At 35.5% G+C, this 72089-nt stretch overlaps 1 protein-coding gene across 1 annotated transcript; it reads right to left on the bottom strand.

Moving 5' to 3' along the window:
- Positions 1 to 46894: 46894 nt before the first annotated feature.
- LOC131174599 (uncharacterized) lies at positions 46895 to 48142 on the bottom strand. Its single transcript, XM_058138355.1, has 4 exons — positions 48083 to 48142; positions 47675 to 48019; positions 47151 to 47253; positions 46895 to 47058 (listed from the first exon to the last, which is right to left on the bottom strand). The coding sequence occupies exons 1-4, from the start codon at positions 48140 to 48142 to the stop codon at positions 46895 to 46897; spliced, it is 672 nt and encodes a 223-aa protein (XP_057994338.1).
- Positions 48143 to 72089: the final 23947 nt, after the last annotated feature.

Raw genomic sequence — 72089 nt, 5'->3', positions numbered from 1 at the left:
GAGGCAGCTTGTTTCTCTTTCTCTTTCCTTTCTTTAGCACACTCTTTCAAGATGTCGTTGATGAGGAGTGCCATTCTTTTAATTCAAGCTTCTTCTTTTTGTTTTCCTGTTTATACTCTTCAACGAGTACCTCTTGGTACTTCATCCTTTCCTGAAGCTTACTATTCTGCCCTTTCATCTCTTTGACCTCAGCTTGGAGAGAGTTTCTTTCTTTTTCCCACTGTACCTCTTGCTCTTCGAACCCTATCCTTTCAACCCTTGCCTCTTCCTTGAGCTTTCTTACCCTTCTCTTAAGTTTTCACGTTGGTCCTCCAATTGTTTCATTCGTTCTTGCAATGTGAGTTCTCGGTATTTGCCTTTCGTGGCGAGTCAACTGACGATTATCGACTTCCTCTAATAGGGCGTCTTGGCGAGGGTCGTCGCCCTTGAATTCTACTGAGAGCGTTCTTGGTCCCTATCGCTCTCCATTTAAGGTAATCGCCCGAGGCACTTGGGCCTTTGGGTGATCTCTCCATTAGAGTGATGTTTTCCCAGGACTTGCGAGCCATTTTCAACCCTTCTTCTTCCTTGTGCTCATGGTAGAAGTGACCTTGGTGGTATTCTTTAATGTTGATCATGGTGTGTTGAGCCAAAGCGCCTCATTACGATCTTTGGAGTGTAACTTGTATACCCGGTTATTCCAATCGGGGACACCGATCGAATACCTCTGTACCAATCAAGACGGGTTGGCTTGACGTCCACGACTTCCTCCAACGATAATCATGGCTATTGAAACTCAAAATCCGTTCCGCCATCAAGTTTTCATTCTTGGTGATCACTAACGGATCATCTTCTCAATGGGAGGCTGGTCAAGGTACCAAGTCAATCCTTTTGTCTCCACAGGACACATGTGGTGATAGTCCGCAGGTATAATAACCGAGAGCAACACTTAATGGACCCTTTCCCTGTTATGTGCAGTAGTTAGGGTTAACAAGGTTTCGCAAGAATTGCCGGTATCGGATGATCCCTGCCTTCCTCTTGTCCAAAATACCTCCATTGCATGCAAGTGATGATCCCCAATGGCCCAACAGGATCGGACCATAGATTCCCAAAGGCGAGTGCCACGGAAGCTTGATCCCACTGCTTCTCTTGGAGGTGATGATCTAATCGCTTCTCAAGGTACGTCGGTGCCATCCATGCGTGTTCCTTTGGTATTTCTCTGGACTTTACTTCTTCGGGGAGAACCCAACATATGTGCCAACCGCTTCAGTGCGCCTATGCTCGAGGTGTAAGTAGATCGGTTACGCAATGAGTATGGGATCCCAGAATGCCTGATATTCCTCCATAGTGGGGGCCGTATCAATGTCATTGAAAGAGAACACTCCGTACTTAGGATTCCAAACCGTCAACATGGCTTTTAAGGCAGGGATTTGGACCTTGACTTGCATTAAAGTTGCAATCTTTCCGTACTTCTCTTCAAACTGTACCTTGACCTGATCGGGAAGCAACCTCCATCTATTAGACAGACCCTCGAGGTTGTTCATTTTGACCTCTATTTTGTCCAGATCCAGTGAAGGTATTGAGCTAATGTGTGCCTCGGAAACATCGTTTTGCGAGGGTACCGACCAATGAGCTGATTTGGACCAAAGTTTAGCATGCTGAGCCTCTCCTGCCGACTGACTCAAGGATGCCATGATAAAAATGATGCCTATCCTTATACAGACTCTTGGTTTGGTAACGCCTGCGGGAAAATTTGTTAGTAAGACAAATTAGGGTAATTTTGAATCATCTTGTTGTGAGGTGACACATACACATTTATCAAAGTAGGAAAATGTGTAGGCGTTTTAGTGGGATTCAAGATTACCCTCAAAAGAAATGAACAAAAGGAAATTAAAGCAGAATAGGGTAAGAGTAAGTATGCCCCTTTTGTCCTATAGTAGGGAGACTCCTAACACCGGGTAAGCACTACCTATCTGGATAGTTCTATCTTATGAGGCAGTTTACTATGGCTTTCAGCTATCGTGACGGTTTAGCTCAGGATCTAATTTTCTAATAGCCACAGGTTCCCAAATTGCCCCTACTGTAAATAGTAGAGCCCCATTCTACCCCCATGATATTGTCGGGAAAATTCCACGGGTATCACGGTAAATAGAACGAGTTTCAATTTGAGCAGAAGCCTTCACGGATACTAACGGGGTAAAACCCACGGGCACCGCTACATGACCCCCTCCTACTTTCCTAAAAGGGTAAGAAAGCCCGGGTTAGGACCATAGTGTGTGAGGACATTGCGTGAGTGTTCAGTGTGTGAAGGGACACTTTTACCTCTTCCCAATTCAGGGGGATTTTATTTTTCCATTTTTTCTCTTTTTCTTTTTCTTTGAAGTGAAGAGCACTGTGAGAGATAGAACAGGCAAAACAAAATAGTTAGCAGCAATAATAATTAACATATAAGACATCGCCGAGTGAGCCCCTCTAAATATAATTTGATTGGACAAAAATTAAGCCTACTTTTGGACCTCTAGACTGGGGTTGGGTCAATATGTCCCCAGTGGAGTCGCCAAGCTGTCGCAATGGGATTTTGCGGTCGCCCGGACGATCACTCACCGAAGTGGGAAAAAGTGAGGAGTCGCCACCTTAGTTTTGAGGGTAACTAAAGAAAACCATTTGAGAAGATAAATAAAGAATGAAACCACTTCAAGACAGAGATTCTAGGTTCGGGGTCCGTAAACGGGTGGGGAAGGTGTTAGGCACCCCACCTCGTCCCTTAATAAGGGTAAGTGGGTTTAATTTTGCGTCCTTTATAAATTAGTTAGAAGGGCTTGAATGGGAATGTTAGTCCTTTTGGTAAAAGGAATGTTTGATTTTTCACTGATTAGGATCACCCAGATACATAAGTAAATGAGACAGCCTTAGTGAATTACTTTTGTATGTTAATTTTACTTGAAAAGGAAGGTTTTATTTAAAATTTAATTTAGAAGATCGGATAAGAACTCTCTTCCGAACCTCTTTTAGATATTCATTAAAATTTTGGTTGGGGATCGGATAAGGAATATCTTAATATCCCTAATAAATATTTATTAGAGATTTTAATTTGAGATCGGATAAGAACTCTCCTCAGACCTCTTTTAAGTATTTATTAAAATTTTAATTTGAGACCGGATAAGAACTCTCCTCCGATCTCTTTTAAATATTTATTAAAAGTTTTGAATTGAGGTCGGATAAGAACTCTCCTCCAATCTTTATTAAGTATTTATTAAAATTTTAAGCTGAGACCGGATAAGAACTCTCCTCCGATCTCTTTTAAATATTTATTAAAAGTTTAAGCTGAGACCGGATAAGAACTCTCCTCCGATCTCTTTCGGGTTAGCAGGAGCCTGGAAGGGGCTTTGCCGATCTCCCGAATTTCAATTTTAGCTACATATCACAAGAACCTAAAACTAAGGTTTCTGGCATTCAAAAATGCTGGAGATAAGGTTTCTTGATACCCTATGACTAAATGGGTAATACTAAACTTGATTTCTGACCTTCCATGTAGTCATTTTACGCATACCTATTAATGTCCGATCATTACTGTCTAGTTTATTTTGGTTTTATTCCTCTTCATGGTATCTTGCCGAATTCCGTTCACGTCACCTAATAGTTTGGCTATTTTCTGACGTGTTATTCAAGCTTTCTCTTTTAAAAGAGGCCCTTAAGTTGCAGATACCTATATTTTGCCTGACCACTTACACGCTACTAGGAGCTAAAAGCTCGTATTCAGAAATGATGAAAATTGATGAAATGATGGACCGATCACTAAAGAGAATTCGAGTAACGTTCTTTGAGATTTTTGCTTAGAATAAACTTAGAAAACGCGTGCGTAAAGAGAACAAAGAAAGTGCGAAAAGTAAACGCAAATACTTAATAAAGCAAGAATATGAACTCTTACCGAGGAGCCAAATATATTGAAATAAGCGTGAGGTGGTAAATAGTGATGAAGATGGCGGATTGATCGGCTGAGAGTTGATGTCTGTCGTGAAACCGAGAGATGCTTTAGCTAAAAGGTAACCGGGTAAGAACCAGTGGAAGGAAGTTGAGCTTGAGCAGAGGAAAAGCGAGAGATGATGAGAGTATGACACGATAATGAACAAACTGAAATGTAGAGTTCCAGATTCAAAATCTTTTTCAAGAAAACACTCACGAAAACTAGTTTCAAAAGTCTTTTAATCACTACAAAAGCAGAGTAACAAACCGAATGAAGTTTCAGAGTTCCTCCACGATAATAGCGACCTCTTGTCTATATTTTTGTCCGTCCTTGAGCAGCTTTTTCATGCGGTATTTATAGGAATCGGTGCTCCCCATGAAGGGTCGGGATTTATTTTGAGGAGATGGAGGGTCAAGATTTTGAAGTACATGATCGAATGTTCGAATTAAAGAGAATCAAAACAAATGGTGAGATCGCTTCTCGTAATATTTGTCCTTTTCCTCTTTTAATCGACGGTCTTGAATCCTCTTGTCCGAACGATCGAGGGCTAAGAGTGAAAAAGCTGGTATTGTCGTCTTCTCTTTTGATCCAAGGGTTCGGATTCATCCTTACAAGTGAGATCAACGGTAGAGATTGGGATGTCAGGTGTCATGACATACCACGGCACTGTCGGCAAGTGCGGGCGATTCTTAGGCGTGCGGTGGAGATCTCATCTGCCACGCTTTAACTACCTCGGCTCACGATTACGGCAGCGGTTATTGGGATTTGTCTTATTCTTTTTGTCTTCCGATCCCTCCTAGCTCCTATTCCGATCTCTCATGCTGATCTCCTATCTCCGATCTCTTTTATCCCTTGATCGGTCCAAGCATTAATTGCATCTCGATTCTCGGCGTGCGCCGTTTTCCGCTCGAGAATAAATGCTCATTTTCCCTATATATACCCACATAACGGAGACATTTTCTTCATCTGACTTTCCTCTCTTCATTTCTTACTTACCTTGTTCTAGCTGCTCCGGTAGAAGTTCTGGCTATAACTGAGGCTTTGATCTTTTTCCGATGGTTTTCCTTTCTCACCGACTGAAAATTTACGATCCCGGTGATTGGACGATCCTAATTGACGATGGTGAGAGAACTGGATTTGACCGATCCGTATTGCGGGCCTCGGTTGTACCGATCTCGAGTTGCTCAACTGAGTTCATTCGGCTTCTCATCACATTGAGTGTTCCGACAGCGATTCTGATCCACATTGGGTGTTCCGACAGCGGATGAAGCATCCGGTCGGCAATATCCTTGGGATCAGTTATAAACTGATCCTCAGATCAGCTGGTGGTATCCTTGGGATCAGTTATAAACTGATCCTTAGATCGGCCCCTTCAGATAGGATTTTCGTCGGTCTCTAGAGATCGCCCAAATGATGTAACTCTCCAATGTAATCAGATCTCTAGAGATCTCCCAAATGATGTAATCTGATCTCTTGAAAATAAAGACTTTACTTTGTCGGTTATCATTTTATTATTTTGCATTGATTATTTTCCGATCTCTGATGTGATTATCCAATCTGATTCTTTACCTGAATGACCCTTAACTGATCCTTTATTCAAAATGTTTAACTCATTATGCCGATCTCTAATTAACCGATCTCAGAACATTCGGTTATCTGAGAACAGCTGTCGAGTCCCACCAATCGATGTGCTGCCTAGAACTTCGCGAGCATTAAATGCTCGGACTAGTATAAATAGGGGTGGGAGGGTTAGCCAGTTGTTCTCTCATTCATTTCTCAGCCTCTTGTTCGCAACTTCGAAGTTCTCTCCTTTTCTCCAGTTCTTAGCGCCGATCGGACTGCGTAAGGGCTTTAATCCTCTTTTTAGTTTAAGTTCTTTGTTTCTTTTGAAAATGAGCGGTGCAGAAGGTCGAGCGGCGAGCCCTCCTTCCATTCAGTTCTCATGGTCATCGTCGATGAAGAAGAGGCGATCGGGCCCAACGTGCAACCTAAACCCCCTAGGGTCTCTGCTCCAGTCGTGGGTCATACCATCAAGGCTTGCACCACCTTCAAGGAGAGAGACCCTTCCTATAGACGAGCTTCCGCTCGGTTCTTCTGAATCCGACCGCAATCGCTTGTTCAAGAATACAATATTTGTCCCGATTCATATGAGTGATCAAGTGCCATGGCGATCTTCGTGTCAATCACTCTTTTGAAGAGAATGACATGGTCATGGTGTACGAGGAACGATTAAAGGTCTCCGAGGTTCCTCTAGCCGATTTCTATAAGGAGGTCCTAAAACTTCACCGAGCATCCATTGTTCAAATCCACCCCAACTCGTGGCGGATCTTGGTATCTTTCCGAGTTCTATGCCGAGCTAAGGGAATCGGACCTATGGCTAAGGTGTTCGCCGAGCTGCACATGCACTAACTCACGAAAGGATGACGAACACTGGTTCTTTCAGCGAAGCCTCGTTGCGGACTCTTTTCCGATCTGCCCTCATACCTTAAGAATTCGAAGAACCAGGTTCTTCATTCCGAGGAGTAAAGATCCGAGCCGCTTTGAGGACTTTCTCGTAGGCGGTGGTACCAGGGGCCCTACTCAAGCACATTACCCCGAGTCAAGAGGAAAGCTTGATAGTGATGGAGCTGAAAAGTCGCCGCCACTCTAAAATATTCCTGTCCAAATGCGGTGATCGCCGAATCGCACCATTGGACCATGCAATCGATCACCGCCGAGATCGCGAACTTCCGCTCTCGACCTCGGCATTGGTATTTTCTATATCTCGCTCGGGACCTTAGCGATCTCACTAACCTTTTTCTCGTGCGTGTATGGCGGGTGGTGAGGGTTCTAGGAAGCGGAAGAAGGAAAGAGAGATCTCCGGAAGGTAAAGGAGATGAAGCGTTGAACGTCTTCAAACACCCTGGCCACGAACCTGGGAGATACAAAGAGACCCTCCTCAACCTTCGGTCCACGACCATTGAGGCGATCGGATCTCTCCTAGATCGGAAGAGCAGCCCGCCTCTCTCGCTTATTCCAAGCACGGAAAGGAGCCTTCTCAATCTTCTCGGGAGGACCTCTTCTCGTGGCGCCGATACTAATCGATCGCTTGAAGAATAACCGATCGTTAGGAGAACTCGATTTTGCCAAAGTCCCGGATCTACCATCTTCTTTCAAGAGGATCGACAGCTATCCTGAATGGTCTCGATGATATCTTGACTCGAACCATGAGCCTAAACGTGGAGTGTCCGTGAACCGCACCATGATTCGGGAAAAGATTCAGCAGGTCTGGGTAAGGAGGTTGGGAAGAAAAATCAGAATTGACTTCCTCCGATCCCAACTCTCATCCGCCTGGATTATATATCTCAAGTCGAGGGCGAAGTACCATGAAGACCAGTGGCCGAAAGGTCTCGTGACTTGGCTGAAAGTGAACGGGCTCTCGTGAGAAGTCCAGCGCTTCAGCCAACGGCTGTGTCGCTCAACTTGTAGAGGAGCTTAACGAAGGATAAGGAGCTTTGAGAAAGACAAAGAGCTTAAGGAAAAGGATGAAGAGATGGTGTCGGGAATAGCCGGAGCCTATGTGAATGCGCATAAGGATCTCTTGGCCGAACTTCAAAAGCGCTATCCTGAAGAGGACTTCTCTTGGATGGACGACCTGGCTCCCGGGGGCGATGGTGAAGATAGTGAGGAGGAGGGCGAGGAAGAGAGAGAGAGAGTGAGAATTATGAAATGAAATGGAATATCTCTTTTGTTCAATGAATGGATGTGATTGGAAAATCTTTGAATTGCCTAAGTATTTGATTGTATGAGCATAGCGAAACATGAACTAAATGCCATTATTAATCTAAGTATAAAAGATCGGAAAGCACAATAAGCATGAGATCGGTGGGGGAGAAATGCTGAACGGGACTTGATTAAAATTGAAAATTTAACTTGAACACTTAAGATCGGAACCCTCGTTAAACCGAACCAAAACTTTAGCTCTTAATCTTCCGAAAAGGAGGTCGGCAATAAAACTGGTAGGAAAAGATCTAGTGCCAGTTCATTTTATTTATCAACAGAGATCAGGAATATACTTGACAGGTCCGGAAATTCGACAACGGGTTTGAGAGGTCAGTAAATGATTTGAGAGATCGGCGAGGCCTTAATGAATGTGAGGACTCAGCATTAATTCAATTCTTTGTGAGGAGAGATCGGAAATGTGACCGCCTATCAAAGAGGGATCGGAAACGTGATTAGCTGTTCAAAGAAGAATTTTTATTGATTCTAGGGATCGGCCAAAATATGGTGTCGACAAATATAAAATATCAAAATGGGACCTAGTGTCCTATCAATGCACTGTAGCCTATGAGGTAACACGAATACTATGAAGAACTGTAAACGGCCTCACCCAGTCTGTGGTCTACTGGGCTCTCTATCCAAATCTTCAGTACCTACGTATTGCAAAAGCGAAGCGCTAAACATAAAACTTAGTGGTGCCAATAATACAAGAAAATATAATATGCAAATAAAAATAAAAATTTTCTAGTTATTGTGCTTATAAGAAATAAATAATTACTAACTTATTGTTTAGTCGAAGGCTAATTACATTTTATGATATTTACTCTTTCTAGCATTTTATTAATTGTTTTCTTGATGATTTTGAGCATCTTTTTATTGTAACCATTCTTGATCTTTATCTTGATATTTAATATCCTTACTTCCTTTAATAATCAATTCAATTACATTTATACTTTTTCATGCCCAAGTAACCTATACAAATTGACCGGACTGGATAAATGGGTAAACTAGCATTGGGTACCAGGTACCTTGGGCCGTCACACCATCGGTCACAATGTATCTCCCAGTGTGCAGACAGAATGGCTAATAAGCCATAAAAGCAATAAGGCATAAAGCCAAGTATAACATCATAATCAGTATAGCCATAGGCTATCATATTATAGAATGGCATGGAGCCATACATCATACGCAGTACTGCTATCAGAACCCTATTGGCATGCTAACCTATCCAAACCAATCACATTAGGCCTGCTAGGGCATATTACAAAGTTATTTCTTGAATATTTATACTTAACATGTAAGGTTACTATTCATTTGGTCATTTAAGTCAAAATATTGATTTTCTCATATATAATAGTTACATGTGTTTTAATCACATAGATTTACCACATTTTGGTTCCCAAAAGTGTTGGCATTAGTTGCCAATCCATACTTCTAACCAATGGAAAATAAATAAAAAATTTCAGTTTTGGATGCTAGAGTTCACTATTCCATTCGCCATTCTACAGTGAGAATTTAGCCAAATATTCTCAATCAAAGTTGTTCCTTATTGTGTCTAGTTGCATTTATTTTTTTGAATCACTCCATCTGGAGTTTTGTAGATCAAGTTATGGCCTAAACACCATAACTGGCCAGATTATAATTTTTCTAGAATTTCTGGGCAGAATTAATTCTGCAGTTTTTGCACACTGATTGCAGGTCAGTTTTTGGATATATTATGGTCAAAATTAGAGTTTATTTTCTTCATGAAAGTTGTAGTGCTATATCTCAGATTTCTACTGGTAAAAATTCAGGTCAATTGGACCTTTCTACACTGAGTTATAACCAAATGAATAAACACTGTTCATTTGGTCATTTTCCAGGGACTGCATATTGGTCACCTAGATTAGGTCAATTTTTAGGGCAACTTAGGTTGGTTTTCTGGACTAGGTTTCTTCATCAAAGTTATGCCATTTTATGTCTAATTTCATTTCCAACTGTCCTTGAACCAATTAGAGTAACATAGCTCAAGTTATAGCCCTAGGAATACATTAGACTCAAGTCTAGTATTCTGGCACAATGGGGGCAGCATACCACTTTCAATTTTAAGGCCACAATTACTTCCAATTTAGGGTCAAACTTCATCAAATGGTCACTAATTGACCATTACAACCTCTTTTCATAAATACATAAACAAAAATCCAAATTTTGGTGCCCAAACCGTAACTCCAACAATTTCAATTTATGCAACACACTTCATTCAACTTCTAATACACTTAGTATCCTTAATCATCATCACTAAACAAAGTCAATCAAAATAATCAAGACCTTATGGTCACCAAGGCTGTTAAAAATTTCAGTCCCCACATAGTCCAAATTTTCTTTTAATTTCATTAAATTTATACTTAATTTAGCATGCTTCAACTAGTTAAGAAAGAAAGGAAGAAGGTTTAGTACACTAACCTTTATGTGCAAAATTTTCCCTTAACTAACTTCAATTTTTCCTTCACTTTCTTGGCTTTTCTTGGCAGCCAAACACTTGTTCAAGATGTAATATCAAGTTTTTATGAAGGAAGGTAGGGATTTTATGGTGTATTTACAAGGAAATCTAGTGAGAAGGATGAGCATCCATGGAGGTGGAAGGAGAAATGGGTTTTGGCACTTTGAAGAAAGAAGATGAAACTGATTTATTTCTCTTTAATTTCTACCCATTTTATGTTTTTTAAGTGGTTTATGGACATGTGTCACAATGTGATTGGGTGGGAGTGCTTTAATGACATCATGTGATGTCATAATTCCTAATTTCTTTCATTTTTCTTTTTTACTCATTTTCAATTAAATTTTTAGCAATATTTATTCATATTTTAGATGATAATAACTATTTACTTAACTGGACAAGTCGGCCAAAAATAGTCTCTGAAGACGAAATGACCAAAATGCCCTCCGTTTGGCTTATTGAGCCAAAATCGTCTGTACCAATCGAAAAATTATTCTAAGCCTTTTCTTGGCATTTTAATGCCATAGAAACCTCAATGACTCTTCTCTGGTGTCTTAAAAATTATTTTATGAATTTTCTCCCGGGTTTAGGGCTCCTAGTTGCGAGGACCGTAACTTTCCACTGGGTTACCCATTACTAGGACACCTGCTCATTTAACTTGGTTGTATTTTATATCTAAAATTTTTCCTAAATTTTTCTTATTAATATTTGAGTTAATTATGGCTCCTTACTTTAGTCTAAATATTTTTCTAGACGTTCTAACTGTCCGGACCAACACCAGTCACTGGAACAGTAGAATGTACGGAATTACTACAGTGAGGGTGTTACAAGATCTGTCTCTAACCAAGTCAAATTGTTAGTAAAAGTTACATCAACAAAACTATCCAGAACCAATCTGCTTAGAATTTGTTGGACTTAGGCTCACCCGACCAGTCTTAGCAAAAATGTCATAACTTGGTCTACAAAATTGTAAAATCAATGAAACCAGTGCCAAAAGTTTTATAAGGAATAGATCTATAATATTGATGTTTTGACCAGAACCCAAAACCCAAGGTAACTAAGTCAAATTGTTAGAACAATTTAGTACACCAAATCTTGAAATTTGCCTCAACTACCACCTGACCCCACAACATAATTTATATGATAACTTTCACTAGGAAATCCCAAATGGGATGACCCAAACTGTTCTGGAAACCTAAGAGATAGGGCTTCAACTTTGATTTAGAAACTTTTCTCAAAATTTGAATGTAAGATTCCTAAAATGAGAGTCAAAGCCACTGACCTGAACTTGGAATCCTGTAGACATAGGGCACCTAAGTCCAAGCCAGTTAATTTACTATAATTAATTCTACAAGACCTGAAAAATTACAATTCAAAATTCTGAGTAATCATAAGACATACGATAACAACTTCTATGAAGAACATTAGGCCTAAATGTAACACCCTCCCTGTGGCAATTCCATATATTCTACTGTTCCGGTGATCGGTGTCGGTCCAGACCGCTAGAACGTTTGGAAAAATATTTAAATTAAAGTGAGAAACCAAAATTAACTCAATTTTTAATAAGAAAAATTTAGGAAAAATTTTAGAAATCAAATACGACTAAGTTAAATGAGCCGGTGCCCTAGCAATGGGTAACCTAGTGGGAAGTTGTGGTCCTCACAACTAGGTGCCCTAGACCCGGGAGAAAATTTATAAAATAATTTTTGGGACTCCAGAGAAGGGTCATTGAGGTTCCTATGGCATTAGAATGCCAATAAAATGCTTAGAAAAATTTTTCTATCGGTACAGACAATTTTGGTCTGTTAAGCTAAACGGAGGGCATTTTGGTCATTTCGCCTTTAGAGGTGATTTTTGGCTGACTTGTCTAGTTAAGCAAATAATTATTATGACACAAAATGTGAATAAATATTGTTAAAAATTTAATTGAAATTAAATAGACAAGAAAATTATAGAAAATGAGAGAAATTAGAATTATGACATCATAATGATGTCATTATAATCCTCCCACCCAATCAAATGTTGACACATGGCACTAATTTGTTTAAAATGACTTAATGGGCAGAAAAAGAAAAAAAAACATTTTACCTTCTTCTTCTTTCATGGTGGCCGAAACTTCTTCAAGAGCTGCCACCATTTTTGTTCAATCTCACCTTGATTTCCTTAAGCATTTCACCATAAAACCTATCCTTGTATTCATAAAAAATTATCCATACATCTTGGGCAAGCTAAAGATAACAAAAAGGAGTAGAAAGGAGGAACTCTTGCAAGGTTGAAACTCACTCCATTAGAGGTTAGTGACTAAACTTGAGTTTTCTTTTCTAATTCATGTTAAGGGAGTGAATTGAATGCAAAATTTACAAGGAAAGGGAATAAATATTATGTGTATGCCATCCCACAATTTTTGGCTGCCTTGGATATGGTGAGGTTTTGAGGATTTCATGGAACTAGAAATGGTAGTATGGCTACCTTAACATTAGTCTCTTAAGTGAAATGATGAAATGCAAGTTAAATGCATGATTTGAGATGTTAGGGTTAGGGTTTGGGTATAAATGGAGACTTTGATCATGTAATGGTGAAAGTAAGTTTTAATGGTCAATTAGTGACCATTTGGTTATGTGTAAACAAGAAATGAAGTAGTTTGATTAGTGGGAATTGCAGTTAGTGTTGCTGCCTTGGCTGACCTGCAGGACTGAGCATAAGTCCAACAGGTTTGGGCAGCAATAACTACAGTTGTGTAGGTTCAATTGGTGCAAGGCCAATTGGACATGAAACTAGACATATAATGGCACAACTTTGGTGAAGAAACCCTACCCAGAAAACCAAACTTAGTTGACTTGAAAATTGCCCTAATCCAGGTGACCTACAATCTGCCTGGGTAAAATGACCAAATAAACAATTTTTAGTCATTTAGTTATAACTCAGTGTAGAAAGGTTCAATTGACTTGAAATTTTACCAACAAATAGCTAAGATATAGACTTACAACTTTCATGAAGAAACCTAACCCAAATTTTGACCATAACATGTTCAAAAGTAACCTGCAGTCACTGCCCAAAACACTGTATATTTGGTCAGTACAAAAAAATCTAGGAAGTTGGCAATCCGGCCAATTATGGTGTTTAGGCCATAACTTGAGATACAAAACTCCAAATGGAGTGATTCAAAAAAGAAAATGTAACTAGACACAATAAGGAACAACTTTCATGTTGACAATTTTGCCAAATTCCTACTGCAAAAATAACTAATTGAACAGTAAATACAAAGCTTGAAATCTGAAAATTTTAAACAATGAACATTAAGCTTAGAAATGGTATTGGCAACTAATACCAACAATTTTAGAATGCAAAATGTGATATGTTGGGAGTATTAAAATCAATTACCTATTGTCAATGCAAAAGTCAACATTTTAGTTGACTAATGAAATGAATAGTAACACCTAAACTTAAATTTCAAGAATTATATAAATTAAGAGTGTAATATGCCCTAGTACACCTAGCAAGATTGGTTTGGATAGGTTGGCATGCCAATAGGGTTCTGTTAGCAGTACTGCATATGGCTTCATGCCATTCTGTGTTTTATGACCTCATGTGTCATTCTGTAATAAAATAGCCTTTAGCTATGTTAATTGAGTTATTATATTTGAGTTTTATCCTTGATGATTATTACAGCTTATTAGCTGTTCTATTGCACACCGTGAGACACAATGTGACCGATGGTGTGATGGTCCGAGGTACTTAGTACCCAGTGCCAGTTTACCCGTTTATCTAGTCCAGTCGACTAGTATGGGTTACTCGGGCAATGATAATGAATCTTACAAAATTTTAATCGAATTATACTACAATAAATGCCAAAAATTAAGTCTACCAAAATGTAAACATACATTCTGCATATTTATGTTATTTTAGTTATTTTCTTTTATATTGTCACCACTAAGCAGAATTGCTTAGCGCGTCGCTTTTGCCACGCGCAGGTACTGGAGACATAGCTGGGGAGTCCAGCAGACCTCATACTAGGTGAGCTTTCAGATCTACACACAGAGTCTACAGTCACCTCACATTTACAGTGCATTTGGTAGGACATTAGGCCACTTTTGGTATTTCGGTATTTTGTATTTTGTAAACTTCTGTAATGTATATTATAAACTCATATAATTATGTTTTTGATGTAATTATCTATGAACTATGTTCAGTATTAAATGTGAGCATTTCTCATTGAATTGAGTGTGATATGAAATGAATTGAATTTTGAGATACTGAAGTAATTTGAGAAATTGTTGAAAATATGTTAGTGGTTGACTGAGATTGAAATTATGATTATATTGGAAGTGTTTTTAACAGATTTAGAATAACTATTTTTCCAATTTACAGCCGGCACTCTGTCGGATTTTCTATAAAATTTGCAAAAAATTCAGATAAATCAAAAATTGTAAATGAATGAGTAAAAAAGGGTAAATTGAATTGAAATATGATTTGTGCTTCGATACACTGTGTGGCATATCTTGCTCGGCTACACTGTATACGGATAAGGGGTGTCACACTAAAAGTGACTGTAACATGTCCAAATAATTAGGAAAATATTAACTCCAGAATCTGCCTAGTTCTGGAACTTGAGTGAGTTAAGGAACCAGTTTTGGTTATTTGACCATAACTTGAGTTCTAAAACTCCAAATGATATGATTCAAAAAGGAAAACAAAGACAAGACATAGATAGACAACTTCCGTGAAGGAAGTATAGCCAAACAGTTGCCACATCTTAGCCAATTTATTAGGTGAAGATAGGATACCAAATCTGGACCTAAAGAAAGGTTCAAGATATTATGTGATACATGACATATAAATTACCTATATGAATTGCTAAATGCATAAGTTACATGAAAATGAAAGGGAAACCTATTTTCCTACTATAAATTGACATGAAATTACTATAAAGCTCTAATGGTGCATGACATGAAATGATAAGATCTTAAGTAATTAGAAATATTTAATTTGCCTAAAGTATACCTAAACTTATTTATATAGCATGGTTCAATTGGTATACTAATTAGGGACTACAGATTGCAGTACTACCCATAGGAATAATCATTGATAGACAATATATATCTGATATGATTGTTCTACAAGCTTTATGCCTGCCCGTTGGTCATTGTGCTTAATTTTATTTCTGGCTTTATACCTGCCCGCTGGCCTTGTGCCTGACATGACGGATTTATACATGTTAGACATACGGATGTTTAACTAGTATACTCCCGTGTATCCGGTCTTTATAGTTTGTTATAGGTTAATTGGGCACAAATATGAGTAAAAAAATTTTAAATTTAAATAAATACATGAGAAGGCTATTAATGTGAATTTAATAAGATTGAATATATGATACATGATAAAAAGATCCTAATTAATTTAATTGTGCCAAAGTTCTATAAACATGTAAAAAACTTTAGCTCCTAAAATTCTATATTTCTTTATAAGATTATATGTGAAATAATTATTTCAATTACATAGTTATTTTTATTTCAATTTATGCACCACTAAGCGTTATGCTTAGCGTGTTGGTTTTTCCATCGTATACGTACAGGAGACCACCACCAGCTGCAGTAGAGTTTAGACAGGACTTTGATCAGATCTGCTACAGAGTGGTTGTCACCTTAGACTGTTAGTTTGGGTAGGGCTCATGTATAGTCAAATTTTGCATTTTGGTTATTGTATATAATTTAGATGATGTAAATCATTCTGTGACTGTAAATAAAAATTATAAATATTGTACTTGATTTTATATGAATGTAATGAAGTACTTTATTTATTTGGAATGGTTATGAGTATTATAATGACATGACATGGTTTATGGAAAATAATATGAATATGAGATTTGAACAGGTAAATCATAGAACGCGCCATGCACTAATAAAATACACGAGACTCTGCCTGGGTCTCTATAAAAATTGAAATGGGATAAAAAAAAATTCTACACGTAAGATAATTTATTTAAATAGATAATTAAATTAACATTGTACACGACAAGATAGTACAGGGTGCCCCGGCACCAAATGTAGCACCGCTTGCTCGGCTACACTGTAGACAAGTGAGGGGTGTTACATAGAGGGGTAGTGACTTGGCTGCTAATGAAAGATTTTAAGGAATATAAATATGAGGGTTGCTATTGTACAAAGGTTCCAAATACACAAGGTTTATTTTTTCCTCTGTTTTTGTATGGAAAGGAGGAGCACTTGGTTTTTAGTGTCAAGTATGCTTGCTTATTGCTTACTTTGTACTTGTTTGCTTATTTTTCTTTATTTGGTATTTGTGTCCCTTTTGTCCTTGCCCCTAAAATCATTATTTTTAATGGGTTAAAATGGTAATTCTTGAATTTTTTTTTATTATACACTTGCAGTTCTTTTTGAATTTTGCACCTTCTTTCTACATTTTCTCCTTTTTTATACACCTAGTATACCATTCACCTATGCATTTTAGCTTCCTCATATGGTAGGATAAGTGTTTAGGCTAGTGGCTAGGGTAATGTTATAGGTTATGAAAAATCATTCAAGGGAATAAATGTAGGCTCAAATTGGCTACAAGGGGTAAAAATTTGGTTTTTAGTGGTTAGGGCTGTGATGAGTTTATAAACAAAGAATGCCTTAATCATCTCTTTATCAAGCATATACTAGGATTTCGCCTCAATAGGTCAAAGAGACATATTTTAGGATTGGTGAGGCATATTTAGGTTTGTTCATATTTTAAAAATTTTCTCCTAATTTTACAAGTCCAATGTGACAGACTAATGAAAATGAAGTGGTTTAATTAGTTTCACTTCATTTAGGCAATTAAATTTTTTTTTTCACAAACAATATATTAAAGTCTTTTTACTTATCCAGTTACATCCATTCCTTTTCCCAAGAGAGAGTTATTAGCTTATTAAGGTTTTTAGTTATAGTTCTAAGATAAAGATTTTTGAAAAAGTTCAAAAAGTTTTAAAATTTTTTAGATTTTTTGATACACAAGTATGATAAAGGTATAATAAAGCAATGCAAAATGGCAAAATAATAAAGATGAAATGACAAAGATGGAATGCAATGCATGAATGCACCTCTAAACTCAAATTTAGCATTGTCCTCAATGGCAACATATTATGCAAGCTAAATAAAAATAAAACAATAAAGACAAAATATTAGCAAAGCATATATGAATTAAGCTGTTAGTAGTATGCCCTAGAGCATATCATTTTGTATGTATCTTGTACATATTTTTATTAATAAAAGGAAATTGTTCTTTTCTGTTTACATAATTTATCTATGTGTAATGAAAAAGGTCCATTGGTATTTTGTTAGAAATCCTATTATTAAGTTGTTAAGAATATGAGTGACAGTTTTTCTAGTAAAAAGTATCATAAAATGGTTCACAATCGAGGATACTTCACACAGGATATGACTTATCCAGAAAGATTATTATTCATGTTAGTTTACTAATAAGTTGGAGTGGTAAGTCTCATACCATATAACAAACATGATAGGCACTTATATGATAAGCAGGTCGAACCTGTGACGCTTATGATAAGCACATGGAGTTTACTCTTGCCAATGCATTGTTATAAATATCATATCGGTGCATATAATCCCTCGACCTGAGATAACACAGTTATCTTGTATATAGGTGGTTTGAGTTTGATACCGCTTTCATACTCGTATTGTGTATAGGTATACGAGCATGTGTTAGCTCCTACTGGTTATATATGGAGATAGGTGTTAATCAAGATGGGATCCCTTACCCTAAGTAAATGAGGATAAAATCCTATGTTCATTTAATTATTCTTGATGATTCAAGTTATTGGTTAGGACAGATAGACTTAGCCAGAAAGGAGTTTCTTACAAGAAAGTCTGATTAATCAAGAACTGGAATTTAAAGAGAACATAACATTCATAGCAAATGGAGTTTGACATTAACCATGACTCCAGCTAAAATTGGGATTTTTAACGAGGAGATTTTAGTGCATGTTAACGTATGATTAAAGGTTCTTATTTAAGGTATTCCTTATTACTAATTGGGTGGCCATGGCATGCTATGCTAGGTGTCAACCATAGTTTATGAAATGCCTAATGTGATTTAAGGAAATCTTTTATGGTAAGGAAAAGCTCCAATGATATTAAGAGTTAATATCATTTCTCATTGCCAATTAGTAATGAGCCTAGTAAATCACACACCTACACAAGTTAATTGTGACGCCCCTTACCCGTCTACTGTATAGTCGAGCAAGAAGTGTCACGTTAGGTGTCGGAGCACCCTATCTTGTCTTATCATGTCCATTGTAAACTTTTAATATCCTTTAAAAGCATGTAATCCATGTGTAGAAATTTTTTTTTATATATATAACTTATTTTTGTGGAGACCCGGACAGAGCCTCCTCTGTTTTATTAGCATCTGACGGGTTCCACTAATCACTTGTTAACATGTTCATACTCATTTCACACATTTCCATATCATATTCTCTTTTATTATATCATTCACAACTATTTATGAGATCTCAAAAGGTATGATCTATTGCATTCATATGGAAATTCATAGACAATAAATTACAAGTTTACTTATAATCTCAAAGTTTAATTACAATCCAAAATAAAATACAACAAGTATTTGTATACAATGAACAAAAGAACAAAATCTAGACATACATGGGCCCTACCAATAAAATACAAAAGACTGAGGTGACTCTGGATGGTGGCAGATCTGGTCAGAGCTCTATGAGGGCACTACTAGTGCTGCTACTGCAGCTGCTCGAACTGGTCTCCAATACCTACGCAATGGAAAACCAACGCGCTAAGCATAACGCTTAGTGGTGCATAATTTATAATAATAATAACTAAACAATTGAAATAATAATTCTATATGGAAATTCATAATTTTCTAGGTATTTTACATTTTTATTTCACTTTGGAAACAATTAAGATTATTGGGATCTTTTCTGTTTACTTATTGCATATTCAATCTTAATTAATCATTATCAATGCCCAAGAAACCTATAAAAAATTATAAAAGCTGGATACATGGGAGTATACTAGTTAGACAGCCATATGTCTATCCAGTATACGTCGGTCATGGTAGGCATAAAGCCTGTGGGCAGGCATTTAAGCTAGATATCATATTAGGCACATTGACCAACGGGGAGGCATAAAGCCTATAGAACAATCATGTCAGATAGATTTTATCTGTTAATGATTATTCCTATGGGTAGTATTTGCTATCTGTAGTCCCTAATTGGTATACCAATTGATCCACACTAAATAAATAGTCTAGGTATACTATAGGCAATTAAACATTATCACTTATTTACTTGAAATATTCATGTCACTTTATAGTGGAAAAATATATTCCACATACCCCTTTCATGTGTTTTAGTGTTTAATGGCTTGTTAGGGTTAAATTCCTACCATAAGATAATTTATCTCATGGACCTTTATTTAGTTTCAGTTTTTGTGTCTTACATTTACCTATACATTTGATCAGTTTGTAACCACTGTTTGGCCCTACTTCCTTCATGGAAGTTGTTCCCCTATGTCTTATCTTTATTTTCCCTTTTGAATTATGTCAATTTGATTTTTAGAACTCAAGTTATGGTTGGGTAACCATAACTGACTCATTTACAGATTCTGGTTCCTTAAATAGGCAACTTTTGGACTTAAACTTTACCTAATTAATGGAACATATTGTAGTCGCTTTTAGGCATAGTGATCTTCATAGAAACTGTTACCCTATGTCTTGTGGTCACTTCAAATTTTTAATCACAATTTTTCAAGTTTTGTGAAATTATTTTTGGCTAAATAACTGACCTAGACTCATATACCCTGTGCCAACAGGTGTTCAGTTCAGGTCAGTAATTGCAGGTCAATTTTCAAGGTTCTCTCATTCATAATTTGAGGTAGGTTTCTAAAACAAAGTTGTAGCCCTATTTCTCAAGTTTCTGGAAAGGTATGGCTCATCTAAATTGGATTTTTCTAGTGAGAGATATGACTAACAGACTGTTCTGAGGTCAAATGAAGTTTGGTCAGATTCCAGGTTTCGATGCAGTGACTTTTTCTAACTATTTGACTTAGTTCTCTTAATTTTTGGGTGTTGGTCAAAATACCAAATTTATAGGTCTGTGTCTTGTGGACATTTTTCAACTGGTTGCATTATATTTGAGTTCTTGTAGACCAAGTTATGGTCATTTTTCCAAAACTGGTCGGGTGAGTTTATGTCCAGCAGTTTCTGGGTAACCTAATTCTGGGCAGTTTTGTGACCCAAATTGGGCCAACAATTTAGTTTGGTTTTTGGCATTTTTGGGTTCAGTGGTTTTCATTAAAATTGTAGCCCTATATCTAATCTTTCTAATGGTATCAAATTTAGGTCATTTGGACCAGTATAGAGGGAGTTATGACCAAATGAACATGTACTATTTATTTGGTCATTTTTTGGGTTTTGTGCAGGGTCATCCAGATTTGGGCAGTGTTTAGGTTAAGTTTTGGACAGAATTTGGGCATGGTTTCTTCACAGAAAATGGGCTATTTTGGGTCTAGTTTTACCTCTAATTGGCCTCATACCAATTGGAGCAACACACAATCAGTTATGGTTCATCAAACACACTGGACTCATTAAGTCCCAACCTGCAGAAAATAAGCACTTCCAATTTTCAATTTCCTCCAACTTCCTTACTTCAATTGGCACGCATAGCACTTCTATAAGCAACAATCTCAACTCAATAGGTCAATTTCAAGCACTTACATAAAGTCGTCAAATCATGTACACAAACCCTAGTTTCAAAGTTCCAATTTGCACAAACACTACACATTCAAACTCCCAAACATATCAACGTATCAACATTCTCATCAAACCATTTTTCATCACTTAAAAGCATCAAACCTCAAGGGTTCCATGGCTGCCAAAATTTGGACATTTTATTTTCTTATCATTTGTTTTCATTTTCATGTGATACTCACTCATCTCATCATTCTTACAAGATTTAAAGAAGAGAGAAAATGGTATCTTGCACTTACCTTTGTGACCCAACTTGCAAACTTCAATTTCGTTGCTTCTTATGGGTATCTAAAGCTTCCTTATGGAGTGGGGAGAATTTGTAATGAAAAGGGCTATGGGTTTTAGCAAGGAAATGAGGTGGAAATCAAGCTTGAAGCTTGAATAACAATGGTGGAAATGAGGACCAACCAGCCTGCCAAGGAGAGAAAGAGAAGAGGGAGTGGAGAAGATGTCTTGGGTTGGTATGATTTGTCTTTTATGTCTATATATGTCTATATATATATATATATATATATATATATATATATATATATATTGTGTATTTTAATTTTTAAAATGCCATAAGTCTTTTTATTTTCTTTTTATTTTCTTTTCTTTTCTTTTCTTTTCTTTTCTTCTTCTTTTCCTCTTCTTTCTTTCTCATTTTCCACTAATAAAATTTATAATATTAATTTATTTTAATTATTTTAATTTTCTCAAATTTTTAATTTTACATTTAGGTCAAAATTCACCTCTGGGGGTGAAATGACCAAAATGCCCTTCGTGGTGCTCATCAGTTTATTTTTATTATTTTTGTACCAATTAATAAATTCTTTTAAATTTTATTTTATTTTTTTCTAAAATTTTCCTATATTTTCTTAATATTTATTTCATCAATTCATACCTCCTCACTATAGTTTAAGTTTAGTTCCAGACATTCTGACTGTCCGAACAGATATTAGTCATTGGAACAGTAGAATGGACGGATTACCTATGGTGAGGACATTACAATTCTTCCCCTCTAATAGAAATTTCATCCTCAAAATTTAACTAATGTGAAGAGTTGAGGGAACTGCTGCCTCATCGTCTCCTCGCTCTCCAATGTCGCTTCTTCTGTGTTGTGGTGTCTCCACAAGACTTTCACTAGTGGGATCCTCTTATTTCTGAGTTCTTTCACTTCCCGTGCCAAGAGTTGGATTGGCTCTTCTTCATATGTCAAATCAGGTTGCACAATTATTTCTTCTGCTGAAATAACATGTGAAGGTTCTGATCGATATCTCCTGAGCATCGACACATGGAACACATAGTGAATCTTATCCAGCTCAGGTGGTAAAGCTAGCCTATAGGCCACTGGACCCACACGTTCAATGACATCATATGGACCAATAAACCTAGGGCTTAACTTACCCTTCTTACCAAACCTTAGCACTTTCTTCCAAGGTGATACCTTGAGAAACACCTTATCGCCCACCTCATACTCTATATCCTTTCTCCTCAGGTTGGCATATGACTTCTATCTGTCTGAGGTAGCTTTCAAATTGTCTCTAATGATTTTCACTTTTTCCTCAGTCTGTCTCACCAAGTCTAGGCCCACTACTTTCTCTTCCCCCATTTTGGTCCAACATAAGGGAGTTCTGCATCTCCTCCTATTAAATGCTTTATATGGAGCCATTTTTATGCTGGCTTGGTAGCTGCTGTTATAAGCAAACTCTACCAAAGGAAGATACTTCTCCCAACTTCCTTCAAAATTAATGATGCAGCTTCTTAACATATCCTCCAATACCTATCATATCATATTATTCATGTCAGTAGTGTCGGGTTATTATTATCATTCCTTTAACAATTATAGCAATTCATTAAGTTCTAAGGGTTACCTGAATCACCCTTTCTAACTGTCCATCCATCCATGGATGAAAAGCCGTACTGAAGTGCAGTTGAGTGCCTAAAGACTCGTGTAGCCTCTTCCAAAACCTCGAAGTAAATCTCGAGTCTCGATCAGATATGATTGATGTTGGCACTCCATGTAGCCAGACTATCTCATCTATGTAAATCTCTACTAACCTCTCCAGTGAGTAGTCAGCTCTAACTGGTAGGAAGTGAGCTAACTTGGTCAATCTATCCACAATCACCCATATAGTATCATGCTTCCTCTGTGTCAGTGGTAGCCCAGTGACAAAATCCATGGTGATGCGGTCCCATTTCCACTCTAGTATGGATATAGGTTGCAACAACCCTGATAGAACCTGATGCTTAGCCTTAACTTACTGGCATGTCAAACATCTAACCATAAAATCACCAATCTCTTTCTTCATTCTAGGCCACCAATAATGTGTTTTCAGGTCTTGGTATATCTTGGTACTTCCTAGGTGCATAGCATGGAAGCTACTGTGCACCTCATTCAAAATATTCTTCTTCAGTTCCTCATCTCCTCGTACACATATTCTGGCTTTATAATACAGGCACCCATCTTCTTTCAACTCATAGTCAGTCTCCTTCCCTTCTTGAGTTCTACCCATAACAGTTAGCAACTTTTCATCCCTTTGATGTGCTTCTTGTATTTGCTATAGCAAGCTTGGCTTTACAAGCAACTCAGCTAAAATTTTCCCATCCTGTGTTAAAGACAACCGAGCATTCAGTGCTCTCAAAGCCGTCATAGACTTCCTGCTCAGTGCGTCAGCCACTACATTTACCTTCCTAGGATGGTAGTCGATCACACAGTCATAATCTTTAAGGAATTCATCACACAGTCATAATCTTTAAGGAATTCAATCCATCTCCTCTGTCTCAAATTGAGTTCCTTCTGGGTTGGCAAATACTTTAGACTCGTGATCTGTATATATGTAACATTTCTCACCATATAGGTAATGCCTTCATATATTCATTGCAAATATTATTGTCGCTAATTCCAAATCATGAGTTAGGTAGTTCTTTTCATATGGCCTTAGCTGTCTAGAAGCATAGGCAACTACTTTCCCTTCCTGCATCAGAACATACCCAAGCCCATTGTGAAAGGCATCACTATAGATCACATAGTCTTTCTCTGACTCTATTGTGTCAACACTGGAGCTTCTATAAGCATAGCCTTCAGCTTCTCAAAACTAGTTTGACATTTATCATTCCAGTTAAACTTTGCATTCTTGTGTAGCAGTTTAGTCAGTGGGGCTGCTATAAGGGAAAATCCCTTCACAAATCTCCTGTAGTATCCTACTAACCCCAAAAAGCTTCTGACCTATATTACAATTCTGAGAGGCTTCCACTCAACTATTGCTTCAATCTTCTTTGGATCTACCATGATCCCATCTTCTAACACAATGTGTCTAAGGAAGGATATCTTATCCAACCAGAAGTCACACTTGGACAACTTAGCATACAACTGCTTTTTCTGCAGTGTCTGTAGTACAACTCTTAGGTGTTCATCATGCTCTTCCCGGTTCTTAAAATACACCAAGATATCATTTATAAAGACCACAATAAACTGATCCAAGTAGGGATGAAAGATGCAGTCCATTGGGTCCATGAAAGTTGCTGGTGCATTTGTCAGCCCAAATGGCATCACTAGTGAAGGAACGGAAGCGTGAAAAATACAAGTTTATACCATTGAATTCAAAATTTTTTCACCTAGGGTCACATGCATCATGCAAGATTTATTTTTATCTATTTGATTTCAATGATAAACAACATATTAAAACTCTTTTAATATGTTTTTGGATCTGTATTTGCCATTTAAGATTTAAAATTAATCAGATTAATTTTAGAACCCTAGATTAAATTAAGAACAAGCACACTAACCTCTTGATGCACTGCAGTGTATTTATGCCTTTGAAATTCGTCTTCAAGACACCAAATGTTGTCCCTCTAGCTTGTCCACACCAAGCACACCTATGGCAGCCCTTGAATAGCTTCTAAAGCTTTTTCTATTAATTAGAAAATCAAGTTTGCCTTTTAAGAGATTAAAGATGTAAACAGGACACTAGAAACAATTTCTAGTATTTTTGATTCAAGAGATTGATGGCTAATCTCTTTGAATTGATAAGAGATGAAGAAGAAGAGAGAATATGACTCTCAAGGGTGGCGACACACAATGGGAGGCAACAGCTTGTTATTTTTCTTTTCATAATAACACTTATATAGCTAGGTTAACACATTAAACTCTTGCCACATGTCACCATTTGATTGGTTCTAGGTTTAATTGAACTAATCACATTATGCCAAGTGTCAAACCTATATTTAATCTTGATTTTAATCATCTTACATGATTAAAAGACATTTGGCAAGCTTATGTGTAATGCCATGTGTCATCATCTCATGGTGCCACATGTCAGCATATGAAATGACCAAAATGCTCCTGCGTCTTAATTTTGAGTTCTCAACCCAAAATAATTATTTCTCTTCTTCTAATCAATTTATATCAAATATAAATCAATTAATTAATCTTTATTAATTAATTTCTCATTAATTAAATTCATATTTAAACACTTTAAATATAAATTTAACTTATACTATACATCTAATAATCTAGATTTGGTTTCAAGTCATGCTAGGGACTTTGCAATCTAATTGCAAACCAAACCTATTTAATTAATCAATTAAACTCTTTAATTAAGTAATTAAATCATATTTAATTAGGCGATTACTTGTGTATGTGTGTGACTTACTAGGCTCATCACTAATTGGCAATGAGACAAGATATCAACTCTTAATATCATCAGAACTCTTTCTTACCATAAATGATTTCTCTAAATCATTTTATGTACCTCATAGACCATGGTTAACACCTAGCATAACATGCCATGGCTACCCAATCAGTAATAAGGTTTACCTTAAATGAACCTATAATCATATGTTACCATGCACTAGAATCTCTCTGTTACAAAATCCTAACTCAAGCTAGAGTCATGGTTTATGTCAAACTCCATTTGCTATGAATATTATGTTCTCTTTTAATTTCAATTCTTGATTAAAAGGATTTTTCTCATTAGAAACTCTTTTCTGATTAAATCTATCTGTCCTGGCCAGGTACATGAAACATCAAGAACAATTAAATGAATATATGATTTTATCTCTATTTACTTAGAGGAACATATTCCATCTTGATCAACACCTACCTCCATATATAACTAGTTGGAGCCAACACATGCCCATATACCCATACACAGTACAAGTATGAAAGCAGTATCAAACTCAAACTAGCTATATACAAGATAACTATGCTATCTCAGGTCTAAAGATTATATGCACTGATATGATTTATGACAAAACATTGATAAGAGTAAACTCCATGTGCTTGTCATAAGTGTCACTGGTTCGGCCTACTTATCATTTATAAGTGCGTATCATGTTTGCTATATGGCATGAGACTCACCATTCCATCTTATTTATATCTCATATAAATAACTTGGGAACAAATATGAATACAATCTTTCTGGATAAGTCATGTCCTTATTATGAAGTATCCCCGATTGTGAACCTATTTATGATACTTTGTGCTAGAAATAATGTCACTCATATTCTTAATAACTTAAGAATAATATTTCTAACAAAATATCAATGGACCTTTTCTATTACATATAAATATATTATGTAAACGGAAAAGTGGAAATGCCTTTTATTAATAAAACATGTACAAGATACATACTAAATGATATGCTCTAGGGCATACTACTAACAATCTCCCACTAGCACTAGAGCCATTCATTACAATACCTTAGACCCATCTTCTCAAGATGTCGGTCTAACTGAGCTTGTGACAAAGGCTTGGTGAATGGATTAGCTGGTTTTTCAGCTGATGTTATTTTTTCTGCATGGCTATATCGCCTTGCCCAACTATATCTCTGATAATGTGGTAGCGCCTTTCTATGTGTTTGGATTTTTTGTGAGACCTTGGTTCCTTAGCCGGTATGACTGCTCCATTGTTGTCATAGTGTAGTGAAACTGATGACTTAATGGAAAGAACTACTATAAGTTCTGTCACGAGCTTCTTTATCCAAACAGCTTCCTTTACAGCATCTGATGCAGCAATATACTCAGCCTCGATAGTGGAATCTACAGTCGTGCTCTGTTTAGAACTCTTCCAACTGACTGCACCTCCATTACAAATGAACACATATCCAGAGGTAGACTTTCTATCATCAATATCTGATTGGAAATCAGAATCAGTATAATCATCCAATTGCAAGACTCCACCTCCATAGATCAAGAATAAATCCTTAGTTCTTCTCAAGTACTTAAGGATATTCTTGACAGCTATCCAGTGTTCCAAACCTAGATTGGATTGATACCTGCTAGTCAAACTAATAGCATATGCGATATCCAGCCTAGTACACAACATTGCATACATCAAACTTCTAATAGCCAAAGCATATGGAATCCTGGCCATCTTATCTCTTTCTTCAGGTGTCTTTGGAGACATCTCTTTAGAAAGATGGATACCATGTCTCACTGGTAACAATCCTCTCTTAGAATCAAGCATGTTAAACCTCTTTAACACCTTTTCCAAGTATAGACTTTGGGATAAACCAATTATTCTTTTCGCTCTATCTCTATAGATGCGAATCCCAAGAATATAGGTTGCCTCCCCTAAGTCTTTCATGGAGAATGTTTTTAACAACCATACCTTTATAGTTGTCAACATACCTGTGTCATTACCCATCAACAGTATGTCATCCACATACAAGACAAGAAAAGTGATAGCACTGTCACTAACCTTCTTATATACACATGGCTCATCCTTATTTTTGATAAAACTAAAGGATTTAATGGCTTCATTAAAACAGATGTTCCAACTCCTCGAAGCTTGCTTCAACCCATAAATGGATCGCTTTAGCTTGCATACCTTGGAACCATCTTGGGATTCAAAACCCCTAGGTTGTTCCATGAAAATATTTTCTTCAATGTATCCATTGAGAAAAGCTGTTTTGATATCCATCTGCCAAATCTCATAATCATAGTATGCAGCTATTGCTAATAGAATCCTAATTGATTTAAGCATGGCAACAGGCGAGAAAGTCTCCTCACAGTCGATTCCTTGCCTTTAGCAAAACCCTTTCGCTACTAGCCTTGCCTTATAAGTCTCTACCTTTCTCTATAGGTACAATACCTTCAGGATGGGTTAACAAGATCCCAAACTTGATTCTTATACATGGAATCAATTTCAGATTTCATAACATCAATTCATTTTGAAGAGTCTATATCTGATATAGCTTCTTCATAGGTAAGTGGATCATCTCCATGATCTACTTCTTCATGAGTAAACAACTCTTGTTCTTCTTCATGAAGGAAACCATATCTCATTGGAGGGTGAGATACCCTGGTTGTTCTACGAGGAATAGCTGTAGATGTTTCATCAACAGGTGTAGGTTGACTAGATGGATCTATATCCATCTGATCTGTTGGTTGGTCAGAATTCTCTAATTCCAACTCTATTTGCCTTCCTTTGCCTCCTTCTTGGACAAATTGTTGTTCAAAAAATGTGGCATCTCTACTTACCACAACCTTTTGTGATGTAGGCAAATAAAAATAATATCCAAAACTATCTTTTGGATATCCAACAAATCGACCTTTTTCTGATCTGGTTTCCAATTTATTAGTGTTCAGCTTTTTGATATAAGCTGGACAACCCCATATCTTAACATGCTTAAGACTTGGTTTTCTTCCATGCCATATCTCATAAGGTGTGGAAGAAACTGATTTTGATGGAATCCTATTCAGAATATACAAAACTGATTCTAATGCAAATCCCCAAAAGAAGATCGGCATATCAGTATAGCTCATCATATTACGTACCATATCCAATAGGGTACGATTTCTCCTTTCAGATACACTATTCAGCTGTGGTGTTCCTGGAGGAGTCAGCTGGGAAACAATGCCATACTCTCTCAAGTATTCATCAAATTCAGTACTCAAATGTTCACCTCCACGATCTAATCAAAGAGCTTTAATACTCTTTCCTGTTTGATTTTCTACTTTAGATTTAAATTCTTTGAACTTTTAAAAGGATTCATGTTTGTATTTCATCAAATACAAATACCCAAACCTAGATTTATCATTAGTAAAGGTAATAAAGTAATGAAAATCGCCTCTAGCCATTTCTTTAAATGGACCACATACATCACTATGTATTAGCTCCAAAATATTTTCAGCTCTTAGCCCTTGTCCAATAAAGGGTGATCTAGTCATTTTTCCCTGAAGGCAAGATTCATATGTTGGAGTAGGCTCAGAGCCCAATGAGGATAGAATCCCCATTTTCTCCAATTTTGTAATCCTATCTTCTGCAACATGACATAACCTTAAGTGCCAAATATATTTTGAACTTGAGCTGGTTTTCACCATGGCATTGCATTATTTTAGATTGATATACTCTGGGCAGTTCCTTTTCCAGTGCCCATCCTTCTAGCAGTGGAAATACTTTTCTTTGCCTCCATCAGCTTTAATCTTCCCTTTCTGTTTAGATATTTTCTTAGAAGGACCAGGAATCTGAGATTTCTTTTTCTTATTGCCCTTCTTCTTGTTGGACTTTCCAACAGAAGAAAATGCAATCAAAGCTACCTCTTTTCCTTTATTGCCCAGCATGTTGAGTAAACTAGCTAAGGTGCATTCCTGTTTAGTCATATGGAAATTTGTTACAAAATTCCCAAAAGACTCAGGAAGCGGCTGAAGGATCAAATCCATCTATAGTTAGAAATCCACATTGAAGTCAAGATGTTCCAACTGCTCAATCAGCCGAATCATCTTATGGACATGATCCCTAACATTCTGTCCTTCAGACATCCTCATGCGAAATAGCTGCCTAGATATCTCATACCTAGCATTCCTACTGTGCTCACCATACAACTCTTGTAGGTGAAAGAGGATCTCACTTGCACTCTGCATGTTTTCATGCTGCTTCTGTAACTCATTACTCATGGAAGCAATCATGTAACACTTAGCTCTCATATCATGCTCCTTCCACTTGTCCAAAGTTTCATGTTCCTCTTGTGTGGCCTCTGGAGGTAAGGGACCAGGAACATTTAAGTCTAGAACATATTCTATATGTTCAAGGTTCATGACAAGTTTCAAATTTCTTAGCCAATCAGACATATTAGGTCCTATCAACCTATTGCGATCAAGTATGCTTGCAAGGATATTGGATGGTGGTGGTTGTTCTGTGCTCATTTTTATCAAATAATTAACTGCAGAAAATAACCAGATTAATTAGTAAATGTATCATGTAATTAACCAAAATGATTATGGTCTTTTAATCATATTAGTCCTCCCACTAACTTAGCGAATCCTACACTTATATAATAGAAAACAGAAATCCTAGTTGGATGGATTTCTAGTGGGTGATTGAATTCTTATAATTCAATTGATCATCCTCAAGTACATTCGTTATTGGAATTACAATAAACTATAAGTGAGCAACTCCTTGCCCATCACATCTCATGTGAGGTTCAATCCTTTACCTAGCCCCTAATGCTCAAAATCTCAGGTACATCCATTATTGACTTATCTTGCATTAGTTAAGTTGATCCCATTGAGCCAGTAATTATGCAAATAATTTTAATGTCCTCAGGTACATCTAATATTAGCCACCAAACCATTTACATATTTACAACATCTCATGCTTAATAATTATTCTTACAAAAATCTCTTAAATTAATTGCATCTTATGCAACTATTTAAAATTTCTTAAAATAATTGCCCCAATAGATGGCCCATGTTATAATTACTTTAATTATAGCATTTCCAACTTAATCATTTGTTTAGAAGATTTTATAATCATCCTAATTACTATTAAGGTCTCACTTTGCACATTATCCATTTAGCATGCATATATCATATAATTGCATACATTCCCATACATCTCATGCATTCATGGATAAGCAGTAAATATGGTATGATCATGGACTTTCTATGGGATTCAATTCTGAGCTACCAAGAATTGAATCAGGGTATTCCTAAGTGCATTTCATTTATTCATTTTACAAGAGTTGCTGAATGAGTACATAATCAACACTTGATCTTGAATTCCTCCCACTGGTCCCACTAACGCTCTTGACCTCCTTGAACTTCTCACAATCCAATTACATAGTAATCCTTGGCATACCAAGTCGAATTTACAAGAACTTAAATAAATGAAATTACAACCCAAAAATTATTACAAACTTAATAATACATGCCCAAAATAAATTAAAATAAATTAATTAATTTACAATCCCAAAAAACATAAAAGAAATATATCCAATCACATTGGTCTTTTATAGTCCATGATCATCCATCATGCATATCACTATTTAACAATTAAATAAAACATACATACTTAAATTAAATTGAATATCTCATATTCACTTAAAAATCCAGATTTGAATGCGAGTCAAATAAATTTAAAAATTCAAATTTGAATCTCATTCAAACAAATTTAAAAATTCAGATTTGAATCACATTCAAACAACCTTAAAAATTCAGATTTGAATCACATTCAAACATTTCTTAAAAAATCAGATTTGAATCACATTCAAACATTTTTAAAAAAATCAGATCTGAATATTATTCAATCAACTTTAAAAATTAACATTTGAATATGATTCAAACAACTTTAAAAATTCATATTTGAATCACATTCAAACAACTTTTAAAATTCATATTTGAATCACATTCAAATAATTTTTAAAATTCTGATTTGAATCAAAGTTTAATTGTGTGATTAAAATTCTAATTAAACAATTTAATTAGACATAGGATGACTTTTTTAGATCATACAACAATTGAAAAATCAAGAATCAAACCATGCGCCCCATGGGATACCCAAAGAATGCGCGCCAAAGATGGAATATCAAGCATGCTGCCACACATCCATTGCAACCAGCAATGGATAAATCATCTCATGATCAAAACACACAATAAATCATATAATCAACAATTTAAATGGCAAATATAGTAGCTCTGATACCAATTGAAGGAACGGAAGCGTGAAAAACACAAGTTTATACCATTGAATTCAAAATTTTTTCACCTAGGGTCACATGCATCATGCAAGATTTATTTTTATCTATTTGATTTCAATGATAAACAACATATTAAAACTCTTTTAATATGTTTTTGGATCTGTATTTGCCATTTAAGATTTTAAAATTAATCAGATTAATTTTAGAACCCTAGATTAAATCAAGAACAAATACATTAACCTCTTGATGCACTGCAGTGTATTTGCGCCTTTGAGATTCATCTTCAGGACACCAAATGTTGTCCCTCTAGCTTGTACACACCAAGAACACCTATGGCAGCCGTTGAATAGCTTCTAAAGCTTGTTCTATTAATTAGAAAATCAAGTTTTGCCTTTTAAAAGATTAAAGATGTAAGCAGGACACTAAAAACAATTTCTAGTATTTTTTATTCAAGAGATTGATGGCTAATCTCTTTGAATTGATGAGAGATGAAGAAGAAGAGAGAATATGAGTCTCAAGGGTGGCGGCACATAATGGGAGGTAGCAGCTTGTTATTTTTCTTTTCATAACAACACTTATATAGCTAGGTTAACACATTAAACCCTTGCCACATGTCACCATTTGATTAGTTCTAGGTTTAATTGATCCAATCACATTGTGCCAAGTGTCAAACCTATATTTAATCTTGATTTTAATCATCTTACATGATTAAAAGACATTTGGCAAGCTTATGTGTAATGCCATGTGTCATCATCTCATGGTGCCACATGTCACCCTGCGAAATGACCAAAATGCCCCTGTGTCTTAATTTTGAGTTCTCAACCCAAAATAATTATTTCTCTTCTTCTAATCAGTTTATATCGAAGATAAATCAATTAATTAATCTTTATTAATTAATTTCTCATTAATTAAATTCATATTTAAACACTTTAAATATAAATTTAACTTATACTATACATCAAATAATCTAGATTTGGTTTCAAGTCATGCTAGGGACTTTGCAATCTAATTACAAACCAAACCTATTTAATTAATCAATTAAACTCTTTAATTATTTAATTAAATCATATTTAATTAGGTAATTACTTGTGTATGTGTGTGACTTACTAGGCTCATCACTAATTGGCAATGGGACAAGAAATTAACTCTTAATATCATCAGAACTCTTTCTTACCATAAATGATTTCTCTAAATCATTTTATGTACCTTATAGACCATGGTTAATACTTAGCATATCATGTCATGGCTACCCAATCAGTAATAAGGTTTACCTTAAATGAACCTATAATCATATGCTACCATGCACTAGAATCTCTCTGTTACAAAATCCCAACTCAAGCTGGAGTCATGGTTTATGTCAAACTCCATTTGCTATGAATATTATGTTCTCTTTTAATTCCAGTTCTTGATTAAAAAGATTTTTCTCATCAGAAACTCTTTTCTGATTAAATCTATCTATCCTGGCCAGGAACTTGAAACATCAAGAACAATTAAATGAACATGGAATTTTATCTCTATTTACTTAGAGGAACAGATTCCATCTTGATCAACACCTACCTCCATATATAACTAGTAGGAGCCAACACATGCCCATATACCCATACACAGTACAAGTATGAAAGCAGTATCAAACTCAAACTACCTATATATAAGATAATTGTGCTATCTCAGGTCTAAAGATTATATGCACTGATATGATTTATGACAAAACATTGACAAGAGTAAACTCCATGTGCTTGTCATAAGTGTCACTGGTTCAGCCTACTTATCATTTATAAGTGCCTATCATGTTTGCTATATGGCATGAGACTCACCATTCCATCTTATTTATATCTCATATAAATAACTTGGGAACAAACATGAATACAATCTTTCTAGATAAATCATGTCCTTATTATGAAGTATCCCCTATCGTGAACCTATTTATGATACTTTGTGCTAGAAATAATGTCACTCATATTCTTAACAACTTAAGAATAATATTTCTAACAAAATATCAATGGACCTTTTCTATTACGCATAAATATATTATGTAAATGGAAAAGAGGAAATGCCTTTTATTAATAAAACATGTACAAGATACATACTAAATGATATGCTCTAGGGCATACTACTAACAACTAGAAACTCATAGTGTCCATACCGGGTCCTAAAAGTAGTTTTAGGAACATCTGTCTCCTTCACTCTCAACTGGTGATAGCCGGATCTGAGATCTATCTTGGAGAATACTCCAGCTCCCCTCAACTGATCAAACAGGTCATCTACCCAAGGTAAAGGGTATTTGATGTTCACAGTCACCTTATTCAGCTGCCGGTAGTCTATACATAGCTAAAGGATACCGTCCTTCTTTTTCACAAATCATACTGGTGCTCCCCACGGTGACACACTAGGGCGTATGAAACCCTTGTCTAGTAGCTCCTGTAACTAAACTTTTAACTCTCTCAGTTTAGTAGTTGTCATCCTATATGGAGAAATGGACATCGGTGCAGTGCCCGGCATAAACCTCTATAGCAAACTCCATTTCTCTATCATGTGGTAAACCTGGCAACTCTTTCGGAAACACATCCGGAAATGCAAATATTATGGGTATCTCCTGTATGCTTGGGCTAGTCTTCCTAGTCTCAACCACATGTGCTAGGAAAGCCTCATAGTCCTTTCTTATCATTCTTCTGGCTGCTGTGGCTGATATGATAGTAGAAAGATATCCTGTTCCTTTACCCACAACTGTAATCTCATCCCCATCTGCTGTTTGTAGTGACATCCTCTTTAGCCAACAATCTACCATTGCCTTATGACATGATAACCAATCCATTCCCAATATCACATCAAACTCATGGAATGGTAGCTCAATCAAGTCAGCTGGAAACTCATAACCTTGTATCCTCAAAATACAGCCCTTGTAGACCTTTTTCACCATGACACTATGGCCTAAAGGGTTTGTAACTTGTATGTCCTCCTCTAACTCCTCTACTTGTACTCCTTTACCAACAGGTGGTGCAATGCACACATAAGAATGTGTGGAACCCGGATCAATCAATGCACATACTAACAGATCATAAAGAGAAAATGTACCTCTAATGACATCAGCTGGCTCTGGCTCATTTTGGGCTCTCATAGCATAAGCACAAGGTGCTACCCTAGTCTCCTGCCTCTAAACTTTCTCTGTGGTAGGCCATTGTGATGTACCGCTGTATTAGGCCTCGCAGGTCTTCTACCCCTCTACGCTGCTGGGGCAAACCTCTCCATCTGGGGTGGAGCAGTGGGAACACTAGTATTCCTCTATGGACAATCCTTCAGGAAGTAATTTGTAGACCCATATCTAAAACATCCACCATTCAACAATCTGCACTCTCCTCTGTGGGGTCTCCCACAATGTGTACAAGCGGGTGGTGGGGCTGATCCCTGTGTAGCTTTACCCAGAGAACTACCCACTAATGCACCAGATTGTCCTCCTCCGCACGGAGCAAATCGAGATTTTTGGACTGCTCTTTATTTCTGACTCTCTCCACATCAAGGGCTGATGCTACCAATAGAGAGAAATCAGTGAAGTGGTGAGATGTCACTATCAGCCTGATATTGTCATTCAGTCCATCCTCAAACATTTTACACTTATCAATTTCTGTGGGCATCAACTCCAATGTATATCCGCTAAGTCTCACGAATTCTCGCTCATATTCGAAGACTGTAAGCTACCTCTATCTCAGTGCTAGGAATTCTCTTCTTCTAGCCTCCAAGTACACATGACTGATGTATTTCTTTCTGAATTTAACCATAAGAAACTCCCAAGTAATCTGTGCAGGCTGTACCACTCTTGATACTGTTACCCACCATCTATAAGCATCCTCCTATATCAGTGACAGAGCACACTCCAACTGTTGCTCTGGGGTGTAGTGCAACTGCTGCAATACCCTCTCTATCCTCTCCAGCCAATACTCTACTGCTACTAAATCATCCTCCTTCTTACCCCTAAAGTCAACTGCCCCATACTTTCTTAGCTTCTCTAATGGGGATCTATGTACAGGTTATGGCTGTGGGGGCGATGGTGGCTATATAAATGGTGGTAGTGGTGGCTATGGCTGTAGAGGTGGAGGTGGTTGTGGCTGTGGCTGTGGGATGGCTCTGATGACTTGACGGAGCAGCTGAGTCATCTGTTCCAAGAATGCCTACTGTGCTCTCCTTGCAGTACCACGAGATGACTCTCTACCTCCTCCTCTATCAGTCCTGGAGGTCTGTCCTCTGAAGGATCAGATGCCATCGATGCTATAAAATAGACAAAGAACATATCTGCATTAGTGTCACCTTGACTCTATTTAAAGGCCCATACATGTGATGCACTCTATCTATTTCTAACTATCTAGGTCTAGGACCACCTAAACCTCTGCTCTCATACCACTAAATGTGACGCCCCTTACCCGTCTACTGTATAGCCGAGCAAGAAGTGCCACATTCAGTGCTGGAGCACCCTATCTTATGTTATCATGTCCATTGTAAACTTTTAATATCCTTTAAAAGCATGTAATCCATGTTTAGAAATTTTTTTTTTTTTTATAACTTATTTCTATGGAAACCCGGACAAAGCATCCTCTGTTTTATTAGCATCTAGCAGGTTTCACTAATCACCTGTTAATATGTTCATATTCATTTCACATACTTCCATATCATATTCTCTTTTATCATATCATTCACAACTATTTATGAGATCTCAAAAGGTATCATCTATTGCATTCATATGGAAATTCATAGATAATAAATTACAAGTTTACTTATAATCTCAAAGTTTAATTACAATCCAAAATAAAATACATCAAGTGTTTGTATACAATGAACAAAAGAACAAAATCTAGACATACATGGGCCCTACCAATAAAATACAAAAGACTGAGGTGACTCTAAATGATGGCAGATTTAGTCAGAGCTCTGTCAGGGCACTACTAGTGCTGTTGCTGCTGCTGCTCGGACTGGTCTCCAATACCTACGCGATGGAAAACTAACGCACTAAGCATAACACTTAGTGGTGCATAATTTATAATAACAATAACTAAACAATTGAAACAATAATTTTATATGGAAATTCATAATTTTCTAGGTATTTTACATTTTTATTGCACTTTGGAAACAATTAAGATTATTGGGATCTTTTCTGTTTACTTATTGTATATTCAATCTTAATTAATCATTATCAATGCCCAAGAAACCTATAACAAATTATAAAAGCTGGATACACAGGAGTATACTAGTTAGACAGCCATATGTCTATCCAGTATACGTCGGTCATGTTAGGCATAAAGCCTGCAGGTAGGCATTTAAGCCAAATATCATATTAGGCACATTGGCCAATATGCAGGCATCAAGCCTGTAAAACAATCATGTCAGACAGATTCTATCTATTAATGATTATTCCTATGGGCAGTACTGCTATCTGTAGTCCCTAATTGGTATGCCAATTGATCCACACTAAATAAATAGTCTAGGTATACTATGGGCAATTAAACATTATCACTTATTTACTTGAAATATTCATGTCACTTTATAGTGGGAAAATAGGTCCCACATAGCCATTTCATGTGGTTTAGTATTTAATGGCTTGTTAGGGTTAAATTCCTACCATAAGATAATTTATCTCATGGACCTTTCTTTAGTTTCAATTTTTGTGTCTTACATTTACCTATCCATTTGATCAGTTTGTAGCAACTGTTTGGCCATATGTCCTTCATGGAAGTTGTTCCCCTATGTCTTATCTTTATCTTCCCTTTTGAATCATGTCAATTTGATTTTTAGAACTCAAGTAATGGTCAGGTAACCATTACTGACTCATTTCCAGATTCTGGTTCCTTAACTAGGCAGTTTTTGGACTTAAAATTTACCTAATTAATGGAACATGTTGTAGTCACTTTTAGGCATAGTGATCTTCACAGAAACTATTGCTCTATGTCTTGTGGTCACTTCAAAATTTTAATCACAATTGTTTGAGTTTTGTGGAATTATTTATGGCTAAATAACTGACCTAGACTCATATACCCTATGCCAACAGGTGTTCAGTTCAGGTTAGTGATTGCAGGTCAATTTTCAAGGTTCTTTCATTCATAATTTGAGGTAGGTTTCTAAACCAAAGTTGTAGCCCTATTTCGCAGGTTTTAGGAAAGGTATGGCTCATCCCAACTGGATTTTTCTATTGAGAGATATGACTAAAAGACTATTCTGGGGTCAAGTGAAGTTTGGTCAGATTCCAGGTTTTGATGTAGTGATTTGTTCTAACTATGTGACCTAGTTCTCTTGATTTCCGAGTGTTGGTCAAAACACCAATTTTGTAGATCTATGTCTTGTGGACAGTTTTCCACTAGTTTCATTACATTTGAGTTCTTGTAGACCAAGTTATGGCCATTTTGCCTAAACTGGTCGGATGAGTTTATGTCCAACAGTTTCTGGGCAACCTAATTCTGGGCAGTTTTATGACCCAACTTGGGCCAGCAATTTGGTTTGGTTTTTAGCATTTTTGGGTTTAGTGGTCTTCATGAAAATTGTAGCCCTATATCTAAGCTTTCCAATGGTATCAAATTCAGGTCATTTGGACCTGTATAGAGGGAGTTATGACCAAATGAATATGTACTGTTCATTTGGTCATTTTCCGAGTTTTGTACAGGGTCATTCGGATTTGGGTAGTGTTTAGGTCAAGTTTTAGACAGAATTTGGGCATGGTTTCTTCACAGAAAATGAGCTATTTTGGGTCTAGTTTCACCTACAATTGGCCTCATACCAATTGGAGCAACACATAATCAGTTATGGTTCATCAAACACACTGAACTCATTGAGTCCCAACTTGCAAAAAACAAGCACTCCCAATTTTCAATTTCCTCCAGCTTCCTTGCTTCAATTGGCATGCGTAACACTTCTATAAGCAAGAATCTCTACTCAATAGGTTAATTTCAATCATTTACATAAAGTCATCAAATCATGTACACAAACCCTAGTTTCAAAGTTTCAATTTGCACAAACACTACACATTCAAACTCCCAAACATATCAACTTATCAACATTCTCATGGAACTATTTTTCATCACTTAAAAGCATCAAACCTCAAGGATTCCATGGCTGCCGAAATTTGGACATTTTATTTTCTTATCATTTGTTTTCATTTTCATGTGATACTCACTCATCTCATCATTCTTACAAGAATTAAAAAAGAGAGAAAGCGGTATCTTGCACTTACCTTTGTGACCCAACTTGCAAGCTTTAATTTTCTTGCTTCTTATGGGTATCTAAAGCTTCCTTATATAGTGGGAAGAATTTAGAATGAAAAGGGCTATGGGTTTTAGTGAGGAAATGAGGTGAAAATCAAGCTTGAAGCTTGAATAACAATGGTGGAAATGAGGACCAACCAGCTGGCTAAAGAGAGAAGGAGAAGAGGGAGTGGAGAAGATGACTTGGGTTGGTAGGATTTGTCTTTTATGTCTATATATATATATTTGTGTACTTTAATTTTTAAAATGCCATAAGTCTTTTTATTTTCTTTTCTTTATTTTCTTTTCTTTTCTTCTTCTATTCCTCTTCTTTCTTTTCTCATTTTCCACTAATAAAATTTATAATATTAATTTATTTTAATTATTTTAATTCTCTCAAATTTTTAATTTGACATTTAGATCAAAATTCACCTCTGGGGGTAAAATGACCAAAATGCCCTTCGTGTTGCTCATCAGTTTATTTTTATTATTTTTGTACCAATTAATAAATTCTCTTAAATTTTATTTTATTTTCTCTAAATTTTTTCTATATTTTCTTAACATTTATTTCATCAATTCATACCTCCTTACTATAGTTTAAGTATAGTTTCAGACATTCTAATTGTCCGAACAGACATTAGTCATCGTAACAGTAGAATGTACGGACTACCTACGGTGAGGGTGTTACATTAATCACCAAGAATATTAGGATTTAATTGATTAATTAAAGTCTTTATTTAATTAATTAAATAGATTTGGTTTGCAATGAGATTGCAAAGTCCCTAGAATGACTTGAAACCAAATCTTGAATATTGGATGTATGTTACAAATTAGATTTATATTTAAAGAGTTTAAATATAAATTTAATTTAAATATAAATCTAATTATGAAATTAATTAATGGAGATTATTTAATTAATTAATTTATGTTTGATATAAATTAATTTGAGTGAGAAATTATAATTTTGGGTTGAGAACTCAAAATTGTAAACAATGGCAAAATGTTAATTACACATGGTGACACGTGGCACTCATGTAAGGATGCTGCTTGCCTTTTAATAATGGAAGACAACTTTTGATGATTCATTCTTAGCTTGACACTTGTCTTAATGTGATTAAGATAAATATAAAGCAAGATAGAATGAAAGGTTGACATGTGGCATACCATTTAATATATTTTGTCTTACCTTATTTAATAGATAAAAAGAAACATAAAAAAATGAATTCTCTTCTTTTTCCTTAAGGTGGACGGCAACATTGATCCCTCTCTCTCTCTTCATCTTTCTTTCATTGATTCAAGAAGAAAGCTTTCCTTACCTTGAATTAAAATTGCTAGAAATTATTTCTAGTTTACATACATCCTTCTAACCTCACCAAAGACACAAGCCCCAAAAGTTCATTGGTTGGCAGGCATTTAATGTAACACCCTCATATTAAGTAGTCCGTACATTCTATTGTTCCGGTGACTAGTGTCTGTCCGGACAACTAGAATTTCTAGAACCATACCTAAGCCTTAGAGAAAAAGCTATAAATAAAATTGATAAAGATCAAATGAAGTTGGATGAATATAAGAGAAATGAAGCACAAATCAGTTAAACAAGCCGAAGGTCCCAGCAATGGGTGAGGAAACTGGGAAGCAACTGCGAGCTTAGTTGCTACCCTAAATTCGTGTGGGATCCCATGACATCCTTATTAGTTAAGGGTTAATTGCAAAACTATTGAGAACTAGAAAATAAGCACAAATAAGTGAATTAGAACTTAAGGACTCATCGGACATTATTAAAAGATGGACTATAACTCGATGAGGGGCATTTTGGTCAATTCACTCCTATAGGTGACTTTTGACCAAAATGTCAATTAAATTAAGTGAAATTTACAAATTGAAAAATGAAGAAAGAGTGATGAAAATTGAGGTGTAAGTGTGAAAGGAAAAGAAAAGAAAAGAAAATTCTAAAAATTAATTAACTTTTATGACCTAAACATGATCCAATTATGACATCATTAAAATCTATAGCCTATTAACATATGACAAAGCATTTTAATTAGGATAATTAAAAACAAATTCAGCTCCTTCTTCTCCTTTTTTCAGTCGAACTACTCTCTCCCAACTCTCCCTCCATTTTTACTTGGTTCCAAGCTTATAAACCCTAAGTTCTTCCATAAATCACTTAGCTTACTTCATGAAAACTTGATCTTGGAGCTTGATTAAGAGATTGGGAGTTGAAGTAGCAAGAAAATTGAAGAGTTGTGGAGGATAAAACTTCTGCTCAACAAGGTAAGTGTAAGTTAACCTTGGATTAGTTATTTAGCTATTGAAATTAAGTTGAATTGAGTAGAAATTGCATGAGAAAACTTAAAAAAAACATGCATGAATCCTAAACCTAGATTTCGGCCAGCTTGTTAGGGTTAGGGGTTTGATGAGTTTGATCTAAATTAAACATGTATTGCGATGTTTTATGATGTGGTATACATGATTAGTGAAGTGTAATTGTATGAGTTGTGAAGTTGGGAAAATTAGGGTTTTAGTGGAGTTAGAGTTTTGATGTATGAAGTGCAAATAATGTGTCTAATGTTGAATTAAGGTCAATTAATGTGTGTATTAATGAGAAATGAAGTTGTTTGGTGAAGAAATCAATGGTATAGTAATGGGGTCCATAAGCTAGAATTATGGACAGCTAGAGTCCAGTCCACTTAGATGCTTATAAGTTGAGTTACACAACTCCAATCAGAACCTAGTTCTTAAAGCAAGGTAGGGGAATTGTTGGGATAAGTCAAGAATTTCAAATCTGGAATTCCTGCACCTTAGCTATTTGGCCTTGTGACCTCTGAATGGTTATTAGGCCTTAACTTCCTCTACAAAACTCTAATTGAAGTGATTCAAAATTATTTGGAAACCTAAGACAAATACCTAAAACATTGTTTTAGGGACTAGGGCCAAATTATTAAGCTTAAGATGCCCAGATATAGAATATAAATTTAAAGTACAAATCTGGAAAATCTAAAATTTTAGGATATGACACCTGAAATAGTGTCTAATATTTTGACCATAACTTGAGCTACAGAACTTCAAATTAAGTGATTCAATTTGGAAATAAAACCTAACATATAGAGGAACAATTTTCATGAAGAACACTTTACTAAATTATGATTAGAATCAGGTTGAATTTGAGCTCTAAGATTAGGTTTCAAATTTGCTCTGAGTCCAGAATCAACTAGAACTTGGGAATTCATTACAATTTTGTTTAGTTAACTATGAATGGAACTTATAATGAGTATTAAGATTTGGTAATTGTGTCATTTTAGTGGACAAAGAGACTTCCAAGGAAAGGAAGGCTTAAGACATAAAGAAAGAGATTCATTGAAAGTTTGTGCACAACTAGCTTTTACCTTTGTTTTTAAATTTGCATTGGAATTGAATAAATTAATTATCCTTTTCCTTTGTACTTGAGAAATTTAATTTGTTGAATTGAATTTATATGATTTAAATATGAATTTTTTTATGCATTTAAGAATTTAATGCATTGTTTTCAAAATTGTGAATTGTGAAATGATTTATATTATGGAAAGGCAGATGTTGGCCCTTAATTTCATTGTAGCAAAGGGGTGGGCTAGTTTTGAATACTTTTAGAAGTGTTTTGAGAAACTATGTGTTGCCAACCCTATAAGGGGAATTTGATGACTGAAATGTATTTATTAATGTGCAATGTGAAATTTGAATGGATATTATTTGAAATTGTTTTGAAACCACAGTTGGCATGGTAATATGATTGTAATCCTCATTAGCTTGCCTAGTGAGACGTTTTGGATGTGATCTCCTCCACTTGTGGGGTTGAGTTTCCCTCTCTAATTTGCCAGTTGAGGATGTGTTGGATGAGTACTCATATTTGTTAACTAGCCTTTGTATTCCTGTAATGGCCCCTACCCGATCTAAAGTGTAGCTGAGCAAGACGTGCTACATTCGGTACCGAAGCACCTTATCTTGTCTTGTCATATTTATTATAATCTTAAGTCCCATATTTTTTTATATCACATTTTATTTTTATGGAAACTCGGACAGAGTCTCCTCTGTTTTATTAAGGCATGGCGGGTTCTACTATTCACCTGTTAAAACAATTCATATCCATTTCATATTTCCATATGTCATATCATATCATCAAATTCTCTTAAATTCATTGAAAAAGAAATCACATGTCATTTCATTTATATAAAATTTATATACAAAAATTTATAATTTATTTACAATCTCAAAATAAATTACATCATTTACTTATGTATAATGAACAAAATACAAAAACTAAATATACATGGACCCTACCAAAACTACTCTACTGAGGTGGCACTCACACTATAGTAGATCTGATCAATCCCTATGTAGGCACTACTACTGCTGTTGCTGCTAATGTTGGTCTCCAGTACATACGCGTGGTAAAAACCATCACGCTAAGCAATTTGCTTAGTGGTGCTTAAATTAAAGTAAAAATAACTAAATAATTGAAGATAATTCGTCCATGCATAATTTCATTAAGAAACATAGATTTCATAAATTTGTAGTCATTTACATGTTTATTGAGCTTTGGAAGCAATTAAGTTTATCAGGATCTTTTCTGTTACTCATTCCATATTAAGTCTTATTAAATTTATATCAATGCCCAAGTAAAGCAATTAAGTTTATCAGGATCTTTTCTGTTACTCATTCCATATTAAGTCTTATTAAATTTATATCAATGCCCAAGTAACCTATACAGACTATAAAGGCTGGATACATGAGAGTATACTAGTTAGACATCTGTATGTCTATCATATATACATATATCATGTCATGCACAAGGCCACCGGGCAGGCATAACCCCAGAAATTATATCAAGCACAATGGCCAACGGGTAGGCATAAAGCCTATAGAATAACTATATCAGATAGATATTGTCTATCAATGATCATTCATGTGGACAATACTGCTATCTGTAGTCCCTAATTGGTATACCAATCGATCTAAGCTATATATATAAGTCTAAGTATACTTTGGGCAAATTAGTAATTTTAAGCACTTATAGTTTCATTATTTCATGTTATGCACTATTTGTGTTTCATAGAATTTTCATGTTTCTTATAATGGGAAACATAAGTCCCAAGTACATATTTTCATCACATATGTGTTCATCAACCCATTTAGGGTGAATAACATTTACAACCTAGGTTATTTTGTAAAGGATTTCATGAATCCAGAATTGGTGTTTTAACTTCACCTAGCAAATTGGTCAAGTTATACACTCTATTTGGCCACACTTCCTCCATGGAAATTATTCCTCTATGTATTATCTTTGTTTTCATTCATATCCTTTAAAGTTTTAGAACTCAAGTTATGGTCAATTTTCTAAGAATGGTCTATTAACCATTTTTGTTTCTAGAACTAGGCAGATTCTGGAGCCAAATTTTATCTAATCATTTGGGCATGGTAAAGTCATTTTTAAGCCTACTGTCCTTTCATTTGAGTTGTTACCCTATGTCTTAGGATCACTCAGGTTCAAAAATCACAATTTTTTAGGTTATATAGAGTGAATTATAGCCAATTAACTTACCTAGACTCCTGAACCCTATGTCTTCAAGATTTTAAGTTCAGGTCAGTATCTTTGATTCCCATTTTAGGGTTCCTACACTCAAAATTTAAGGAAAGTTCCTAAATCAAAGTTGGATCTCTATTTCTTAAGTTTCCATAACAGTTTGGTTCATCCTAATTGGAATTTCCTAGTGGGAGATATGATATAAATACTGTTCTGAGACCAAGTGATTATTTAGTTTAGTTTTAGGATTTGGCATACTAATTTATCCTAATAAATTTACCAAGTTTCATTTGGTTATGGGTTTTGGCCAAAACACCAAATTTGTAGTTCTAGGTCTTATGGAGATTTTAGCTTTGGTTTCACTGCATTTTCATTTTTGTAGACCAAGTTATGGCATTTTTTCCAAAACTGGTCGGGTATGTCCAAATTCAAAATTTCAGGTCGCTTTTGGTTCTGGTCAGAATTGTTAACCTAAATTATTCTAGCAAATTAGTTAGGTTAGAGTCAGATTTAGGCTCTATGTTCTTCATGAAAAATGTGCTCCTATGTCTAAGCTTTCAAATTGTTCAAGAATCAGGTCATTCTGACCTTCTTAGAGTGAGTTATGGCCATTTAAACACTTACTATTCATATGGTCATTTTTCCAAGTCTAGCATATGGTTACCCTGATTCAAGCAAATTTTAGGTCAGGTTAGGTTCAGTTTTTGGGCATGGTCTCTTCATAAAAAATGTGGAAAATTGTCCTAAGTTTCATCTTCAGCTGGCCTCAAACCAATTGGAGCAACATAGCTCTACTTATGGCTCTAAAACCACACTGGACTCAAGGTCCAAAATTCTGCATGGAAAATCAACACTCCCAATTTTCAATTTTTACCCAACTAACAAACTTCAATCACATTCATGGCACTTCAAATATTCAATAAATAGTCTCAAAAACATCAATTTCAAGCCATAACACAAAATCCCCAATTTAGGTCAAAAACCCTAACTTCCAATTTCATAATTTCACTCTATACATGAAATTCATAATCTAACTTATTTATACTCATCACATGCCATCACTAATAAGTTTAAAATAATTAAAACCATCAAACTATCCTTATTCCCATGGCTGCCAAAATTTAGGGTTTCATTTAGACATGGTATTCTTTTTGATTTCATGGAATTTTGACTTAATTTAACATGCTAATCATACTTAGAGAAGAAAGGTAGCATAAATAGGGCACTAACCTTAATTGTAACCAACTTTGACTTGCCAAACTTTAAGTTTCTCTTCAATTCTTGGCTGCCAATAAGTTTCCCAAGGTGTAGGAGCAATTTTTAGTGAAGAGAAGTATGGATTTTGGTGTGAGATTGGGAAGAAATTCAAGCTAGAAAGCTTAAAAATGGTGGGAGCACTCTAGTAAGGTGGTTCGACATTGGTGATTTCAAGAAGAAGAAGATGAGCTCTTGGTTAGTTAAGTTAATTTGTCTCTAATATATATGGTTGTCTAATTTCTATTGGTTATAAATTTTAATTACATCATCCTTATGTCATGTTTAAGTAATAAATGTTATTTAAATTTCATTTCTTTTCTTATTTTCTCTACTCATTTCCATTATACAAATTCATGATTTTTAATTTATTTTTAAAGTTTTATTCTCTCTCATTTTGATTGACATTTAGATCAAAATTCAACACTGAGGGTAAAATGGCCAAAATGCCCTTCGTTATGTTCATCGACTTATAATTGTCTATACCAATTAACTTTATTTCCTTGTATTTTCTTGGCATTTCCTTGACATTTTTATTATCATCTAAACCTCGTAAATCCTTCAATTATATCTCAAATAATTATTTCACAGGGTTCCTCCTGAGTATGGGGTTGCCAACAGTATTCACAGTCGCTTCCCATTAGGGTTAGGGTTACCTATCGCCGTGACCTCCGGCTTATTTAATCGAGTTGCACTTCACTTCTTTTATTTTTCTTCTATTTTTCTTGATCTTTATTTAACCATCTCATGACTCCTTACTCTAGTTCAAGTGTAGTTTCAGATATCCTAACTGTCCGAATAGACGTTAGTTATTAGAATAGTATAATGTATGGACTACTTAAAGTGAGGGCATTACAATTCTTCTCCTCTAAATAAAAACTTCGTCCTTGAAATTTACCCAGTGTAAATAGTCGATGAACTGCTATCTCCTTGTCTCTCCACTTTTCCATGTTATAATACTTCACTTTCTCCTTAGTCTATCTTACTAGATCTGGCTTTACAATATTATCCTCAATTAGTTCTACACCCATCTTCTTGCATCTTATATACAGTCTCCTTCTCATCTCCATCCACTATCTTTAATGTGATTCTCTTCAGCTGATAATCTACTATCACCTTATGGCCCAAAGGGTTAGTGACAAGTATGTCCTCTTCTAACCCATCTATCTGTATCCCTCTATCAACAGGGGTACAATACATATATAGAAATGAGTAGAATCAGGGTCTATCAATACCTATACAAAGATATCACAAAGAAAAAATGTACCTCTGAGAACATCAATCAGATCTGGTTCCTCCTGAGCCCTCATAGCGTATACACGGGGTGCTACTCTGGCCTCGGGCCACTCAACAGTCTTAGAAGCGGGTCTCTATGATGTACCCACCACTTCTAGCCTCACAGGTCATCTACCCCTCTAGGCTGCAGGGGTAGATCTCTCAGTCTGTGGTAGGATAATGGAAACATTCCTGTGGGGACAATCTCGTAGAAAATGATTAGTAGCTCCACATCGAAAGCATCCCCCAGTCAACAGTTGGCACTGTCATCGGTGCATCCTCCCACAATGGGTACATAGTGGTATTGGGGCTAATCCCTCTACTATTATGTCTAGAGAACTCCCCCACTAATACTCTAGATTGACCTCCTCTCTGAGTAAATTGAGATCTCTATCTCTGGCCCTGGCCCTAGGAACCCTTGAGCCTCTTACTATCCAGAACTGACGTACTAGACTGCCCATATCCAAAACCTCTCTTCCGTTGTCTATCCCTTTGGGACTACTCATCATCTCATACTCTCTCCACATTGAGAGCTGCAACCACTAATTGTGAGAAGTCTGTAAGCCGAAGTGTCATCACTAGAAGTCTAATGTTATCATTTAGAGCATCCTCAAACTTATGGCACCGGTCTGCCTCTATAGTCATCGTCTCCCAGGCATATCTACTTAGCCTCACAAACTCCCTCTCATACTCAGAGACCATTAGCTGCCTCTGCCTCAAAGTTAAGAACTCTCTCCTTCTAGCCTCTAAGTATACATGACTGTTATACTTCTTTTTGAACTCGGCCAAGAAGAAATCCCAAGTAAGCACTGTCGGCGATACCACTTTGGACACCGTAACCCACCACTGGTAGGCATCCTCCTGTAGTAATGACAGAGCAAACTCTAACTACTACTCTGGTGTGCAGTGTAGCTGCCGTAATACCCTCTCAGTCTGCTCTAGCCAATGCTCAGCAGTAGCTAGGTCATCTTCCTTTTTACCCATAAAGTCGATGGCCCCATACTTTGTCAACTTCTCTAGTGGGGACCTCTGTACAGGTTATGGCTGTGGCTGTGGTGGTGGCAATGGCGGTGGCTGTGGTATGGCTTCGATAACCATCTGAGTCATATGCCCCAAAAATGCCTGTTGTGCCCTCCTAACAGCACCATGAGATGACTCCTCTCTCCTGTCTCGCCCCTGACTGCTAATAGGTACATGACTACCAATCTCCTCCTCCCTAGGTCTGAAAGACCCTTGCTCTGAAGGATCAGACTCCATCAATCCTATAAAATAGACAAGAGAACATATCTGCATTCGTGTCACCTCGACTCTAAGTAAAGGCCCATGCATGTTATGCACACTATCCCTTTCTATCTATCTAGATCTAGGACTGCTTAAACCTTTGCTCTAATACCACTAATTGTGACACCCCCAGACAGAATCTCCTCTATTTTATTAACGCATGGTGAATTCTACTATTCATCTGTTAAAATAATTCATACCCATTTCATATTTCTATATGTCATATCATATCATCAAATTCTCATAAATTGAAAAAGAAATCACATGTCATTTCATTTATATAAAATTTATATACAATAATTTACAATTTATTTACAGTCGCAAAATAAATTTCAACATTTATTTATGTACAATGAACAAAATATAAAAACTAAATATACATGGGCCCCTACCAAAACTACTCTACTGAGGTGACACTCACACTATAGCAGACCTGATCAATCCTTACGTAGGCACTGCTGATGCTGGTCTCCAGTACCTACGCGTGGTAAAAACTATCACGCTAAGCAATTTGCTTAGTGGTGCATAAATTAAAGTAAAAATAACTAAATAATTGAAGGTAATTTTTCCATGTATAATTTCATTAAGAAATATAAATTTCATGAATTTGTAGTCATTCACATGTTTATTAAGTTTTGGGAGCAATTAAGTTTATCAGGATCTTTTCTGTTACTTATTCCATTTTCAGTCTTATTAAGTTCATATCAGTGTTCAAGTAACCTATACAGACTATAAAGGCTAGATGTGACACCCCTTACCCGTCTACAGTATATCCGAGTAAGATATGTCACACGGTGTACCGGAACACTCTATTTTATCTCAATCATTTTTATTCTTTCTCAATTTATTTTTATCATAGTTTTTTAATATAATTTGTGAAATATAATTCATTTAAGTCATTTATTGAAATTATAATTTATTTGAGATTTCGAAAATTTTATAGAAAATTCGGCAGAGTACCGGCTAAAAATGGAGAAAACAATTCTTCGAAACCTGTGAAAAACACTTCCAATAATCATTTCCAATCATTCTCAAACTCCAATAATCATCAAAATCTCAATATTTTTCAACAACATTTCCATTTCTCAATCATTCATTTCTCATGGTATTCATATATAAGTAATAAATAAATACTCAATTTTCCATTCATAACCACAATTTCCACTATTTACATTAACATCAAAATACATTACATAAGACTCAATTACACAAGAGAAAATAAAAGTTAGTTACAAAATACCAAAATGAAATCTAGTGTCCTACCAATGCACTGAAGATGGTGAGGTGACACGGACACTATGCAGAGCTGCAGGAGGTCTCACCCAGTCTGTGGTCTACTGGGCTCTCGGTCAATATCTCCAGAACCTACGCGTGGCAAAAGAAATGCGCTAAGCAATAATGCTTAGTGATGCCAATAATAAAATAAAAAGAAATAACAGGAAGTAAATATATAGTGCATGTTTTGATGTCTTATGCAGACAATTTTTTTTTATCATTATTGGTAATCTTATTTATTATGTACTTGTTCTATTCATTATTTTATTAAATTTGTTCACTTTCATTTTTGGGTGCCCAAGTAACCTATACTGGATGACTGGACTAGATAAACGGGTGAACTGGCACTGGGTATCTAGTACCTCGGGCCGTCACACCATTAGTCACATATGCATCTCCCGGTGTACAATAGAACAGCTAATAAGCTATAATAACAATAGGCACAAGGCCAAATATCAACACAATGTCAGAATGGCTAAAAGCTATGAAATCACAGAATGGCATAATGCCATGTGCAGTACTGCTAACTGAACCCTATTGGCATGTCAAGCTATCCAAACCAATCTTGTTAGGTATACTAAGGCATTTCACACTTTTAAGTTTCACAATTTTTGGAATTTAAGTTTTAGTGTTACTATTCCATTCATTGGTCAACAAAAATGTTGACTTTTGCATAGGCAATAGGTACATTGGTTTTAATATCATCAACATACCACATTTTGCATTCAAAATTTGTTGGTATTGGTTGTCAATACCATTTCTAAGCTTAATGTTAGTTGGGCAGAATTTTCAGTTTTTATGCCTTGTATTTACTATTCCATTGGTCAATTTTTCAGTGGAAATTTGACAAAATGATCAACATGAAAGTTGTTCCTTATTTTGTCTAGTTGAATTTCCTCTTTTGAATCATTTCATTTGGAGTTTTTTAGCTCAAGTTATGGTCCAAAAACCACAACTGGCCGGATTGAAATTTTTCTGGACTGACCATATCTACAGTGCAGTGAATAGTGAATGCAACTCACTTTTTGGATAGGTTCTGATCATAATTTGGGTTAGGTTTCTTCATGAAAGTTGTTTTTCTATATCTCAGCTTGTTTCTGGTAAAATTTCAGGTCAATTGGACCATTCTACACTGAGTTATGGCAAAATGACCAAATACTGTTCATTTGGTCATTCTGCAGAAACATACTGCAGGTCACCGGGATTGGGGTAAGCTTTTGGTCCACTTGGTTTGGTCTTATGGGCATGGTTTCTTCACCAAAGTTGTGCCATTATGTGTCTAGTTTCATGTCCAATTGGCCTTACACCAATTGAACATCTATAATTCAAGTTATGGCTACCCAAACCTGCTGGACTCATGTCCAATTCTGCAGGTCACCTAGGGCAGCCACACTAAACCTAAATCCCATCACTAAACACACTTCATTTCTTGTTTACCAATAACCATATGGTCACTAATTGACCATTAAAATGTTCCTACACCATTATAGGATTAAAACCTCAATTTGGTCAAAACCCTAAATTCTCAACAATGCCTCTATTCTTCCATTAACTTACAATATAAGGTGCTAAGTGTTAATTTCATATCAAAGGACAGCTTATATAATCTTTTAATCTAAAAAAAAAATCATCACAACTCTCATAAGTCCATGGCGGCCAAAAATGGTAAAAATTCATCATGCAACTTTTGTTTAATTTCACTTAATTTTCACACTTGATTCCTACTCCACATATGATATGCATAAATTTTCTAGAAGGAATTGGCACTAACCTCTTTGGAACTAAGTTTGGGTCTTGCAAAACTTCAGTTTTTCTTCAAAATTTTGCTGCCCAAAGCTTCCTCAAGGTGTGGGGTGAATTTTTTGTGAAGACAACTAGGGCTTTTATGGTGTGGAAGCTAGGGAAAATCAAGCTTGAAAAAGCTTGTTCATGGAGGTTAGGGAAGGAATGGTTTACGGCAAGGAAATGAAGAAGGAAGAGAATTTTGATTTTTCTTCCATTTCCAGCCCATTAAGTCTATTTTAAATAAAGTTATGCCATTGGTCCATATGGGATAGGTTGAGAGAACTTTAATAACATCATTATGATGTCATAATGTCATTTTCTTTCCTTTTCTTTTTATTTCTTGTCTAATTAATTTCAATTAAATTTTTAACAACATTTATTCATATTTCATGTTATATATATTATTTATTTAACTGGACAAGTTGGCCAAAAATCATCTCTAAAAACGAAATGACCAAAATGCCCTCCGTTTGGCTTAACGGGCCAAAATTGTCTGTACCGATTAAAAAATTTTTCTAAGTATTTTCTTGGCATTCTAATGCCATGAGAACCTCAATAACCCTTCTCTGGAGTCTCAATAATTATTTTATAAATTTTCCCCCGGGTTTAGGGCTCCTAGTTACGAGAACCGCAACTTCTCACTAGGTTACCCATCGTTAGGGCACCGGCTCATTTAACTTGGTTGTATTTTATTTCTAAAATTTTTTCTAAATTTTTCTTATTAATATTTGAGTTAATTATGATTCCTCACTTTAGTTTAAATATTTTTTCGGACGTTCTAGCTGTCAGAACCGACACTGGTCATCGGAACAGTAGAATGTACGGAGTTGCTACAGGGAGGGTGTTACACTAGATACACAGGAGTACACTTGTTAGACATCCGTATGTCAATCAAGTATACATCCGTCATGTCATTCACAAGGCCAGCGAGCAGGCATAAAGCCAGAATTATATCAGGCACAATGGCCAATGGACAGGCATAAAGCCTATAGAACAACCATATCAGACAGATATTGTTTATCAATGATCATTCATGTGGGCAGTACTGCTATCTGTAGTTCTTAATTGATATACCAATCGATCCAAGCTATATACATAAGTCTAGGTATACTTTGGGCAAATTAGTAATTTTAAGCACTTATAGTTTCATTATTTCATGCTATGCACTATTTGTGTTTCATAGCATTTTCAAGTTTCTTATAATAGGAAACATAAGTCCCAAGTACATATTTTCATCACATATGTGTTCATCAACTCATATAGGGTGAATAACATTTACAACTTAGGTTATTTTGTAAAGGATTTCATGAATCTAGAATTGGTGTTTTAAATTCACCTAGCAAATTGGTCAAGTTATACACTCTATTCGGCCACACTTCCTTCATGGAAATTATTCCTCTATGTCTTATCTTTGTTTTCCTTCTTGAATCTGTCATTTGGAGTTTTAGAACTCAAATTATGGTCAATTTTCCAAGACTGATCCATTGACCATTTCTGTTTCCAGAATCAAGCAGATTCTAGAGTCAAACTTTGTCTAATCATTTGGGCATAGTAAAGTTATTTTTAAGCCTAATGTCCTTCATATGAGTTGTTATCCTATGTCTTAGGATCTCTCAGGTTCAAAAATCACAATTTTTCAGGATATGTAGAGTAAATTATAGCCAATTAACTTTCCTGGACTCCTGAACCCTATGCCTTTAGGATTTCAGGTTCAGGTCAGTATCTTTGATTCCCATTTTAGGGTTCCTACACTTAAAATTTAAGGAAAATTCCAAAATAAAAGTTGGAGCCCTATTTCTTAGGTTTCCATAATAGTTTGTCTTATCCCAATTGGAGTTTCCTAATTGGAGATATGATATAAATACTGTTCTAAGGCCAAGTGGTTATTTAGTTCAATTTTAGGATTTGGCGTACTAAATTTTCCTAACAAATTGACTAAGTTCCATTTGGTACTAGGTTTTGGTCAAAACACCAAATTTGTAGTTTTAGGTCTTATGGAGATTTTGGATTTAGTTTCACTACATTTGCATTTTTGTGGACAAGTTATGGCATTTTTTCCAAAACTGGTCAGGTAGGTCCAGATTTAGAATTTCAGGTCAGTTTTGGTTCTGGTCAAAATTGTTGGCCTAACTTGTTCTAGCAATTTGGTTAGGTTAGAGTCAGATTTAGGCTCTGTGTTCTTCATGAAAAATGTGCTCCTATGTCTAAAATTTCCAATGGTTCAAGATTTAAGTCATTTTGAACTTCCTAGAGTGAGTTATGACTATTTGAACATTTACTGTTCATATAATCATTTTTCCATGTCTAGCATATGGTTACCCAGATTCAAGCAAATTTTAGGTCAGATTAGGTTCCGTTTTTGGGCATAGTCTCTCATGAAAAATGTGGCAAATTGTCCTAAGTTTCATCTACAATTAGCCTCACACTAATTGGAGCAACATAGCTCTACTTATGGCCTTAAAACCACATTGGACTCAAGGTTCAGAATATTGCACAGAAAATCAACACTCCCAATTTTCAATTTCCACCCAACTACCAAACTTCAATCACATTCATGGCACTTCAAATATTTAATAAATAGTCTCGACAACATCAATTTCAAGCCACAACACAAAATCCCCAATTTAGGTTAAAAACCCTAACTTCCAATTTCATAATTTCACTCTACACATGAAATTCATAATCTAACTCATTTATACTCATCATATGCCATCACTAATAAGTTTAAAATAATTAAAACCATCAAACTATCCTTATTCCCATGGCTGCCGAAATTTAGGGTTTCATTTACTCATGGTATTCTTTTTTATTTCACGAAATTTTAACTTAATTTAACATGCTAATCATACTTTAGAGAAGAAAGGTAGCATAGATAGGGCACTAACCTCAATTGTAATCAACTTTGACTTGCCAAAATTTAAGTTTCTTTACAATTCTTGGCTGCCAATAGGTTTCCCAAGGTGTAGGAGCAATTTTTAGTGAAGAGAAGTATGGATTTTAGTCAGAGATTGGGAAGAAGTCAAGCTAGAAAGCTTGAAAATGATGGGAGCACTCTAGTAAGGTGGTTTAGCCATGGTGATTTCAAGAAGAAGAAGATGAGCTCTTGGTTAATTAAGTTAATATGACACCGCTTATCTGTCTACAGTATAGCCGAGCAAGATATGCCACACAGTGTACTGGAACACCATATTTTATCTCAATTATTTTTATCCTTCCTTAATTTATTTCTTCATGGTTATGAAGTGCAATTTGTGAAATTTAACTCATTAAGTCATTTATTGAAATTATAAATTCATTTGAGGTTCCAAAAATTTTATAGAAAATCCGGCAGAGTACCGACTAAAAATGAATAAAACAGTTTTTCGGAACCTGTGAAAAACACTTCCAATACATCTTAATCATTCTCAAACTCCATTATATCAACATAATCTCAATATTCCTCAACCATTTCTAAAAATTTCTTCTATTTATCATTCATTCATTTCACATGATAATGTACAAATCATAAATAAATACTCAATTTTCATTTAGAAACACAAATTACAAATATTTGCATTAATACCAAAATATATTATATGAGTTTCAACTATATATGAGAAAATAAAAGTTTAATTACAAAATACAAATAGTATAAAACACTAAAATGGGACCTAATATCCTATCAATGCACTGAAGTCTGTGAGGTGACACGGACACTATGCAGAACTATGAACGACCTCACCCAGTCTGTAGTCTACTGGGCTCTTTATCAATCTCTCCAGAACCTACACGTGGCAAAAAGAAATACGCTAAGCAATAATGCTTAGTGGTACCAATAATAAAGTAAAAAGAACTAAAAGAAAATAAATATGCAGTGTATATATTGATGTCTCATGCAGATAAATTTTTGGTAATTATTTGTAGTCTATTTATTTGGCACTTGTTATATCAATGATTTCATTAAATTTATCAACTTTCATTTTTGGTTGCCCAAGTAACCTACACTAGATTACTGGACTGGATAAATGGGTAAACTGGCACTGGATACCAAGTACCTTGGGCCATCACACCATCGATCACGTATGTATCTCCCGGTGTGCAACAGAACAGCTGATAAGCTATAATAAACATTAGGCACAAGGCCAAGTATCATCATAATATCATATTGGCTAAAAGCCATAGAATCATAGAATGGCATAATGTCATGTGCAGTACTGCTAACTGAACCCTATTAGCATGCCAACCTATCCAAACCAATCTTACTATGTGTACTAGGGCGCATTACCAAGTTATTGATTGAATTTTCATGCTTTACATGTAAGGTTACTATTCATTTTACCATTTAGGTCAAATTATTGACTTTCCAATGCATAATAGCTACATAAGTCCTAATTACATAAATTTACCACATTTTGGTTCCCAAAAGTATTGGCATTAGTTGCCAATCCATACTTCTAACCAATGGTGAATAAACAAAAAATTTCAGATTTTTGGTGCTAGAGTTCACTATTCCATTAGGCCATTCTACAGTAAGAATTTGGCCAAGTGTCCTCAATTAAAGTTATTCTTTATTGTGTCTAGTTACATTTCACTTTTTGAATCACTCCATTTGGATTTTTCTACCTCAAGATATACCATTTTGTGCAAGGCTGGCCAGATTGGTATCTACCAAGAAATTCTGGGCAGAATACCATTCTGTCAGATTTGGTAGTTCAAATTTAGCCAATAATTTAATTTGGTTAAGTCCAGAATTAGAGTTTGTGTTCAACATAAAAGTTGTTCTAAATTGTATAAACTTTTCATTGATATAAATTTCAGATCAATTGGACCTTCCCACACTGAGTTATGACCAAATGAATGAACACTGTTCATTTGGTCATTTTGCCTAGGCAGAATGTAAGTTACCCGAATTTAGTCAATTTTTAGGGCATCCTAAGTTTGCATTTTGGACAGGGTTCCTTCATCAATGTTGTGCCATTATGTGTCTAATTTCATGTCCAATTGGCCTTGCACCAATTGAACCTACACAACTCAAGTTATAGCTTCCCAAACATGTTGGACTCATGTCCAGACCTATAGGGCACTCAAGGCAGCACCTCTAACCTCAATTCCCATGCCACAATTCACTTCAATTCCTACTCAAACATAACCAAATGGTCACTAATTGACTATTAGAATTTCCTTTCACCAATACATAAGCAAAACCCTAGGTTTTTCCCAAACCCTAACTCCAACAATTTCAATTCTCTATACACATACAATCCATGAATTAAAACACCGAAATCATGTTCAATGGCAGCCATACACAACTATTATGCAATCAAATTGGCACTAACTTTATTGGAGCTAACTCCCAAGCTTGCAAAATCTTCCTTTTCCTTCTTCTTTTTGCTGGCTAGAGAGAGTTTATGGGGTGAGGAAAAATTTTAAATTGAAGAGAGTGAGGGATTTTAAGGTGAAATGGAGTGGGGTATAAAGCTTGATAAGGCTTTAATGGAGGAAATGGGTTTCGGCTGGGTTGAGAGGTAAGGGATAATAGATTTTTCTTTTGTAATTTCAGCCCATTTTACTCTTTTTAAGTTAGCTTATCTAATTGTGATTGGTTGGAACAATTTTAATTACATCACCTGATATCATTATTTGATTTTAATTTTCATTTTCTTGCTTTTCTTTACTACTCATTTTTAATTTCATTTTTAGCAATATTTATTCATATTTTATATCATATAATTTATTTAATTAATTGGACAAGTTAGTCAAAAATCATCTCTGAAGACGAAATGACCAAAATGCCCTCCATTTGGTTTAACGGGCTAAAAAATATGTGTACCGATTGAAAATTTTTTTCTAAGACTTTTCTTGGCATTCTAATGCTATAGAAACCTCAATGACTCTTCTCTGGAGTCCCAGAAATTTATATCATGAATTTTCCCCGGGGTTTAGGGCTTCTAGCTGCGAGGACCGCAACTTCCCACTAGGTTACTCATCACTAGGGCACCGGCTCATTTAACTTGGTTGTATTTTATTTCTAAAATTTTTTCTACATTTTTCTTGTTAATATTTGAGTTAATTATGGCTCCTCACTTTAGTCTCAATATTTTTCCAGACGCTCTAGCTGTCCGGACCAACACCAGTCACTTGAAGAGTAGAATGTACGGAATTGCTACAGTGAGGGTGTTACAGTTAATTTGTCTCTTATATATATGGTTGTCTAATTTTTATTAGTTATAAATTTTAATTACATCATCCTTATGTCATGCTTAAGTAATAAATGTTATTTAAATTTCATTTCTTTTCTTATTTTCTCTACTCATTTTCATTACACAAATTCATGATTTTTAATTTATTTTTAAGGTTTTATTCTCTCTCATTTTTATTGATATTTAGGTCAAAATTCAATACTAAGGGTGAAATGACCAAAATGCCCTTTATTATGTTCATCGAGTTATAATTGTCTATACCGATTAACTTTATTTCCTTGTATTTTCTTGGCATTTCCTTGACATTTTTATTATCATCTAAACCTCATTAATCCTTCAATTATATCCCAAATAATTATTTCACAGGGTTTGTAACGCCCTCATTTTAGGTAGTCCATACATTCTACTATTCCGATGACTAACGTCTAGTAGAACGGCTAGGATGTCTGAAACTACACTTAAACTAGAGTGAGGAGACATAAATTGACTGAATAAAAGCCAAAAAAAAATTAAGGGAAAATAAAAGAAATAAAATGCTAATAGGTTAAAGGAGCCGAGGTTCTGGCGATGGGTGACTGTACCTGGAAGCGACTGTGAAGACAGTTGCCGACCCTAGACCCACGAGGAACCCTGTGAAATAAATATTTGGGACTAAATCGAAGGCTTTATGAGGTTTAAATGATAATAAAAATATGAAAGAAAATCCAAGAAAATTTTTTCAATCAATAAAGATAGTTATAACTTGATAAGTACAACGAAGGCCATTTTGGTCATTTCACCGTCAGTGTTAAATTTTGGCCTAAATGTTAATCAAAATGAGAGAGATTAAAATACATAAAATGAATTAAAAATATGAATTGTGCAATGGAAATGGGAAAATAAAGAAAAGGAAATGAAAAAAAAAAAAGAAAGAATTATTACATAAGCATTACATCATTGTGATATAAGCATGATGTGCGTATGATGAAAAAATTACATCATTAAAATTTAATACAATTATCATAGGATAAATATAAGAACAAGAGACAAATTACATTAATTCAAAGTCATCTTCTTCCTCCCTTAAACCACCTTGGCCGAACCTCCATTAGTAAGCTTGAAATTCCTCTCCAATTCCACCCCAAAACCACTAAGTACCTTCACTAAAAATTGATCCCACACCTTGGAGAAGCCTTTGGCAGCCAAGAAAGTGTAGAAATTGAAAGTTTTACAAGATCAAACTTGGGTCACAAGAGGTTAGTGCACTATACAAGTCTCCTTTCTTCTTTAATTAGTATAAGCATGCTAAACTAGGTTAAAATTGTATGAAATCAAAAAAAATACCATGAGTATATGGAACCCTAATTTTGGTAGCCATGGGAATTGTGATAAAATGATGGTTTTGATTGTTTTGAATTTGTTAGTGATGGCATGTGATGAGTATAAAGAAGTGAGATCATGTATTACACGTGTTATGCACGAAATTATGATTTTGAGTTAAGGTTTTTCACCTAACTTTGGGAATTTTGTGTGTGGCTTGAAATTGATGATGTTGAGGTTAATTTTTAACGATTATAAGTGCCATGAATGTGAATTGAAGTTTGGGAGTTGGGTGGAATTGATATTGGGAGTGCTAATTTTCTATGCAGGATTCTAGACCTTGAGTCTAGTGTGGTTTTAAGGCCCTAAGTTGAATTGTGTAGCTCCAATTAGTGTGAAGCCAATTGGAGATGAAACTAGGGTCATAATGTCACATTTTTTATGAAGAGACAATGCCCAAAAAATGACCCTAACCTGACCTAAAAATTGCTTGAATCTGGGTAACCCTAATCTGGATCTGGAAAAATGACCAAATGAACATTAAATGTTCAAATGGTTATAACTCACTCTAGGAAGGCCAGAATGACCTGATTCTTGAACCATTGGAAAGGTTAGACATAGTACCACATTTTTCATGAAGAACTTAGAGCCCAGTTTGGCCTCTAACCCAACCAAATTGCTAGCACAAGTTAGGTTAACAATTCTGACCAGAACCAAACTGTCTTGAAATTCTAGATTTGGATCTACCCGACCAGTTTTGCCAAAAATGTCATAACTTGGTCCACAAAACTGTAAATTCAGTGAAACCAAAGCAAAAATTTTTAGAAGACATAGAACTACAATTTTGGTATCAACCAAAACCCAGAATCAAATGGAACTTCATCAATTTGCTAGGACAAGTTAGTATGCCAAATCCTGAAGTTGAACTAAATGACCACTTGACCTCAGAATAGTTTTCAAACTATATCTCCCATTAGTAAACTCCAATTGGGATGACCCAAACTGTTCTGGAAACTTAAGAAATAGGGCTCCAACTTTAGTTTAGGGACTTTCTTCAAATTATGAGTGTAAGGACCCTAAAATAGGAGTCAAAGTCACTAACCTGAACCTGAAATTCTGAAGATAAAGTGTTCAGGAGTCCAAGTCAGTTAATTGACTATAACTAATTCTAAAAAACCTGAAAAATTGAAATTATTGAACCTGAGTGATTCCAAGACATAGGCTAACAATTCATATGAAGGACAATAGGCCTAAAAATGGTTGTAACATGCCCAAAATAATTAGAAAAAGTTGGACTCAAAAATCTACCTAGTTTTGGAACCAGAATGAGGCAATGAACTAGTTTTGGTTATTTGACTATAACTTGAGTTCTAAAACTCCAAATGATATGATTCAAAAAGGAAAACTAAGATATAAAGGAACAACTTCCATGAAGGAAGTATGGCCAAACAGTGGCCACATCTTGACCAATTTGCTAGATGCATTCAAAATGCAAATCTGCACCTTAAGAAAGGTTCATAAAATGACTTGTTATATGATATGGGATTAACCAAAATGACTTGCTAGACATAAAAGTGACATGAATAATTATGTGGGACCTATATTTCCACTACAAATGGAATGAATGGTACCAATGAATAGTACCAGTGAATAGTAAATTGAAATTGTGCATAAAATAACATAATGCTATTAAATTGCCCAATGTATACCTAGACTTATATATATAGTTTGGATCAATTGGTATACCAATTATGGAATACAGATAGCAGTACTGCCCATGTAACATCCTCACTTTACGTAGTCCGTACGTCCTACTGTTCCGATGGCTAATGTCTGCTTGGAAAGTCGGAATGTCTGGAATTACACTTAAATGATAGTGAGGAGATATAAAATGATGAAATATGAGACAAGAAAAATTAAAGAAAAATAAAAGAGATGGTATACCAATTACGGAATACAGATAGCAGTACTGCCCATGTAACATCTTCACTTTACGCAGTCCGTACGTCCTGCTGTTCCAATGGCTAATGTTTGCTCGGAAAGTCGGAATGTCTGGAATTACACTTAAATGATAGTGAGGAGATATAAAATGCTGAAATATGAGACAAGAAAAATTAAAGAAAATAAAAGAGATGAAATGTGACTAAGTTAAACGAGCCAGGACCGTAGCGATGGGTGACCGCACCAGGAAGTTACGGCAAGGACCGTTGACCAGCCTTGGACGCCGAAGAACCCTGAAAAATATTTTTTGGACCTAATTAAAGGTCTACTAAGGTGTAATTGATATTGAAAATGTCAAAGAAAAATTAGTAAGTCAGTATAAACGAAAAACAAAAATTAAAGAAATCGGCAAGTCAAGGAGTTAATCTTTAGCACTGAAAAATTCGAAATACAACTTGAACATGGGCATTTTGATCAATTGACACCTAAAGTTGACTTTTGACCTAAATGTCCATGAAAAATAAGTGGTGTTAAATTTTGAAAATGCCATGAAAATTAGAAATCATATATATATAATAATTAAGGGAAATTAAAGGGGTGTAATTAGAATTAATTAAATTTAATTATTTAAATGTTTAATTAACATTAATGGAGCACTATGGGACTATATAAGCCTAATTGGACTAGTGGACAGCCATTCATCACACTCATCTTCAACCTTTATCCTTTGTCGAATCCCATTTTCTCCCAAATTCTTCATTATCCTCCATAGCCGGCCATGGAAGCCAGCTCACTTCTCTCCATGATCAAGCTCCAATCTTGCAAGTTTCTTCACTAAATTTGGTCTACACACCTTGGGTAGCATATTGGGAGCAAAAAGAAGGAAGTTTAGTGAGGTTTGAGCAAGCTTCAAAAATAGGTAAGTGTCCAATTCTCTCCCTTTCTTAATTAAAGTTTGTATTAAGGTTGAGATGAGTAGTTTGATGAAGAAATTTGAAGGATTTGATGAGTTATTGATATATTCAATTTTGGGCAGCCATGGAAGTGAAAGGTAAGTGGTTTATTCTTACATAAATTTGATAGGAATTAAGGTTGATTAAAGTAATTTGATGTGTTAGTGAAGTAATTCCATGTGTATGTGTGATTGAGCTTTAGAATCGGGGTTTGAAAGAAATTGTGGAACACTTTGGCCATTGGTGATTTTCGGTAGCCTTATGGTTCAATGAAGAGTGTTTGATTTCATGAATTTACTTGATGAATTATGGTAGTATGGGATTAATGGAAGTATATTTGTTGGAATTATATGTAATAATTAGGTGTATTCATGTGTATATTATGTTGATTTTGGACTTTGTGAATTAGGGTTATATATTGTACATTGAGGATTTGTATATACTATTCAAAATGGCCATAATGAGATGTGATGAATGATGTTAGTACATTATAAGTCTAGAATTTAGGCATGGGAAGTTAAGGTATAGCAATTTGAATGTGCAAATTGATTAGTATTTGAGGACTATATTGAGGGCAATATGCATTTGAGCCTGTAACCCTAATTGTGTGACCCCAATTGGTATGAGGCCAATTGGAGATAAAACTAGGCAAAAAATGTGCCAAATTCTGTTCGGAAAGTGACCATAAACTTGACCTAATCCAGAATTACAACTTTGCAAACCCTAAAATCTGACCATATGAACAGTATTCACGTAATTGGCCATAACTCCCTGTAAATAGGTCCAAATGACCTGAAATTTATACCGTTGGAAAGCTTAGACATAGGACTACAACTTTGATAGAGACCATAAAGCTCAAAAATGCCATTAAGTAAGTCAATTTGCTTGCCCAAATTGGGTTACAAAATCTGCCAGAATTGAATTGACCTAAAAATGACCTAAAACTTGCAATGTGAAAGCAATCTGTTCAGCATTAGTAAAATGACTATAACTTGGTCCAGAAAACTCCAAATGACCTAAAATTAGTGCCAAAAGTTCAATAAGACATAAACCTACAAGATTGTAATTTTGACTAGAACCCAGAAATCGAGGGAACTAGGTCATCTGGCTAGGTCAAAATAACGTATAAAAATCTAAAATATTACAATAAAATGCAATAAGCTTGAAAATGAAATTGGCAACAAATGCCAAAATGTATAAAGTGAGAAATGTGACATATTGGTGACATTAAAATTTATTTACCAATTTTGTATGAGAAGTCAACAATTTGAGTTGACCAACTATTGATTAATTTTGTAAGATGGAAAATCAACATTTTAAGTTAACTAGTAAATTGACTAGTAACTAATAATCAATATCAATTAAATATAAAGAATTTTACATTAAAATTTAATACATGCCCTAGTATACCTAGTTTGATTAGTTTGGATAGTTTGGCATGCCATTAGGGTCCTGTTAGCAGTACTGCATATTTGTGGCTTCACGTCACCCTGTGTTTTGTGGCTTATTATGCTTATTTGTGATTTAATAGCCTTTTTGGCTTACTGATTATGATGATTTGCTTGGCCTTGTGCCTTTTGATTTTTATGGCCTATTAACCATACGTGCACACCGGGAGACACTTTGTGACCATTGGTGTGAGGGCCCGAAGTACTTGATACCCAGTGCCTGTTTACCCGTTTATCCGTTCCGATCAGCTGTCTAGGTCACTTGGGCAACTAAATTACATTTAAATAAATTATTACCAAATAAAAAAAATAAAAAGTAATAAATTCATAACTTTATTAAGAATTACCAAAATATCAATCTGTAAGATGTATTAGTATCAGAATTACCAAAATATCAGTCTGTGAGAGATATTAGCATCAGGACTGCGATAAATAAATTATTTTATTTATTTTTAGTTTATTTTTACTTAATATTGGCACCACTAAGCATTATTGTTTAGCAAGTCGCATTTGCCATGCGTAGGTACTGGAGACACAGCTGGGGAGCCCAGCAAACCTAAGACCGATTGAGAGACAGATCTGCACTAGAGTCCAGAGTCCCTTGCACTGCATTGCATACATGGTAGGACATTAGGTGTATATTTTGTAATCTGTACTCTGTATTAGTTTTGGGATTTCACCACATGTTTTGTAAAACTTTGTAATCTAAAGTTTATGTAATTATCTGTATATTTTGTAATTAAGTAAAATTGAATATTTCTTTCTGTATTTGAGATTAATTTGATCTAAATGAGACTGTAAACTTAATGTGAATGAATTATTGGAAATTATGATATTCTGCATAGAATTCTGAACAGTTTGAGACTGCATTGAGAATCTGTTGAGATATAAATTGATTGTTGAGATTGAGTATATATTATTGAAACTATTTTTAACTAATACAGAAGAACTGTTTGTCCAAAATATAGCCGATACTTTGCCAGATTTTCGTTAAAAATTGTGCAAACTCTGTTTTGTCAAAAGTTTTAATTTATAACCATTGATACGAAACTTAACTAAAGGCTATTTCAATACACCAAATGAGTATTCTGAAAATATGATAAGATCAGATAAGGTGTTGTGGCACTCCATGTGACACACCTTGCTTGGCTACACTATAGACGGGTGAGGGATGTTACATTTATTAGTATCAGAGCGCAGTTAGTCTTTTCTGGGTCTAGATAGACTGTATATCATGCATTGCATTGTAAGTGTTGAGTTGACTCTAATGCAGATTATACAGATCTCTTGTTTTGATTATTTTGATTAGAATATGGACTCGATATCACAACGAGCGGTAGACGAAGAAGTGGAGAGTCATGCTCCACCTGTGACTAAGGCTGGAGACAGGGGGGAAACTGTTCCACCCACACCTGAAGTACTTGTACAACCTCTGCAAGCCATGTTTCGACAAATGGCTGACTTTTTCAGACAAATGGCTGGAGTTATGCCACCGCCACCACTTCCATAGCAGAAATCACATCTGGAGAAGCTCAAAAAGAAAACAACTTCATTGCACTCTAGAGCAGAACCCGGAAGGTGTTGTATCACTGCTGCAAGATGATGCCTACCAGTAGTGGGATACAGTATCCAGTGAAGTGCAACCAGAGCAGATCACCTCGAACTTCTTTTTCACAGAGTTCATAAAGAAGTATGTAGAAAGTGTATATATGGAAGACAGAAGAAAGGAATTCATTAGTTTGAGACAGAGACAACTGTCAGTGGCTGAGTACAAAAGAGAATTTGTTAGACTCGGTCGGTATGGGTGAGAAATAGTCCCCAATGAGGTTGAGAGATGTAAGAGATTTGAAGAAGGGCTGAATGATAATATCAAGCTGATGATAATAGCTTTGGGAATTATGGACTTTGCAAAATTGGTTAAAGCTGTACTGAAAGTGGAAAAAGTCAGAGTAAATGAATAGAGCAGGAAGGACCGATAGTTCAAGAGGGGTCCAGGTCAGTCTAATGTGTCCTCTGTACCCAGTAAGAAATTTAGAGGACCATCTGCCCAGAGTTTCAGTAGGGCTTCAGGTCAGGGTCAGACACAGAGGCCCAGATCTCAGTTTACACTGAGGAGAGGCTAGTACACGCCTTTAGTGGCCAGCTCTCCGGGAACAGTGTTCAAGGGACTAGCCCCAGCAGTATCTACTATTTGTCTGCTCTTCCAAGGATGGCATAAGGGGGAATGTCGGTGAATGACTAGTGGTTGTTTCCAGTGTGGATCTACAGAACATCGGATCAGAGATTGCCCTCAGAGACCTGCTATATATGTTTTGACATCAGTTTTCAGACCTGCTCCTATAGTTCCAAGGGGTAGAAGACCGGGTAAGGCTGAGGCAGCTGGTACTTCACAGAGACCTATATCAGAATCAGTGAAAAGAGTAGAAGCCAGAGTACCAACAAGAGCTTATGCTATGAGGGCTCAGGAAGAGCAAAATGCTCCAGATGTCATCGAGGGTATGTTTCTTCTCTACAATACATCTATGCATGCATTAGTGGATCCTAGATCTACCCATTCTTACATTTGTATCAAGATACCAGTAGAAAAGGGGATACAAGTAGAGGAGAGTGACCAAGACGTTCTGGTCACTAATCCACTAGGCCACAGTGTGGTAGTGAATAAGGTATATAAAGGTTGTCCGTTAAAGGTTCAAGGGAAAGAGTTTCCGATGGACCTAATTGAATTACCTTTCCATGAGTTTGACATGATTCTGGGAATGGATTGGCTATCTCGTCATCAGGCAATAATAGACTGTAAATTGAAGAGAATTTCTCTGAAGACTTCTGATAATGAAGAGATTACAGTTGTGGGTGAAAGGATAGATTTCTTGTCCAATGTCATATCAGCTACAATTACAAGGAAATTAATGAGAAAAGGTTGTGAAGCCTATTTGGCCCATGTGGTTGATACTAGGCAGGGTAAGCTTGACCTATCTGACATACCCACTGTAAGAGACTTTCCTAAGGTATTCCCTGAAGAATTACCTAGTTGCTACCAGAAAGGGAAGTGGAATTTGCTATTGAGATTATGCCGGGTACCGCTCCGATTTTAATTGCTCCTTATAGAATGGCACCCACTGAACTAAAAGAGTTGAAAATTCAATTGCAAGAATTACTGGACAAGGGATTTATATGCCCCAATGTGTCACCGTAGGGAGCTCCAGTACTATTTGTAAAGAAGAAGGATGGAACTTTGAGACTATGCATTGATTATCAGCAGTTAAATAAAGTGACTGTGAAGAATAAGTATCCGTTAATGAGAATTGATGATCTGTTTGATCAGTTGAAGGGAGTCGGTGTATTTTCTAAGATTAATCTCAGATCCGGGTACCATCAGCTAAGGGTAAAGAATGTAGATGTGCCTAAGACTACATTTAGGACTCAGTATGGGCACCATGAATTCCAGTTGATGCTGTTTGGGTTAACAAATGCACCAGTAGCTTTCATGGACCTTATGAACCGCATCTTCCATTCATACTTAGATCGATTTTTAATGGTTTTCATTGATGATATCCTGGTGTATTCCAAGGATAAAGCAGAACATGATGAGTATTTAAGGATCATTCTGCAGACTCTAAAAGATAAGAAACTGTATGCTAAGTTGTCCAAGTGTGAGTTCTGGTTGAGTGAGATTTCCTTCCTTGGACATGTAGTATTAGCTGATGGGATTAGAGTAGATCCCAAAAAGATAGAAGCAGTAATGGAATGGAATTCTCCCAGATATGCAACTGAGATCAGAAGTTTCTTGGGGCTAGCTGGTTACTATAGAAGATTTGTGAAAGGATTCTCTCTGATAGCTGCTCTAATGACTAAGTTATTACACAAGAATAAGAATATAAAATTTGACTGGAATGACAAGTGTCAGGCCAGTTTTGAGAAGTTGAAGGCTATGTTGATAGAGGCACTAATGCTAACACAGCCAGTGTCGGAAAAGGATTTCATGGTCAGCAGTGATGCCTCACACAATGGGTTAGGATATGTTTAGATGCAAGAAGGGAAAGTGATCACCTATGCTTCTAGGAAGCTAAGGCCATATAAAAAGAACTACCCTACCCATGATCTGGAGTTAGCAGCAATTATTTTTGCACTGAATGTTAGTAGTATGCCCTAGAGCATATCATTTAGTATGTATCTTATACATGTTTTTATTAATAAAAGGCATTTCCACTTTTCTGTTTACATAAGATATTTATGTGTAATAGAAAAGGTCCATTGATATTTTGTTAGAAATTTTATTCTTAAGTTGTTAAGAATATGAGTGACAGTATTTCTAGTACAAAGTATCATAAATAGGTTCACAATCGAGAATACTTCATAATAAGGACATGACTTATCCAGAAAGATTGTATTCATTTTTGTTTCCAAGTTATTTATATGAGATATAAATAAGATGGAATGGTGAGTCTTATGCCATATGACAAACATGATAGGCACTTATAAATGATAAGTAGGCCGAACCAGTGACACTTATGACAAGCACATAGAGTTTACTCTTATCAATGTTTTGTCATAAATCATATCAGTGCATATAATCTTTAGACTTGAGATAGCACAGTTATCTTGTATATAGGTAGTTTGAGTTTGATATTGCTTTCATACTTGTACTGTGTATGGGTATATGGGCATGTGTTGGCTCCTACTAGTTATAAATGGAGGTTGGTGTTGATCAAGATGGAATCTGTTCCTCTAAGTAAATAGAGATAAAATCCTATGTTCATTTAATTGTTCTTGATGTTTCAAGTTCCTGGCCAGGACAAATAGATTTAATCAGAAAAAAGTTTCTGATGAGAAAATATTTTTAATCAAGAACTAGAATTAAAAGAGAACATAATATTCATAGCAAATGGAGTTTGACATAAACCATGACTCCAGCTTGAGTTGGGATTTTGTAACAGAGAGATTCCAGTGCATGGTAACATATGATTATAGGTTCATTTAAGGTAAACCTTATTACTAATTGGGTGGCCATGGCATGCTATGCTAGGTGTTAACCATGGTCTATGAGGTACATAAAATGATTTAGAGAAATCATTTATGGTAAGAAAGAGTTCTGATGATATTAAGAGTTGATATCATGTCTCATTGCCAATTAGTGATGAGCCTAGTAAGTCACACACATACACAAGTTATTACCTAATTAAATATGATTTAATTAATTAATTAAAGAGTTTAATCGATTAATTAAATAGGTTTGGTTTTCCAATAGATTGCAAAGTCCCTAGCATGACTTGAAACCAAATCTAGATTATTGGATGTATAGTATAAGTTAAATTTATATTTAAAGTGTTTAAATATGAATTTAATTAATGAGAAATTAATCAATAAAGATAATTAATTGATTTATATTTGATATAAATTGATTAGAAGAAGAGAAATAATTATTTTGGGTTGAGAACTCAAAATTAAGACACAGGGGCATTTTAGTCATTTCATAGGGTGATATGTGGCACCATTTGATGGTGACACATGGCATTACACATAAGCTTACCAAATGTCTTTTAATCATGTAAGATGATTAAAATTAAGATTAAATATAGGTTTGACACTTGGCACAATGTGATTGGGTCAATTAAACCTAGAACGAATCAGAGGGTGACATGTGGCAAGGGTTTAATGTGTTGACCTAGCTATATAAGTGTTGTTATGATAAGAAAATAACACAACCAGCTGCTGCTCTCATTGGTGCTGCCACCCAAGGCTCTCCCCTCTATTCTTCTTCATCTCTCATCAATTCAAAGAGATTAGCCATCAATCTCTTTAATTAAAAATGCTAAAAATTGTTTCTAGTGTCCTGTTTACATCTTTAATCTCTTAAAGGCAGAACTTGATTTTCTAATTCATAGAAAAAGCTTTAGAAGCTATTCAAGGGCTGCCATAGGTGTTCTTGGTGTGGACAAGCTAGAGGGACAACATCTGGTGTCCTGAAGATGCATCTCAAAGGCGCAAATACACTGCAGTGCATCAAGAGGTTAGTGTGCTTGTTCTTGATTTAATCTAGGGTTCTAAAATTAATCTGATTAATTTTAAAATCTTAAATGGCAAATACAGATCCAAAAAAAAAACATATAAAAGAGTTTTAATATGTTGTTTATCATTGAAATCAAATAGATAAAAATAAATCTTGCATGATGTATGTGACCCTAGGTGAAAATTTTTGAATTCAATGATATAAACTTGTGTTTTTCACGCTTCCATTCCTTCAATTGGTATCAGAGCCACTATATTTGCCATTTAGATTGTTGATTATATGATTTTATTGTGTGTTTTGATCATGAGATGTTTATCCATTGCTGGTTGCAATGGATGTGTGGCGGCATGCTTGAAGAACACCATCAATGGTGCGCATGGTTTGGCTTCATGGGTGGTGCAAAGGTTTGGCTTTTTAATTTACAATTATTGTATGATCTAAAAGCTCATCTATGTCTAATTAAATTGTTTAATTAGAATATTAATCACACAATTAAATTTTGATTCAAATCAAAATTTTAAAAATTATTTGAATGTGATTCAAATCTGAATTTTAAAAGTTGTTTGAATGTGATTCAAATCTGAATTTTTAAAGTTGTTTGAATCATATTTAAATCTGATTTTGTAAAGTTGTTTGAATAATATTCAGATCTGAATTTTTAAAAATTGTTTGAATGTGATTCAAATCTGATTTTTTTAAAAATTGTTTGAATGTGATTCAAATCTAAATTTTTAAGGTTGTTTGAATGTGATTCAAATCTGAATTTTTAAATTTGTTTGAATGAGATTCAAATCTGAATCTTTAAATTTATTTGAATCATTTTCAAATCTGGATTTTTAAGTTGAATATGAGATATTCAATTTAATTTATGTATGTATGTTTTATTTAATTATTAAATAGTGATATGTATGATGGATGATCATGGACTATAAAAGATCAATGTGATTGGATTTATTTCTTTTATGTTTCTTTGGGATTGTAAATTAATTAATTTATTTTAATTTATTTTGGGCATGTATTATTAAGTTTGTAATAATTTTTGGGTTGTAATTTCATTTATTTAAGTTCTTGTAAATTCGCCTTAGTATGCTAAGGATTGCTATGTAATATTGGATTGCAAGAAGTTCAAGGAGGTCAAGAGCATTGGTGGGACCAGTGGGAGGAATTCAAGATCAAGTGTTAATTATGTACTCCTTCAGCAACTCTTGTAAAATGAATGAATGAAATGCACCTAGGAATGCCCTGATTCAATTCTTGGTGGCTCAAAATTGAATCCCTTAGAAAGTCCATGATCATACCATATTTACTGCTTATTCTTGAATGCATGAGATGTATGGGAATGTATGCAATTATATGATATATGCATGCTAAACGGATAATGTGCAAAGTGAGACCTTTATAGTAATTAGGATGACCATAAAATCTTCTAAACAAATTATTAAGTTGGAAATGCTATAATTAAAGTAATTATAACATGGGCTCTCCATTGGGACAATTATTTTAAGAAATTTTAAATAGCTGCATAAGATGCAATTAATTTAAGAGATTTTCTTAAGAATAATTGTTAAGCATGAGATGTTGTAAATATGTAAATGGTTTGGTGGCCAATATTGGATGTACCTGAGGATATTAAAATTATTTGCATAATTACTGGCTCAATGGGATCAACTTAACTAATGCAAGATAAGTCAATAATGGAAGTACCTGAGATTTTGAGCATTAGGGGCTAGGTAAAGTATTGAACCTCACATGAGATGTAATGGGCAAGGAGTTGCTCACTTATGGTTTATTGTAATTCCAATAATGGATGTAACTGAGGATGATCAATAAAATTATAAGAACTCAATCACCCACAAGAAATCCATCCAATTAGGATTTCTGTTTTCTACTTTGGAAGTGTAGGATTCGCTAAGTTAGTGGGAGGACCAATTTGATTAAAAGACCATAATCATTTTGGTTAATTACATGATACATTTACTAATTAATCTAGTTATTTTCTGCAGTTAATTTTCTGATAATAATGAGCACAGAAAAACCACCACCACCCAATATCCTTGTAAGCATACTTGATCGCAATAGGTTGACAAGACCTAATCTCTATGATTGGCTAAGAAATTTAAAACTTGTCCTGAACCTTGAACATATAGGATATGTTCTAGATTCAAATGTTCCTGGTCCCTTACCTCCAGAAGCCACTCCAGAGGAACATGAAACTTTGGACAAGTGGAAGGAGCATGATATGAGAGCTAAGTGTTATATGTTTGCTTCCATGAGTAATGAGTTACAGAAGCAGCATGAGAACATGTAGAGTGCGAGTGAGATCCTCCTTCACCTACAAGAGTTGTATGGTGAGCACAGTAGGAATGCTAGGTATGAGATATCTAGGCAGCTGTTCCGCATGAGGATGTCTAAGGGACAGAATGTTGGGGATCATGTCCACAAGATGATTCGGTTGATTGAGCAGTTGGAACATCTTGACTTCAACATGGATTTCCAACTACAGAACGGATTTGATCCTTCAGCCCCTTCCTGAGCCTTTTGGGAATTTTGTGACAAATTTTCATATGACTAAATAGGAATGCACCTTAGCTAGTTTACTCAACATGCTGGTTATTGCCCAAAAGAATATGCCGGGCAATAAAGAAAAAGAGGTAGCTTTGATTACATCTTTTTCTGCTGGAAAGTCGAACAAGAAGAAGGGTAATAAGAAAAAGAAACTGCAGATTCCTGGTCCTTCTAAGAAAATAGCTAAATAAAAAGAGA

Source organism: Hevea brasiliensis, chromosome 16 (genome assembly GCF_030052815.1).
Source record: "Hevea brasiliensis isolate MT/VB/25A 57/8 chromosome 16, ASM3005281v1, whole genome shotgun sequence".
Lineage (NCBI taxonomy): Eukaryota > Viridiplantae > Streptophyta > Magnoliopsida > Malpighiales > Euphorbiaceae > Hevea > Hevea brasiliensis.
This window is presented reverse-complemented; position numbering and strand designations above follow the sequence as displayed.

Coding starts and splice junctions, on each gene's coding strand:
- LOC131174599 (XM_058138355.1), bottom strand. CDS start 48,142: ATGGGTAAAAAGGAAGATGACCTAGCTACTGCTGAGCATTGGCTAGAG. Junction 48,020..48,082: donor GGCTAGAGCAGACTGAGAGG/GTATTACGGCAG, acceptor TCATTACTACAG/GAGGATGCCTACCAGTGGTG. Junction 47,254..47,674: donor CAGCTCTCAATGTGGAGAGA/GTATGAGATGAT, acceptor GGTACATCATAG/AGACCCGCTTCTAAGACTGT.